This window comes from Peromyscus eremicus, unplaced genomic scaffold (assembly GCF_949786415.1).
Source record: "Peromyscus eremicus unplaced genomic scaffold, PerEre_H2_v1 PerEre#2#chr22_unloc_1, whole genome shotgun sequence".
NCBI lineage: Eukaryota > Metazoa > Chordata > Mammalia > Rodentia > Cricetidae > Peromyscus > Peromyscus eremicus.
Window position 1 is genome coordinate 4805266 of NW_026734286.1, and position 72089 is coordinate 4877354.

At 40.8% G+C, this 72089-nt stretch overlaps 2 protein-coding genes and 1 long non-coding RNA gene across 3 annotated transcripts; 2 read left to right on the plus strand and 1 right to left on the minus strand.

Annotated features, from left to right (window-relative positions):
- Nucleotides 1-11598: 11598 nt before the first annotated feature.
- Nucleotides 11599-13541, plus strand: LOC131900753 (zinc finger protein 501-like). Its single transcript, XM_059252070.1, has one exon. It carries the CDS (start codon nucleotides 11690-11692, stop codon nucleotides 13004-13006), a length of 1317 nt encoding a protein of 438 aa, XP_059108053.1. The 5' UTR covers nucleotides 11599-11689; the 3' UTR covers nucleotides 13007-13541.
- A 7295-nt stretch (nucleotides 13542-20836) lies between these two features.
- On the minus strand, nucleotides 20837-24448 carry LOC131900671 (zinc finger protein 501-like). The gene is made up of 2 exons (XM_059251982.1): nucleotides 24084-24448; nucleotides 20837-22705 (listed from the first exon to the last, which is right to left on the minus strand). The coding sequence occupies exons 1-2, from the start codon at nucleotides 24229-24231 to the stop codon at nucleotides 21264-21266; spliced, it is 1590 nt and encodes a 529-aa protein (XP_059107965.1). The 5' UTR covers nucleotides 24232-24448; the 3' UTR covers nucleotides 20837-21263.
- A 7432-nt stretch (nucleotides 24449-31880) lies between these two features.
- Nucleotides 31881-54463, plus strand: LOC131900580 (uncharacterized). The gene is made up of 3 exons (XR_009376251.1): nucleotides 31881-32214; nucleotides 36091-36275; nucleotides 51992-54463. It is a non-coding gene; the product is annotated as an uncharacterized LOC131900580 (long non-coding RNA).
- The last annotated feature ends 17626 nt before the right edge of the window (nucleotides 54464-72089 follow it).

Genomic DNA, 72089 nt, shown 5'->3' on the forward strand with positions numbered 1-72089 from the left:
GAGATGTGCAGGTAAAATAAAACGTTTGTTTAATCAGAGAGACTCTGAAGGCACATGGCTTCTGTCAGGGTTAAAAGAGGAAAAAAAAAAAAAAGGCAGTAAAATGACAAGGGGCGGTAACAGGGAGAACAGACATAGAAAAAAAGGAAAGAGAGGGAACCTCATCAGATCACAAGATACACCAGTCAGGCCTGCCACCTCCACCTCATCCTTGTGACAGACAGGTCTCTTGCAGCCTAGGAGCCTCTTGTGCTTGACTTAAGAGGGAGCAGTCAGAGCTGTCAGTGAGAGCTTGTGTCTCCTTGCTATTCTGACTAATCCCAAGTCCACCCACAGAGGCTTCCTCCTACCTGGGGCCTGGACATCTCTGGGCAGCACTGACCAGAAGGAAGGAGTTGGCTAGAGGAGCAAACCTGCTCATGACCCCAGCTTATCCCTGTCATGGAAGAAAATGAGACGGAATTGAGCAGGACACAGGCAAGCAGTACAGTCCTTCTGTCCCCATCACACAACGGCCCTTATACAAAGGAGAATATGACTCTCAGAGCCAGGCCCAGAAACAGAAAGAAGGTCATGATGAACTCCATTGCCTCCATTGCAGAGACCACTAAATTTAGTAGTTAGAATCGATCCTTACAAGAATGAAAGGAACCAGGTTGGTCCTCATGATCTAATCAGGGCCCCTAGGATTAAGCCTGTAGGCCTGGTTATTTGGGGGAGTGCTAAATGGCAGGTGTATAGTGGTGGTGCCTATGGAATACTGAATTTTTATTCTTTCCCTTTTTGAGAAAATTCTCATGTCTCCCAGGCCACCCTCAAACTCACTATGTAACCCAAAATAACCTAGAACTCCTGATCCTCCTGTTTCTATCTGTCAGGTGCTGAGATTTCAGGTTGTACCACCACACCTGACTTCTAAGATGACCTGGATAAAACTCAGGGCTTCATGAAGTATGCTAGGCAGGGAGTCTTAACAACTTAACCACGTTCCTAGTCCCAAATACTGGAATGCATCTTTAGATCTGGGTATACATGTGTGCATGTATAGTCTTGCACACCTCTGCCTAGTGGCACACCTAAGAACTCTACACTTGGGCTGAAGGGCTCAGTGGTCTAGAGTGAGTCCTGCCCTTGCAGAACAGCCAGGTTCAGTTCCCAACCCCCACACCAATCAGCTCACAACCACCTGTAACTCCAGGTACAATTCCATGGTATCTGATGCCCTCTTTTGACATCTGTGGGCAGCTGCACTCACATACACACACCCTCCACAAACATATATACATAATTAAAAATATCTTTAAAATCTTAACTGGATGTAGGAGCACATGCATGTGAGAGCAGAGGCAGTTGGATGTCTGTGAGTTCAAGTCAAGCCTGGTCTACACAGCAAGTTCCAGGACAGCCAGAGCTACATAGTGAGACCTGACTCAAATGAACAGAAAGAAAACCATAATAACTTTAAAATGTAAAAAATATTAAAAATAGTTAGACGTAAGTTACATCTAGATTTGATGCAAGCATTGCTGTTTGGGTTTTTTGTTTGTTTGTTTGTTTGTTTGTTTGTTTGCTTTCTCCCCCCCCACACACACACATACTTCTTGCAGTGCTACAGATAGAACACGGGGTCACACTTGCTAGGCAAGCTCTACCTCAGAGCTCCACTCCCAGCCCCACCTTTATACTTTCTTGGGGTCCTTCTTGATCTCAGTTAGACTCTTTGATCCCACATGTCCTAAAGGTCCCCCTGTACTTAACGTGCGTGAATATAGCTGGGAGGCCCCAGCCTAACCAGTCAAACACATTGAAATGCAGGAAACAAGACACAGGAACGAAGTGGCTTCCTGGAGGAGAGAACAGAGACTCAGACTTGGCACCTGTCTCTGGGGCACAGCCTCCTCACTGTAAAGTAGAAGAGAGGTTTCCAGCCAAGGGCAGGGCGATCAGGCCCATGGAGAGCCAGCTGGCAGAATCCTCTCCGGTTGCATGCATTCCACCCTTGCTCCTGCTCTAGACTTTGTCTGAATCCACCCCAGGGATCCACAACAGCCTTTCTCCAGGTACACTGGTGCCCGAGATGCTGGATTTGACCTTAGCAGTCACAGCAGGGAACAAGGCAATAAATACTGTGAAGTTGAAGCAGAGTTTGAGAGCCAGGACCGAGATCTGGAGAGTGAGGGAACAGATTCATTCATTTCCCTGTTGTTCATGGTTGCTGTGTACAGAGTCCAGAGAACACACACACACACACACACACACACACACACACACACACACACACACACATTGTTGTTAGGGGTTTCGACTCTTTTGGGGGGTTCCACCACCTAGTTCCCAAATAAATCACACACGGAGGCTTCTTATTAATTACGGAGGCTTCTTATTAATTACGAATGCCCAGCCTTAGCTTTGCTTAGTTTCTAGCCAGCTCTCTTTAACTTATCCTGTCTTCTTTTTGCTTCTGGGCTTTTCCCGTTCTCTAACTTCTTAAATCTTACTCTTACTCTGTGGGTTTCTGTGTAAGTGGTTGGCTGTCTCCCGGATTCCTCCTCCTTCTCTGGCTTCTAGATCTTAGCTCTCCAATCCCACTTCCCTGATTTCTCCTTCTATGTATGCTCCCTGCCTGCCATCCCGACCTATCCTTTCTCCTGCCTTGCTGTTGGCCAGTTCTTTATTAAACCATCAGGTGTTTTACACAGGCACAGTAACACAGCTTCACAGAGTTAAACAGATACAACATGAACAAAAGTAGCATACCATAAAATAATATTCTACTACACACACACACACACACACACACACACACACACACACACACACACCACACTGGGGAAAGACGCCAGGAAAAGGCCCAATCTCAGGTCAGGAAGGGAGGTGGTGTGAGGGTAGATACAGCAAAAGCAGGTGAGGAAGGGAGGTCAGGAAACCCCAGCCCCACATACACTCTTAAGTAAGGCTTTGATAGAGTGGTTTTGCATGTTTGTATCCTTATTGTGACATGTGTAGTCTATTTTGTATCATGGATATTTGTTGGAGTGTCTTTTGTCTCACCTGGAATGAGAACCATTTAAATCATGGACCCATTGAGCTGCAAGCATTGGAATAACTCAGCTATAAGTACTCCACCCACTGAGCTAAAAGCCCTGTAATAACTCAGCTAAGAACATTCTCCTCGCCGGTCTTCAAGCACTCTACACACGGAATGACAGGACCCACTGAGTCAAAAGCTCTCTACACACTGAGCTACAAGCAGCATAATAACTCAGCTACAAGCACTCTACCCACTGTGCTACAAGCACCTTGCCATGTAGGGCACAAACACCAACACCTCTCCCCTTCTCTTCCCTCTGTAGCTCCCTTTGTATCTGGAAACCAGTTTAGAGCAGAGAAATCCACCCAGTGTAGCTTTGTCCCATTCCATTCTTTATGTCCCCCCAACACTTTGGGTGTCTCTGTGCAGCCTTAGGTCTTGTTAGTTCTGTCCCAGTATAAAAAGGGAACTTCAGGTCAGCTGATGGTTAGAGTCTCATGGACACAGTACTTGTGCTTGATCCTCACACTTACGAATCCTGAACTTGGAAAAGCACACTTTACCTCAGTGCGCAATGTAAGTTGTTCTGATGTGTTGATATTTGCCAGAATGACTGAGCCTCTGCGTGATGTGTCTGTTCTCCAAGACAGCATGGCACACATGAAAAATGTATGTCCTTCTATCTCCAAGACAGCATGACACACGTAGTCAATACATGTCCTTCTGTTCTCCAAGACAGCATGACACACGTGGTCAATGTATGCCCTTCTGTTCTCCAAGACAGCATGACACATGTGGTCACACATGGTCAGTACATGTCCTTCTGTTCTCCAAGATAGCATGACACACATGGTCACACTTGGTCAATACATGTCCTTCTGTTCTCCAAGACAGCATGACACACGTGGTCAATGTATGTCCTTCTGTTCTCCAAGACAGCATGACACACGTGGTCAATACATGTCCTTTATGTGCCAGTGAGAATGAAATGAAATTCGGTCATAGAATCAGATATTATATTATAGTTAATTTCCACCAGCTAGAAAAGCTGGCAGCAGCGTTCAGTGCTGAAAACACATGAGTTTCCCTGGCAGGACATTAGGAGCTGTGAGTGCAACCTTCATAGGGAAGCAGCCCTTATCCTGGTCTGTGAGTTTGATTAACTGTCATTAAACTCTGCAGTCTTGCCTTACAGAGGCCCTATGAGGAACACAATGACCGTCTCCTGCTTCAAGGCCGCAGCATGCTTTCCATGCCCTCCATCCTATAAACCATGCTCCTGAAGGGCTCCTGTGTCACCTGCCTTTCATGAAGCAACCACAGCCAGTCAGTCCTCCCATATCCATTATTTTCTTTATTCCTAATTCCATTCAGACCTCTTGTTCTTTCTTATCTCATGTTCCTCTGTGTAGAGCCGTCAACTTTTTACCACATGCACACTGACAAAAATGAACTATGGAATCAGTTCATATAAGAAAACATGGTATATTTTTCTTTCCCATTAGGCATTCATTCAATATCATTTTTACTACTACTGATTTTAATATTAGGTTCATAATAGTCTTTTATGTGTGGCAAATATAATTCCACAGCAATGCACTCCACTTTCTTGTGTATCTGTTAATAGGCATTTTGGCCAGTTCTGCTCCCTGACTCTTATGAACAGTGCAGTAGTAACCCTGTGCGTGCAAATCCATCTGTGGGAGGACTTTAGGAGTTGTGAGAGAGAACTAAGTTTAACGGTGGTGGGTAATGGTGTGTTTGAAATCTCCCAAATTAATTTACTCTTTAGCATAAGTTGACATTCCACCAGCAGTGAATAAGGATCTCACGTTTCCATCACCCCATGGGCATATATTGTCATTCATTTTTGTTTCCATTGATTTTTTGAGGCAGGACCTTACTGTGTAGATCTAGCTGGCCTGCAACTGACTAGGTAGACCAAGCTGGCATGGAATCAAAGAGATCAACTGCTTCCTGTTGAGTGTTGATATAAAAGGCATTCCCACATTGCTTGGCTACATCATGGCTTTTCTAATAATTAGCCATTCTTATCAGTGTGAGAAGCACTAAAAGTTGGTTTTAACTTTGTAATTTTATGGCTAAGGATGAAGAGAACTATAAGACATATAATTCCGGGTGTTTGTAGAGATGGCTCAGCCATTAAGAACACTTGTTCTTGCAAAAGATGTGGATTCCTTCACAGCTATGATGTGATGGTTCAGTTTTCTGTAACTCTTTGTCCAGGGGATTAGATTCTCTCTCTTCTGTCCTCTGTGGATTCCAGATACTCATGGGGTGCACATTCATATGTGCAGGACAAACATGCATACACATCAGATAAAAAGTACTTCTTTTAAACATTAAAAAATCTTTATACATAGACATGCTTGTGCTTATATGTGCTTGTTTTTGTGAATCCTGTGTCTAATTTTTGTGCATGCCATTTTATATCAAATAGTTTAGATCTGATGTGTTTATATTGAGCTATACTTTGCTTTGTCTATGTATGAACCCATAGTGTGAAGAAAAGCTCCTGCTACTTATTTTACTCTCTTAGCTACCATTCATTCTTCTTATACTTCTCTGACCTTCACAGCTTTTGACTCCGTGGAATCCCTTTGTCAGTTGTGCTGGATATTTACTGTGCTCCTGGAATCTCTTTCAGACAGTATTTACTTATTTTTGAATCATTAAGAATTAAATCAGGTACATTCAGTAGACGCAGGCCCATGCTCTTCCCCATGCCTCAAAGCTCTACAAAATGACCTAAAAAAAAAAAAGAATTTAACCAGGTTTTTCCTTTAGGATTTTCATCATATCCAGTTTTCCAGGCATGTCTTTGATTCAGTTTGAATTGATTTCTGTGTAGAAAAAAAAAATGCCTCTGAATTCATTCGTCTACACATGGACAATCATTTTGCCAGCACAGAATGTTCAATGGGCTCTGTCTTTTCCTGGGTTTGTCTTGACACGTTTGTCCTAAATGAGATTCTTTCAGTTTGCATTTATTTCTTGGCTGTGTTCCATCCCCCTTTCTACATTTTTCTTCATGCATAGGACCATGATATCTGTGTCCCTGGGGCTCTGTGATATGATTTTAAGTCAGGTCCTGTGATACTCCCAGGAATACAATTTCTTAGGGTTAATTTTGGTATTTGTAGTTTTTATGTTTCCATATGCTTCTGTGAAGAATGTCAGTTTTGGATATTGGGTATTCCATCAATTCTGTCTTCTGCTATTAGTAATACAACCTTTAACTATTTGGTTTTCTGTCACAGGGTGTTATAATTGCATATCCCCCCCCCGTGCCATAAATATTTCCTCATAGAAGTCATTTACCTCATTACGCAGGCTTATTTGTAGATCTTGTTGAAGCAAACCAAACGGGTAAATTTTCTAATAAATTTCTAATATTGTTGTTATTGATAACTTTGTGTGTTAGTTTTTTTATTTTTCAATAATACTCAAAGCACTTATCAATTCTGTGAGTTTCCCATAGTGTCTGTGGGAAGTTCTGTGTGTGATCACATCATCATTAAAAAGGAATTCAGTGTCTCCCTTTCCTGTATCTCCTTTTTAGTTTTTGTCTTATTCAAAATTCTCTAGGACACTCATGCAGTGGTTCTCAACCTGTAGGTTACAACCTCTTTACTGGGCAAATGGTCCTTTCATGGGGGTTGCCTAAAACCATCTGTCTTAGTTAGTTAGGGTTTCTGTTTCTGTGAAGAGACACCATGACCATGGCAAGTCTTATAAAGGAAAACTGTAGCCTGCTTACAATTCAGAAGTTCAGTCCATTATCATCATGGTGGGACATGGTGGCGTGCAGGCAGACATGGTGCTGGAGAAGTAGATGAGAGTCATACATCTTGCAGGCAACAGAAAGTTGTCTGTAACACTGGTCAGTCTCTTAAGCATGTATGAGACCTCAAAGCCTGCCTTCACATTGACACATTTACTCCAATAAAACCACACCTACTCCAACAAGGCCACACCTCTTAATAGTACCACTCCCTTTGGGGGTCATTTTCTCTCAAACCACCACACCTACAGAAAACACAGATATTTACATTACAATTCATAACAATAGCAAAAGTGAAGTTATGAAATAGCAAGGAAAACAATTTTTTCACAGTGGGGGTCACCACAACATAAGTAAATAGAGTCAAGGGTCATAACATTAGGAAGGTTGAGAACCACTGCTCTTATGGCTCTGGATTAAATAAGAACTGAGAGGTCATGCACCTCCCTTCCCTCACTGTGTTCCTGCTAATGCTGTTCATTTTTATCTCCTTCCTGTAATATTGGCCTAGATGTGAAACGTGCATTTTACTCTATGGCTATGTTCCATTTCTTCCTAGTTCCTTTAGGAGTTTATCACAAAATCTTGGTTTTCATTACAGCTGGACTGTATTTGCTACATGTATTTTTGTTTGTGTGTTTTATTTTTTGAAAATGTATTTTGTTTTTGCAAAATTACTGGCCGCATTTTTCCCCTCTACTTGGAAATACAGTGGTTTTTTGGTTTTTGTTTGAAATGTAGTCAATTACTCCCAAGCTTCCTCTATTCTATTCTTTGTGTTAAATTTCTTATGTCCTAGGTTCTCATGAATAATTTCTCTGTGATTTTTCTATGCATAGTTTGCCTCTAATAAGACATACAGTTCTACCTGAGTGAGTGATCTGTGTTATGTCATTTATTTCTTCAAGTGTACTTCCTTCTCGATGAACTGTAGGAGCCAATGTTTCTGTGTGCAGTGATATCGTTATTTTCTTTCAGCATTCTAAGTATATCCTCCCATGCTCACCTCTTTGTAGGAATGTTGACAGGACCTTTGGTATTATTATAGTTTTGGGGCCTTTTATCTGGTTCAGTATTGTCCATACAGTTATATTAACTTTAAGTTTGTGTTTTTCACACCTTGATTTAGAATGTCAACAAGAGTTTTGGCTTTTGCTTATGAACAGAAATTCAGAGTAAAGCCACAAAGGGAATGGCTGCATCACCAGTAAATGCTCACCAGGTCAGTTTTGTGTGCGTATTATTTGAAATAAATTTGAATCCATGCAATCCTTTATTCTTTGTCTCTGATAAACTTATCTAAAATGCTTATTACCTATGATTGTTTTTCTTTTTCAGTTCTTTAAAGATTACATCTTTAAATCTTGACAACCACATAGCATAGATGTGTCTCATTGTATCCTCCCTTGTCCATTACTGTGAGGACATGAATTTACATGGCCTTAAGTCTGTGGTTGTGATGTCATTGTTTTAACAGCTGAGTAAGGAAACTGGGGGCAGGGTCAGGAGAACCCACAGAAAGCACTAGTCTGGCTCATAGGAAGTCACAGAGTCTGAACCATCAACCAAGGAGCCTGTATGGGACCAACCTAGACCCTATTCATTTATGTGACAGCAGTGTGGCTTGGTCTGTATGTGGGACTCCAGTAAATAGGAGGAGGGGCTGTCCCTGGTGCTTTGAGAACCTGGCTCTTGAGAACCTGTTCCTCATGCTAAATTGCCCATCCTGAATACAGTGGGTCGTGCTTGGTCTTATGGCAGCTTGATATGCCATGCTTTGCTGAAGTCCATAGGAGGCCTGCCCTTTCTGAGTGATTACAGAGGAGGGGTGGATTGAGTAGAGGATGGAAGACAGGAGGGAGGAGGGACTGGAAGAAGAGGAAAGGGAAGGGAGGCTGTAGTTGAGGTGTAAAATAAATAAATACCTTTAAAAATAGGGCAGTTCTGAAAGAGATTCCACTGTAAATGATCATCAAAGAAATATATTGATGCCTAGTTCCTACACAGGATAGACTTGTGTTCCTTATACATTAGTGAGGAAGGAAAGTCTTAGGTGTAGCTGGAGAGCTTTTCTCTCCATGTACCACCAAGTCCTGCCAGTCCTGGAGCCCACTTATAAAATAAACACACAGACACTTACATTATTTAAACTGCTTGGCCATTAGCTCAGGCCTATCATTGTCTAGCTCTTACTCTTATATTTAGCCCATTTCTATTAACCTATACTTTGCCACGTGGCTCATGGCTTACCAGTACTTTACATCTTCCTTGTCTTGGCAGCTGCTCTAGGCAGTCTCTTCCTCTCTCTCCTTTTACTTCCCAGAATTCTCTTCTCTGTTTGTCCCACCTATACTTTCTGCCTGGCTACTGGCCAATCAGTGTTTTATTTATGTAGAGCAGCTGTGGGACTGGCAGGTGACAGAGATTTGTCCTGACTGTGGGCCAGGCAGGAAAACTTTAACTACACTTAGGTGCCATGCAGGTTGCATTTTAGGGAGGGCCAGGTTCCCAGAACCAGGCTTATCAACATGGAACCTTTTACTGGTATCACCAAACAATCTATGGAGAAGTAGACAGAAGAGACTCACTCTATTGAATCTTAATACTAAATAGTTCAGTACCATAGAGAGCATAGATGATGGAAGGAATAAGTAACTTGCTCTGTCTTAGAAAACGATGTTTCTGTGAAAAGATGCAGATTGCAGTATACTGTTTCTCTCTTTGCTACCACAAGGTGGTGATGTGCCTGTGGGGTTTTTGACACTTGAAATGTATTTGACTCAGGGAAGCTGCTGCTCATATCATTCTCTGGATTCCAATGATCAGTGTTAATATCTCAATAGACAGAACAGTATTTTCTCTTTTTATTTTGTTTTATGTTTCAGACAGAGTACCATTGTGTAAGCAATGCCAAGTATATTGCAGTATGTGGAATATATCTTCATTGCATCACGTGAGATATATCTATAAGAGTTTTCTAGAAATTGTTGACTTGGAGCTCTTCATAAACCACCAATTTTCAGATATAAATGAATGCCCTTAATGATGCTGCTGAAGGCTCTCCCACCTTATGTTTAGAATAGAGTCACAGAGGCCCAGCTGCAGCTGGTATTAATCCAGTTTCCATATTTGAGAAGGTTAACAGCTGTAGCATTTGCAAGTACAGTTTGCACACTGTAATGTTTCCAACTGAGATGAGACACCCTTTTCCTGTTTCATAGCCACATACCCTTCATAAAGGTACATCCCTGCATCTAGACCTCAAATAGTTAATGTTTACTAGAGTTTATAAGTCATCCTGTTTTTATGAGATAGGAAACACAATATAGAGTGTGAGATTCTAGAAAGTATCATTTTTAATTAACTTTCTTTTTATGTTTGGGGTATATTTCCCTCAATGTATATATGAGTGCTATGTGTGACTCCTGTGTGTTGAGTTCGGAAGAAAGCATTGTATCCCATGGAACTTGAGTCAGAATCAGTTGTGTGATAAAATGTGGATTCTGAGTCTGGAACATGTGTCCTCTAGAACAGCAGCCAGTGCTCTTAACTGCTGAACTATCTCGGCAGAACATACAAAAGTTTTGTCTTTAAATAATTGTCATGCCTCATCTAAATCACAAAACTGTCTTTTCTTGGGTGTCTTTTACCTAGGAAAGCATTTTGTCCAGAAAAACATGGGAAATGGATAATTTTCCATTACAGGGTCTATTGACATTCAGGGATGTGGTTGTAGACTTTACTCAAGAGGAATGGGAATGTCTGAAGTCTTCTTGGAGGGCTTTATACATCGATGTGATGCTGGAGAATTACAACAATCTAGCCTTTGTAGGTAAGAATGCTTTTCTTGTTGAATTCCTTATGTATCCTTTGTAATTACCTACTTTGTACATATGTAAACTTTCTAAACTGTAATAAGGGAAATTATAGTAATAAACATAACTTTTCCATGGGCTATCATTTTCCTATGTTAACTGCAAGAGTAACCAATGTGCTAGACTGCATGGTCTCTCCAGCTCTCTTTTCTAGTTTTTCATGACAACTTGAAAGTTTAAAGGAAATTGAATATTCAGAGCAAGGAAAGGCATTGGAGTATATTTAGTAATTAGAATATTTTGATTTCACAATTGAATTGAACTATTCACTTAATTCTGATGTTTACAAAAATGAAAATGTTTTAAAATAGTGAAAGAGATGTTTGTGGTGAGCATATTGTTGTTTTAGTTTATTTTATTTATATAATTTGAGATATGGCTTCTAATATTTAGTCCTGACACATATGATTTTAATCTAATGCTAGGGAGGCTGAAGCAAGAGTATCAGATGAGTTCCAGGTCAGATGGAGTTACATAGTAAGTTCATTTCTGACAGAGGCTACACAGTGTGTCAAAAACATAAACAACCAAAAGACAGAGGAACAGTCCGAATAGGATCCTTCATGGATCTCCGCTCTCTAAGTAGACAATTGCCTAATCATCTATTTGTCTCACCTTCTGCAAGGTATGCAGTTTGGATAGAGAGAAGAAAACTATCAACTGTCCTTGTGGGTGATTGGAGATTGCAGTGGTTCTTCAGAGCATTCATTTAATGATAGTGTACCACAGAAGACCTGTGCTGAATTCACTATTTTTGAGACTTGCTAGTTTACCTGTTTTAGAAAACTTAGGGAGAAATCAGTTATTGAATCTCTTACTCAGGCATCAATACCTATCAGCCCTATTTGTGCTCTTTTTCCAGAGAAACATCGTATATGTAGAAAAAATGAAAAGTTCTTAGATCAAGACTCAAAGCACATTGGCTATCAGTCTGTGAATATCCAAAAGAAGCCTAATAAATGTAATAAACTTGGCAAAATGGTTCATGAATCATCCCAATGTACACTTTATAACACAAATGATACTACAGAAAACTGCAACGAATATGATTGTGGCTACCACAAGGATGCTTCTGTTGAATCATCAAACCATAAAAGTGTGAACAGTGGGAAAGAACCTTGTAAATATAAAGACTGTGAGAAATGTACCATCACTAGTCAAAATCACAGAAAGCACACTGGAAAGAAAGAACACAAAAATACAGAGAATGATGTAACATTTGACTGTACACATAAACTCACATTGAAACAATTCCATAGTAGAGAGGAACAACACCAATGTAGGACATGTGGACAGTGCTTCCTGACCCCGTCGAGCCTCAGTAGACAACAGAGAAATCATTTTGGATCAAAATCCTACAATTGTGAACAATGTGGCAATTGCTTTTCTCAGTTGTATCAGGTTAAAAAACATTTCAAAACCCATACTGGAGAGAAACCTTACAAATATAGTGATTGTGAAAATTCCTTCACCAGTGTCTCATGTCTTAGAAATCATCAAAGAATTCACACAGGAGAAAAACTTTACAAATGCAGAGAATGTGAGAAATCCTTTACATGTAGCTCACATTTTAGAAGACATCAGAGACTTCATACAGGAGAAAAACCTTACAAATGCAGAGAATGTGGAAAATCCTTTACTTGTGGCTCAAGTCTTAGAGAACATCAGAGAATCCATACAGGAGAGAAACCTTACAAATGTATTGAGTGTGAGAAATCATTTAAACATGGTTCAAGTCTTAGAACACATCAAAGAATTCACACAGGAGACAAACCTTACAAATGTAGTGAATGTGAGCAATCTTTTACATGTGGTTCAACATTCAGAAACCATCAGAGACTTCATACAGGAGAAATTCCTTATAAATGTAGTGAATGTCAGAAATCTTTTACATGTGTCTCAACGCTTAGAAATCATCAGAGATTTCATAGAGAAGAAAACCCTTACAAATGTAGTGAATGTGAGAAATCCTTTATATCTGTCTCAAATCTTAGAAGACATTACAGGATTCATACAGGACAAAAGCCTTATAAATGTAATGAATGTTTGAAATCATTTCCATTTGTCTCCACTCTTAAAAAACATCAAAACACTCATACAGGAGAGAAACCTTATAAATGTAAAGAATGTGAGAAATCCTTTACATATAGTTCACATCTTAGAAGACACCAGAGAATTCATACAGGAGAAAAACCTTACAAATGTAGTGAATGTGGCAAAGTCTTTACTCGTCTCTCAGGTCTAAGAGAACATAAGAAAATTCACACAAGAGAGAAAATTTTCAACAGTAAGTAATATAGCATACCTTTTATTCAAAGCTCTGTTCTAGAGACCACTGCAGGCTTCATTGTAGATAATAATTATGAACATGAGAAACCATGAAAGTCTTAGATAATATCAAAAAGTTTATATTGAGTAATATTCTGAACATTGGACAATGTAGGAATATTTTCATTAAAACATCTTACTATTTTAGCCTTAAATATTACACAATGAATAGAAAATGTAGAAGTATAAATAATGGCCTCTTTTTGCAGCAATTTCCTGGAGACTGAAACATTTCAAATGGAGAAGAACCTGAGTAAATGGGTAAAAATAAATAGCTTTAGGAAGTATTAAAAAGTGAAAGAACTCTCTCTGCTTAACTCACATGAAGAAACTTCAACAAGTCATGCTGCTTAGATGAGGCTCTGACAAACTGGCCACCAAGAAAGGATGGTCTTCAAACTGTAGATATGCCTGCAAGTGTGCAGTGTGCTATGGCTGTCCAGTTTTCCTAAGCTGTATCCCATGAAGCTTTGGAGTTACCTTATGGAAACTCTGTGAGTCCCTTTTTTCCACATATTCCTGTAACTAACCTGAATAAAGCTCATTGATTCAACAAGATGGACTTCAGTGGTGTTGATACTTGGTTCTGGGTGAGTAGATGTGTATTGTGTTGCACCTCCATAGGAAGTCTATCATACAACATGTGCTGAACCTATTAATTCTTCCTCCAAACCTGTTTTACACTAGAAAATTGATGTTAGAGAGAAGGGACTTAAATATCTAATGTTACATTCGATTCAGAAAAGCTACCTTTCCCAGAATGCATTTCTCTTATATCAGCCCGCTGTGATGAGCTACCTTTCCGACTCCATTTCCCATAAGTCTTTTTGGGTCTGGGAGTCAACTTGCAAGTTAACTTTTACCAGACTTGCTTTTTTCTTCACTACGGGAGGCTTCTTGAGTCAAAAGATTTTTGTTCTCCCTGAGCTCACATTAATAGGTGTTTTTTTTTGTTGTTGTTGTTGTTGTTTTTTTTTCCATCTGATACTGGCCTGGGATCAGAATTACACCTGCCTTGTGAGTATGCATAGAGGCAGGCATCCCTGATACCGAAATTCCCTTAGGGGCTTGTTCATTTGCCCCTGCCAGTCAGTGAAAAGCAACAAAAGCACTTAAAGCAAAGCTTTCCTACAGCTCCTTCAGAGAGACTTTCCCTGATAGATCTTTATCTAGTCCTGCTTGTTCCCCCACACCACCCCAGATGTAGAGCTTCAGATGCCTCTGGCTGCCACTCTGTTCCTCTGCTAGCTGCTTCTGGTGGTAGGGGATTTTCTCCCTGAATCTGCCTCAGAATCTTGCAGCTCTCCCCAGGTCCTGCACCTTTCAGGGAGAAATTTGTCCCTTCTCCATTTCTGTTTTCAGGGTCTATGTGGTTTGTGTTCATACTGAAATCAAGCTTCTGCTTTTTTATCAAGGGAGGTTTTTGTTTTCCCTAAGCTCACATTAGGACAGGTGTACTTCCCTAATCAGGCCTTTCACCTGACCTAGTCCTCGAGGTGGTTGCATTTATTTGTCTTGTGGCTTGTTGCTGGAGGCACCAGCCCTTCAGGGCTTCACTCCATTTCCTCACCAGGAGTCAGTGGGTGAAACCAAAAGCACTTGAAACAAAGCTTTCCCAGAAAGGTCTTTGCCCTGATTTTAAAAAGAGAGCTTTTCTCCTGGATAGTTCTCCAGCCTGTCTTGGCTCAGATTCTGCCCCAGACAGAGTTCCTGACTGGACAGCACAGCTGCAGCCACAGTCACAGCTGGGCTTCATTGCTTTGTCTGTGCCAGGAGCTTCCTAAAACTGCCCTGCACTTCCCAAGATTCTGTGCTTAGGCTCTAGCTGCAGAAGGATTTCCACTGGCCTGAAGAAACAGAGCTTAGAAGAGAGAGTTTTGGGAACTCAAGCCCTGTCTCCCTCATTGCAGGGAGGATTTTAAAGCTTCCATTGCTTCCTTCTCACCAGCAGCCCCTCCCGTCTCTTCACCTTTCAGGGAAGCTGTCCCTGCCGCAGCTAGCTGTCTGTCTTTCCTTTTTCACTAGGCTATAAACATAGGGACCTTCTCGCTGCTGGGTTTTTTTTTTCCTACCTTAGAGAGACAGAACTTTAGCAGATAAGATTTATTGGTTTTTTTTTTTTTTCCTTAGAGCAAATCCCAGGTGAATTCCTGTGCTCTTCCAGAGGAATCTAATTTTGTCCTTACAGAAAGAAACAGAGAGAAAATGCTAAAAGTTTTTTAGTTCCTGAGAGAGAAAGATTAAGTTTTTTTCTTTTTTTAAGTTTTTTAGAGAGAGATTAAGGTTTTTTTTTTTGGTTTTTTTTTTGGGGGGGTGGGGGGTGTTAGTTTTTGAGAAAGAGAGAGACCACCAAGTTTTCCTGCATTTTGCCTCAGGGAGAGTTAGGTTCTCCTGTTGCTTGGGACCAAAAGCTTCCCACAGGGATCCTGTTTCTGCTTGTTTTTTTCTTCTCCTCTGATCTTTCCCAGCTTGTGCTCCTAGCCCCAAAGTTAGGAAATTAAAGACATAGTTCTGTGTCTAGTTGCTCATCTTTATCCAAAGTTTTTTTCTTTCTATATTCCTAACCCAATATTTCCATTTACTACATTACTCTAAATTTCTTCTGGCACTATGTATCTATTTCCTACTTTCCTTATTTTTCATAGATATAAATTAATAGAGAGACAGAGAGAAATCTTGATAGACAGGATTCTGTGCTTCAGCCTCATATTCGGACATTCTTCCAGTCCATTTTTTCTTTTTCTACTGAGGATAAAACCCCCTGTCCCATTTAACTTCTTTCATTACAAAATCAGACTGATCCAACTGCCTTTACTGGCAGAGTCCAACTCCTCCTTTCACCAAGTACTCTGCGCGTGCGTGCGTGTGTGTGCATGTGTGCATGCGTGTGTGCGTGTGTGCGTGTTCGTGTGTGTGCTTGTGTGTGTGTGTGTGCATGTGTGCATGCGTGTGTGCGTGTGAGCCTGTGTGTGTGTGCGTGTGTGCGTGTGCATGTGTGTGCGCGTGTGCGTGTGTGTGCATGTTCGTGCGTGTGCGTGTGTGTGCTTGTGTGTGTGCATGTGTGTGTGTGTGTGTGTGTGTACTTTTTTGTCTTAGTCTTTGTTCAGTAGTGCCATCTGTGAGGAGCCATCCCTCACCTCCACATTTCCCCTAGAGTACTCTTGAGTAGAAGCAGCAGGAAATATTAGTTAGAAAGATGGGAGAGGAAAAGACAGAAAATACAGGACATCCTCAAGAGGGCCTGGATCCTAATCCCATCAGGCCCCAAATTTCTGCCCTAAGGTATTTAAAGAAATGCCAAGGGGTGGAGCAAAAGACCTCCCCCTAGCACAGCCAAGTGCAGACCATCTCAGACACCTGCACTCAGGCCTGTGGTCCAATAATCCTCTTTATGAAGACCTGCTGGGTAGAGCCACTAGGAAACCTAAAAATAGGCTCCAACACCTGCCATAGTAAATGCACCATGAGTACTGAAGTATAGGCATGAGTCTTCCACAGCACATGTAACATGTGTGGTATGAAGGTTGGATTCTCCCATAGTATATAAACCATGAGTTTAGGGTTAGAGCCATGGGCCTCCTGCAGTAAATATATCATGAATGCTGGGTTATAGCCATGAGTCTCCCACAGTACATATACCATGGAGGCTGGGTTATCAGTTGAAGCCTCTCACATTTCATGAATCATGAGTGCTTGCGTATAACATGGTACATTCTTGATGATTGCTGAGTTATAGGAATGAGCTTTTGACAATACCTGAATACTGTAGAGAGCCATGCATGGCCACGCCTCAAAGATGGCGCTGGGCGTCCGGCTTCTGCCTTCCCGATGGCGGTTGTTCTCTGGGATAAACAACTCCTTATCTGGCTTGGGCGTGGAATCTGGCTTGCTTGTGTATGTCTGACCCTATTGGCATTGTCCACGTGGCACTACGGGGTTGATTGCCCAGTGGCTATAAAGGGCGTGGGCTGGCTTTCCCCAGAGTGAGAAGATGGCTTTCCCCAGGGTCAGAAGATTGTCTCAAGGTTCCTGAATAAACTGCTTGGAGAAGAGCCTGGTGTTGCGTCTTCCTTGCTGGTCGAGGCGGACGTGACAGAATACTGAGTGATGGTATACATGTGTCATCCCCAAAAAGTATATGTTCCATGAGGGTTGCATTATATCCAAGAGCAAACCACAGTGCATGCACCGTGAATTCTAGCCTATAGTCATGAGCCAATCAGAGTACCAGTACATGAATGCTGGTTTAGTGGTTTGAGTCCGACACAGTGCATTCACAATAAATTCTAGGTTACAGACATGGGGCATTTATAATACCTGTAGCATAAATTCTGTGCTATTAGGCTGAGTCTTGCACACTTTTATAATGATTAATTCCCCACAAGCCAATCTGTGAGTGACAATGTTGATTATTTATTGATGCAGAAGAGATCCTAGCCTGTATTAAAAAAACAAAGCTATCTATCTATGGGTGAGTGAACCAGTAACCAGACCTTATACATGGTTTTGCATCTAGTTTCTGCCTGAGTTACAGGTCTAACTTCCTTCAATGATGAACTGTGACCTGGATTTGTAAGCTGAAATAAAACCTTCCCTCACTAGGTTGCTTTTGAGCATTTGTCAGAGCAACAGAATGAAACTGAAACACATACATACATGTTGAATGAAACACAGATGCTGTATTCCAGAAGAGAGAAATCAGAGACATCTCAGTTAGCATGCAGAAAGCCTTGCATTTGATACCCAGTATTGTATAAGTCATGTGAGGTGGTTTATGCCTACAATATTAGCAGTTGGGAAGTGAAAGCAGGATGAAGAATTCGTGGTCAAGTTTAGTTACTTAATGAGTTCAAAGCCAGCATGGATAAATGAGACCAGGTATTCAATAAATAAATGACAGAGATCTATTAGGGTCCTAACTGAGGTACTTCCTTTTAGCATAGAAAAAGAGAAATGGCAAGAAAAACACAATGCTCTTTAAAGAACATTAATTTAAATAGCCACTGTCACCAACTGAGCAAAAAAAAAAAAAAAGATTAGAGGGACATTCCTTCATCTCAGATCTTCTCAGCAGAAGCATTTCTGCTAAAGCAGACAACACTAGTTTTCAGGACCCCAAGAAACTATGCTTAGTTCATTCTGAGCTTTCTTTGATGCCAAGCAAACACACTCCACTTAGGTTATGTAGTGTTTTGAGTACAAATAGCCCAGAGAGATTCATATGTTTGAATGCCTGGCACTATTAAATGGTGTGGCCTTGTTGGAGAAAGTGTATAACTGTGGAGGTGCACTTTGACATCTCACATACTCAAACTAGGCCTAGTACCTTCTGCTTCCTGCAGATCAAGAACTCTCAGATCCTTCTCCAGCACCATATCTTCCTGTACGCCACCAAGCTTCTATCCATGATGATAATGGACTAAATCTCTGAAACTGTAAGCCAGCCAAAATTAAATGTTTTCCTTTATAAAAGTTGCCTTGGGCATGGTGTCTCTTCACAATAATATAAACCAAAACTAAGACAGAATATGTGTGGGGAGATAAGTTAGTGTGTTTATTGAAATTTGCATGGCCATGTCCAGGATCACAAAGTCTCAGATCCATGAAAATGGCAAAGCCTTCCCCATATTCAGGCACAGGGAAATAGCAAATCCTTGGCATGGCCCATATGTTGATGTTGACTGTTTGTACAAAAACTAGTAACCACAGCTTTCTCCTCATAGATGGCTGCAATCTGACTCTGCTCCAAAAAAGACACTCTCTCAACACACAAAAAGATTAACTAACCCTACTTCCCCATTCAGCTCTATAAAATATCCCCACATCCTGAATTTCAGATGTATTAAAAAATTGCTGTTTCCTTAGTTTCCAGGCTGCTACTGGTGTGTCTTCATCAGAAGTAATGGGACAACGCAATCCCAACTTTTCTGTATGTATCTTTCATTTCTTCATTACCTACCACTCTAATTGGCAATCTGTAACCCATGTCAAGAGTACATATTCACTCAGGACTTCATCCACTCCACTCAGGTACAAGTGATGCTTAGAAACCTAGAGCTATGAACTCACAGTGCCCACATAGTGATGTCTACAGACAAAGGAAATTCCTGTGTTTTTTAAAGTGCTGGGAGCTGATGACACAGAATCAATGAAAAGGATCTTGAAGTTTCCCCAGAACACCAGTCATCCATCAGCACCAGTTATCAGGGTTGTGATTCAGAAGGCATAGGCAAAAGGGCCAAGATGGCAGCACACTCAGAAGCCAGAGCCACGCACAGGGTGGTGTAGCTTGGAGATGAGGGAGCCTGTTTGCAAGGCCATTTTTGCAGGCTCTGAAGGTCTGCCCTGAGGAAAAAGGAGATGCACATTCCTGGTGTAAGGTCACAAGCAGGATGTTTATTATGGCTAGGGAACCATCTTTGGGAGGAACATGGTGGAAGCAGGCCAGAACATATGTGGGTGAGGCCTAACAGCAGGTTAACTGGAGCTGAGATTATGTCCACATTGTCAATCAGCTGGTCAGATCATTATAACTTTCCCACAAGTGGAAGTCATGCAAAAACATCATGAACTTGGATTAGCAAGTTATCTGCAACTGAGACAAACCCTGAAAAGGATAGCAACCCTCCAAGTAGTTTGGGAAGCAGATAGTCCACCAAGGTCCATCTGGAGAATGCAGAGCAGAAACCAATCTGAGAAACAGAAAGCCAGATGGTGGCAGAATAATCAATGTTGGCACTAGACATTTGCTCTCTTGTTCAATGGAAGCCTGATATAAGCCTAGGAGGAAGAGGACCTTACCCTGTTTCTGTAAAAGAGGATCTAGTGATGCAGCATGAATGGTAATATATAATCATGTCACCTAGACAGTGGGATTCTATAATTTTAAAACTATGTTGACATGACAGCAACTCTAATACTAGCAATAAAAAGGTATTTCCAAAACAGGTTTCATAGGCATTCAAAAAGAACAATCCTCACCCTCTGACATGTGAGAGAGGATCATATACTCCTTTTGTTTCTTAATTGTATTACACTTGGTTTGTTGAATGTCTACAAATCTGTCTGTCACAGTTTCCATATGAACTGTCTACAATTATTGTGCTCCTTAGGTTAATTAATATTTCTTATAATTTGCTGAGTACTGATAAGCTCATTTCCTTCACACTCTCAGGAATTTCCTAGCTATACACAAACATTTATGTTGTGAAATCCACAGGTTATAGTTATAAAGATCTCACATTGTATCTATTGGCAGGTTTTCACTCCAGAATCAATATTTTGATGTTGGATAATATGAATCTTTATTGTAGCATTTTGGAGGTAGGTGTTTCCTTCAGGGTCAAATTTCACATGAGTCTACACTTTCAGCACTAGGCTAAGTGTTTATTAACTTCAATGTATTTATTGGGGTATTCTAGTGTGGACATTATGAGGTGCAAAGAGGCATGAATTGAATATAACATTAGATATTTAAGTCCCTTCTCTCTAACATCAATTTTCTGGTGTAAAACAGGTTTGGAGGAAGAATTAATAGGTTCAGCACATGTTGTATGATAGACTTCCTATGGAGGTGCAACACAATACACATCTACTCACCCAGAACCAAGAATCAACACCACTGAAGTCCATCTTGTTGAATCAATGAGCTTTATTCAGGTTAGTTACAGGAATATGTGGAAAAAAGGGACTCACAGAGTTTCCATAAGGTAACTCCAAAGCTTCATGGGATACAGCTTAGGAAAACTGGACAGCCATGGCACACTGCACACTTGCAGGCACATCTACAGGTTGAAGACCATCCTTTCTTGGTGGCCAGTTTGTCAGAGCCTCATCTAAGCAGCATGACTTGTTGAAGTTTCTTCATGTGAGTTAAGCAGAGAGAATTCTTTCACCTTTTAATACTTCCTAAAGCTATTTATTTTTACCCATTTACTCAGGTTCTTCTCCATTTGAAATGTTTCAGTCTCCAGGAACTGGCTGCAAAAACAGGCCATTATTTTGGATTCTATATTTTTTATTCATTATGCAGTATTTAAGGGTAAAAAAGTAAACTGTTGTAGTAAAAATTTTCCTAGATTTTCTCATTTTTAGAACTTTTTCTCAATATAAACTTTTTGATATTATCTAAGGCTTTCATGGGTTTCTCATGTTCATAATGATTTTCTACAATGGAGCCTGCAGTGGTCTCTGGGACACAGATTTGAATAAAAGGTATGCTACATTATTTACTGTTGAAAATTTTGTCCCTAGTGTGAATTTTCTCATGTTTTCTTAGACTTGAGAGGCGTGTAAAGACTTTGTCACATTCACTACATTTGTAAGGTTTCTCCCCTGTGTGAATTCTCTGATGTATTCTAAGACTTGAGTCATGTGTAAAAGATTTCTGACATTCCTTGCATTTGTAAGGTTTCTCTCCTGTATGAGTGTTCTGATGTCTTTTAAGAGTTGAGACAAATGGGAATGATTTCTCGCATTCACTGCATTTATAAGGTTTATGTCCTGTATGAATCCTGTAATGTTTTCTAAGATTTGAGCCAGATGTAAAGAATTTCTTACATTCACTACATTTGTATGGATTTTCTTCTGTATGAAATGTCTGATGGTTTCTAAGCGTTGAGACACATGTAAAAGATTTCTGACATTCACTACATTTATAAGGAATTTCTCCTGTATGAAGTCTCTGATGGTTCCTGAATGTTGAGCCATATGTAAAAGATTTCTCACATTCACTACATTTGTAAGGTTTGTCTCCTGTGTGAATTCTTTGATGTGTTCTAAGAGTTGAGCCATGTTTAAACGATTTCTCACACTCAATACATTTGTAAGGTTTCTCTCCTGTATGGATTCTCTGATGTTCTCTAAGACTTGAGCCACAAGTAAAGGATTTTCCACATTCTCTGCATTTGTAAGGTTTTTCTCCTGTATGAAGTCTCTGATGAGTTCTTAGATGTGTCAGTCGGGTAAAACATTTACCACATTCTCTGCATTTGTAAGGTTTTTCTCCTGTATAATTTATCTGATGATTCCTAAGACGAGAAACACTGGTGAAGGAATTTTCACAATCACTATATTTGTAAGGTTTCTCTCCAGTATGGGTTTTGAAATGTTTTTTAACCTGATACAACTGAGAAAAGCAATTGCCACATTGTTTACAATTGTAGGATTTTGATCCAAAATGATTTCTCTGTTGTCTACTGAGGCTCGACTGGGTCAGGAAGCACTGTCCACATGTCCCACATTGGTGTTGTTCCTCTCTACTATGGAATGGTTTCAATGTGAGTTTATGTTTAGAACCAAATGATATATCATATTCTGAATTTCTGTCTTCTTTCTTTCCAGTGTGCTTTCTGTGATTTTGACTAGTGTTGGTACATTTCACACAGTCTTTACATTTACAGGGTTCTTCTCCACTGTTCAGACTTTTATGACTATTTAGATTTGATGATTCAATAGAAGCATCCTTGTGGTAGACCCAACCATACTCATTGCAGTTTTCTGTAGTATCATTTGTGTTATAAAGTGTACATTGGGATGATTCATGAACCATTTTGCCAAGTTTATTACATTTATTAGGCTTCTTTTGGATATTCACAGACTGATAGCCAATGTGCTTTGAGTCTTGATCTAAGAACTTTTCATTTTTTCCACATATGTGATGTTTCTCTGGAAAAAGAGCACAAATAAGGTTGATAGATATTGATGCCTGAGTAAGAGATTCAATAACTGATTTCTCCCTAAGTTTTCTAAAACAGGTAAACTAGCAAGTCTCAAAAATAGTGAATTCAGCACAGGTCTTCTGTGTTACACTATCATTAAATGAATGCTCCAAAGAACCACTGCAATCTCCAGTCATCCACAAGGACAGTTGATAGTTTTCTTCTCCCTATCTAAACTGCATACCTTGCAGAAGGTGAGACAAATAGATGATTAGGCAATTTTGTACTTAGAGAATGGAGATCGGTAGATGTAACCAACTGTCTTTTTAAATAAGAAACACAGAACTGCAAAGAAGAAAGCCAAGAGGTCAGAGCTAAGAGCTAAAACCTTACCCTTCCTCCTGCAGTGGTCCTATCTCTCTGAACCAGAGCTACTTTCTGTGTTAAAGTCTTTATATAGTGTTTCTGTTCTGCCTTCTCATTGGTTGTAAACCCAACCACATGACCGCCTCATCACGGCCTGTCTGTATCGACCTCCAGGTTTTCTATGATTGGTATTGAGATTAAAGGCATGTGTATCCAATACTGGCTGTATCCCTGAACACACAGAGACTTACCTAGCTCTGCCTACCAAGTGCTGGGATTACAAGCGTACGCCACCACTGCCCTGCTTTCCTATGGCTTGCTAATAGCTCTTATCCTGGGCAACTTTATTTATTAACAAAGAAATAACATTTTAATACAAATAAAATATCACCATAGAGATCCATGAAGGATCCTATTCAGATTGTTCCCCTGTCTTCTGATTGTTTATGTTTTTTAGACAGAGTCACACTGTGTAGCCTTGGTCAGAAATGAACTCACTATGTAACTCCATCTGACCTGGAACTTATCTGATCCTCTTGCTTCAGCCTCCCCAGCATTAGGATTAAAATCATATTGTGCCAGGACTAAATATAGAAGCCATATCTCTAATTATATAGATAAAATAAACTAAAACAACAATATGCTCACCACAAACATCTCTTTCACTATTTTAAAACATTTTCATTTTTGTAAACATCAGAAATAGGTGAATAGTTCAATTCAATTGTAAAATCAAAATGTTCCAATTACTAAGTATACTTCAATGTCTTTCCTTGCTCTGAATATTCAATTTCCTTTAAACTTTCAAGTTCTCATTAAAAACTAGAAAAGAGAACTGGAGAGACCATGCAGTCTAGCACATTGGTTACTCTTGCAGTTAACATAGGAAAATGACAGCCCATGGAAAAGTTATGTTTATTACTATAATTTCCCTTATAATAGTTTAGAAAGTTTACATATGTACAAAGTAGGTAATTACAAAGGATACATAAGGAATTCAACAAGAAAAGCATTCTTACCTACAAAGACTAGATTGTTGTAATTCTCCAACATCACATCGATGTATAAAGCCCTCCAAGAAGACTCCAGACATTCCCATTCCTCTTGAGTAAAGTCTACAACCACATCCCTGAATGTCAATAGACCCTGTAATGGAAAATTATCCATTTCCCATGTTTTTCTGGACAAAATGCTTTCCTAGGTAAAAGACACCCAAGAAAAGACAGTTTTGTGATTTAGATGAGGCATGACAATTATTTAAAGACAAAACTTTTGTATGTTCTGCCGAGATAGTTCAGCAGTTAAGAGCACTGGCTGCTGTTCTAGAGGACACATGTTCCAGACTCAGAATCCACATTTTATCACACAACTGATTCTGACTCAAGTTCCATGGGATACAATGCTTTCTTCCGAACTCAACACGCAGGAGTCACACATAGCACTCATATATACATTGAGGGAAATATACCCCAAACATAAAAAGAAAGTTAATTAAAAATACTTTCTAGAATCTCACACTCTATATTGTGTTTCCTATCTCATAAAAACAGGATGACTTATAAACTCTAGTAAACATTAACTATTTGAGGTCTAGATGCAGGGATGTACCTTTATGAAGGGTATGTGGCTATGAAACAGGAAAAGGGTGTCTCATCTCAGTTGGAAACATTACAGTGTGCAAACTGTACTTGCAAATGCTACAGCTGTTAACCTTCTCAAATATGGAAACTGGATTAATACCAGCTGCAGCTGGGCCTCTGTGACTCTATTCTAAACATAAGGTGGGAGAGCCTTCAGCAGCATCATTAAGGGCATTCATTTATATCTGAAAATTGGTGGTTTATGAAGAGCTCCAAGTCAACAATTTCTAGAAAACTCTTATAGATATATCTCACGTGATGCAATGAAGATATATTCCACATACTGCAATATACTTGGCATTGCTTACACAATGGTACTCTGTCTGAAACATAAAACAAAATAAAAAGAGAAAATACTGATCTGTCTATTGAGATATTAACACTGATCATTGGAATCCAGAGAATGATATGAGCAGCAGCTTCCCTGAGTCAAATACATTTCAAGTGTCAAAAACCCCACAGGCACATCACCACCTTGTGGTAGCAAAGAGAGAAACAGTATACTGCAATCTGCATCTTTTCACAGAAACATCGTTTTCTAAGACAGAGCAAGTTACTTATTCCTTCCATCATCTATGCTCTCTATGGTGCTGAACTATTTAGTATTAAGATTGAATAGAGTGAGTCTCTTCTGTCTACTTCTCCATAGATTGCTTGGTGATACCAGTAAAAGGTTCCATGTTGATAAGCCTGGTTCTGGGAACCTGGCCCTCCCCAAAATGCAACCTGCATGGCACCTAAGACTTTCCTTCCTCACTAATGTATAAGGAACACAAGTCTATCCTCCGTAGGAACTAGGCATCAATATATTTTTTGATGATCATTTACAATGGAATCTCTTTCAGAACTGCCCTATTTTTAAAGGTATTTATTTATTTTACATCTAAACTACAGCCTCCCTTCCCTTTCCTCTTCTTCCAGTCCCTCCTCCCTCCTGTCTTCCATCCTCTACTCAATCCACCCCTCCTCTGTAATCACTCAGAAAGGGCAGGCCTCCTATGGACTTCAGCAAAGCATAGCATATCAAGCTGCCATAAGACCAAGCACCACTCCCTGTATTCAGGATGGGCAATTTAGCATGAGGAACAGGTTCTCAAGAGCCAGGTTCTCAAAGCACCAGGGACAGCCCCTCCTCCTATTTACTGGAGTCCCACATACAGACCAAGCCACACTGCTGTCACATAAATGAATAGGGTCTAGGTTGGTCCCATACAGGCTCCTTGGTTGATGGTTCAGACTCTGTGACTTCCTATGAGCCAGACTAGTGCTTTCTGTGGGTTTTCCTGATGCCGCCCCCAGTTTCCTTACTCAGCTGTTAAAACAATAACATCACAACCACAGACTCAAGGCCATGTAAATTTATGTCCTCACAGTAATGGACAAGGGAGGATACAATGAGACACGTCTATGCTATGTGGTTGTCAAGATTTAAAGATGTAATCTTTAAAGAACTGAAAAACAATCATAGGTAATAAGTATTTTAGATAAGATTATCAGACAAAGAATAAAGGATTGCATGGATTCAAATTTATTCCAAATAATACGCACACAAAACTGACCTGGTGAGCATTTACTGGTGATGTGGCCATTCTCTTTGTTGGTATTCTCTGAATTTCTGTCTCACAAGTAAAAGCCAAAACTCTTGTTGACATTCTAAATCAAGGTGTGAAAAACACAAACCTAAAGTTAATATAACTGTTATGGACAATACTGAACCAGATAAAAGGCCCCAATACTATAATGATACCAAAGGTCCTGTCAACATTCCTACAAAGAGGTGAGCATGGGAGGATATACTTAGAGTGTTGAAAGAAAATAACCATACCACTGCATGCAGAAATGTTGGCTCCTACAGTTCATCGAGAAGGAAGTACACTTGAAGAAATAAATGACATAACAGATCATTCATTCAGGTAGAACTGTAGGTCATATTAGAGGCAAACTATGCATAGAAAAATCACAGAGAAATTATCCACAAGAACCTAGTACATAAGAAATTTAACATGAAGAATAGAATAGAGGGAAGCTTGGGAGTAACTGACTACATTAAAAAAAAAAACCCGCTGTATTTCCAAGTAGAGGGGAAAAATACGGCCAGTAATTCCGCAAAAACAAAATATATTTTCAAAAATCAAAACCTACAAACAAAAATACATGTAGCAAATATAGTCCAGCTGTAATGAAAACCAAGATTTTGTGATAAATTCCTAAAGGAACTAGGAAGAAATGGAACATAGCCATAGAGTAAAATGCACATTTCACATCTAGGCCAACATTACAGGAAGGAGATAAAAATGAACAGCATTAGCAGGAACACAGTGAGGGAAGGGAGGTGCATGACCTCTCAGTTCTTATTTAATCCAGAGCCATAAGAGCAGTGGTTCTCAACCTTCCTAATGCTGTGACCCTTGACTCTATTTACTTATGTTGTGGTGACCCCCACAGTGAAAAAATTAGTTTCCTTGCTACTTCGTAACTGTAATTTTGCTACTGTTATGAATCCTAACGTACATATCTATGTTTTCTGTAGGTGTGGTGGTTTGAGAGTCGGAGTAGGTGTGGTGTGTCCATGAGACTCCAACCCTCAGCTGAAGTTCCCTCTTTAGACTGGGACAGAGTAACAAGACCTAAGACTGCACAGAGACACCCAAAGTGTTGGGGGGACATAAAGAATGGAATGGGACAAAGCTACACTGGGTGGATTTCTCTGCTCTAAACTGGTTTCCAGATACAAAGGGAGCTACAGAGGGAAGAGAAGGGGAGAGGTGTTGGTGTCTGTGCCCTACACGGCAAGGTGCTTGTAGCACAGTGGGTAGAGTGCTTGTAGCTGAGTTATTATGCTGCTGGTAGCTCAGTGTGTAGAGAGCTTTTGACTCAGTGGGTCCCATCACTCCGTGTGTAGAGTGCTTGAAGCTCAGTGAGAAGAGTGTTTTCAGCTGAGTTATTACAGGGCTTTTAGCTTAGTGGGTGGAATACTTATAGCTGAGTTATTACAATGCTTGTAGCTCATGATTTAAATTGTTCCCATTCCAGGTGAGACAAAAGACACTCCAACAAATATCCATGATACAAAATAGACTACACATGTTACAATAGGGATACAAACATGCAAAACCACTCTATCAAAGCATTACTTAAGAGAGTATGTGGGGCTGGGGTATCCTGACCTCCCTTCCTCACCTGCTTTTGCTGTATCTACCCTCACACCACCTCCCTTCCTGACCTGAGATTGGGCCTTTTCCTGGCGTCTTCCCTCTGTGACGTGTGTGTGTGTGTGTGTGTGTGTGTGTGTGTGTGTCTGTGTCTGTGTCTGTGTTTTTGGTTGTGTGTATCTGCGTCTGTGTGTATGTGTGTCTTGTGTGTAGTAGAATATTATTTTATGGTATGTTACTTTTGTTCATGTCGTATCTGTTTAACTCTGTGAAGCTGTGTTACTGTGCCTGTGTAAAACATCTGATGGTTTAATAAAGAACTGGCCAACAGCAAGGCAGGAGAAAGGATAGGTAGGGAAGACAGGCAGGGAGCATACATAGAAGGAGAAATCTGGGAAGTGGGATTGGAGAGCTAAGATCTAGAAGCCAGAGAAGGAGGAGGAATCCGGGAGACAGCCAACCACTTACACAGAAACCCACAGAGTAAGAGTAAGATTTAAGAAGTTAGAGAACGGGAAAAGCCCAGAAGCAAAAAGAAGACAGGATAAGTTAAAGAGAGCTGGCTAGAAACTAAGCAAAGCTAAGGCTGGGCATTCGTAATTAATAAGAAGCCTCCATGTGTGATTTATTTGGGAACTAGGTGGCGGAACCACCCAAAAGAGTCGAAACCCCTAAAAACAATGTGTGTGTGTGGTGTGTGTGTGTGTGTGTGTGTGTGTGTGTGTGTGTGTGTGTGTGTTCTCTGGACTCTGTACACAGCAACCATGAACAACAGGGAAATGAATGAATCTCTACCCTTGCTCTCCAGATCTCGGTCCTGGCTCTCAAACTCTGCTTCAACTTCACAGTATTTATTGCCTTGTTCCCTGCTGTGACTGTTAAGGTCAAATCCAGCATCTCAGGCACCAGTGTACCTGGAGAAAGGCTGTTGTGGATCCCTGGGATGGATTTGGACAAAGTCTAGAGCAGGACCAAGGGTGGAATGCATGCAATCTGGAGAGGATTCTGCCAGCTGGATCTCCATGGGCCTGATTGCCCTGCCCTTGGCTGGAAACATCTCTTCTACTTTACAGTGAGGAGGCTGTGCCCCAGAGAGACAGGTGCTAAGTCTGAGTCTCTGTTCTCTCTTCCAGGAAGCTACTTCGTTCCTGTGTCTTGTTTCTTGCATTTCAATGTGTTTGACTGGTTAGGCTGGAGTCTCCCAGCTATATTCACGTACGTTAAGTACAGGAGGACCTTTAAGACACAGGGGATCAAAGAGTCTAACTGAGATCAAGAAGGACCCCAAGAAAGTATAAAGGTGGGGCTGGGAGTGGAGCTCTGAGGTAGAGCTTGCCTAGTAAGTGTGACCCCGTGTTCTATCTGTAGCACTGCAAGAAGTGGGGTGGGGGGAGAAAGCAAACAAACAAACAAAAAACCCAAACAGCAGTGCTTGCATCAAATCTAGATGTAACTTACGTCTAACTATTTTTAATATTTTTTACATTTTAAAGTTATTATGGTTTTCTTTTTGTTCATTTGAGTCAGGTCTCACTATGTAGCTCTGGCTGTCCTGGAACTTGCTGTGTAGACCAGGCTTGACTTGAACTCACAGACAGCCAACTGCCTCTGCTCTCACGTGCATGTGCTCCTACATCCAGTTAAGATTTTTTTTTTTGTTGTTGTTTTTGTTTTTTCGAGACAAGGTTTCTCTGTGTAGCTTTGCGCCTTTTCCTAGAACTCACTTGGTAGCCCAGGCTGGCCTCGAACTCACAGAGATCCGCCTGGCTCTGCCTCCCGAGTGCTGGGATTAAAGGTGTGTGCCACCAACACCCGGCTCCAGTTAAGATTTTAAAGATATTTTTAAATTATGTATATATGTTTGTGGAGGGTGTGTGTATGTGAGTGCAGCTGCCCACAGATGTCAAAAGAGGGCATCAGATACCATGGAATTGTACCTGGAGTTAGAGGTGGTTGTGAGCTGATTGGTGTGGGGGTTGGGAACTGAACCTGGCTGTTCTGCAAGAGCAGGACTCACTCTAGACCACTGAGCCCTTCAACCCAAGTGTAGAGTTCTTAGGTGTGCCACTAGGAAGAGGTGTGCAAGACTATACATGCACACATATATACCCAGATCTAAAGATGCATTCCAGTATTTGGGACTAGGAATGTGGTTCAGTTGTTAAGACTGCCTGCCTAGCATACTTCATGAAGCCCTGAGTTTTATCCAGGTCATCTCAGAAGTCAGGTGTGGTGGTACAACCTGAAATCTCAGCACCTGACAGATAGAAACAGGAGGATCAGGAGTTCTAGGTTATTTTGGGTTACATAGTGAGTTTGAGGGTGGCCTGGGAGACATGAGAATTTTCTCAAAAAAAGGAAAGAATAAAAATTCAGTATTCCGTAGGCACCACCACTATACACCTGCCATTTAGCACTCCCCCAAATAACCAGGCCTAGAGGCTTAATCCTAGGGGCCCTGATTAGAGTATGCGGACCAACCTGGTTCCTTTAATTTTTTTTTTAAGATTTATTTATTTATTTTGTATACAGCATGTATGACTAGAGGTCAGAAGAGGGCACCAGATCTCATTACAGATGGTTGTGAGCCACCATGTTGTTGCTGGGAATTGAACTCAGGTCCTCTGGAAGAACAGTCGGTGTTCTTAACTCCTGAGCCATCTCTCCAGCCCTCCTTTCATTCTTGTAAGGATCGATTCTAACTACTAAATTTAGTGGTCTCTGCAATGGAGGCAATGGGGTTCATCATGACCTTCTTTCTGTTTCTGGGCCTGGCTCTGAGAGCCATATTCTCCTTTGTATAAGGGCCGTTGTGTGATGGGGACAGAAGGACTGTACTGCTTGCCTGTGTCCTGCTCAGTTCCGTCTCATTTTCTTCCATGACAGGGATAAGCTGGGGTCATGAGCAGGTTTGCTCCTCTAGCCAACTCCTTCCTTCTGGTCAGTGCTGCCCAGAGATGTCCAGGCCCCAGGTAGGAGGAAGCCTCTGTGGGTGGACTCGGGATTAGTCAGAATAGCAAGGAGACACAAGCTCTCACTGACAGCTCTGACTGCTCCCTCTTAAGTCAAGCACAAGAGGCTCCTAGGCTGCAAGAGACCTGTCTGTCACAAGGATGAGGTGGAGGTGGCAGGCCTGACTGGTGTATCTTGTGATCTGATGAGGTTCCCTCTCTTTCCTTTTTTTCTATGTCTGTTCTCCCTGTTACCGCCCCTTGTCATTTTACTGCCTTTTTTTTTTTTTTCTCTTTTAACCCTGACAGAAGCCATGTGTCTTCAGAGGTTCTCTGATTAAACAAAAGTTTTATTTTACCTGCACATCTCCCAGGGTCCTGCTAAGGCTTAATGACTCGGAAAGGATAAAAGGCTAGCAGCCTGGGTCTGGCGAGGAGCAAGATCCAAGTTTGGGCCTGGTACAAGGAAAAATGCTGGTATTGCAGCATTTCCTGCATTTCCAGCATCATGTCCTGGATCTAAGGATCCAATCAAGGGCTCTGTATATGCTGGGTAAGCACCGTGCTGAGGGACGCCCCAGCCCTGTTTCTTAATTCAAGGGACAGCAAATGTTGGCAGCTTTGGGTCTGTTCTTTACCTACATCCTGGTGCTACATCCCCTGCCCCCCACAACCGCGGTCTTCATCTCCAGGAATGAACTCTGACAGGCTGGCCAGAACAACCCCTAGCTCCTGGCCGTACTCCCGATCCCTTAGCAGGAGAAGGCTGAGGCCCGGGTTCTCCCTTACCTTGGCACCAGGCCCTGATGCGATAACTGCCAGAAGAAAACACAGCAGTGCCACAGCTGCTCCCTCAGCAGGAGCCGCCAAACATTCAATTCCAGTCCAGACCCAGGCTCCTGCTTCTCCCCGCCCCCTCCAGGGGGTGCAACCGTGACGTCAGGACGCCGAGGCGCGCGGGCAGGGCTGTTGGTGGGTGGACGCCGGTCCCTTAAGTCTGAGAGATCCAGAGCAGGAGGTCTGAGCTGAGCACCTCTGAATGAAAGGAGGTCCTGGTGCGTCTAGGAGCGCTCGCTCCAGCCACCTCCTCTAGGCTTACGTTTTGCGTGTGAGTCAGTCCGGGATCACTTCATTTTCCACTTAAGATAAGGTCTTGGCTTTTTGTCCCTTGCTGCTCCCGGTGGCTCCTTCCCAGAAGCGTTTCCAAGTTCGCATCTGTCCCAAAGGCTTCTGCCAGTGGGATGCTGTGCCCTGAGAGTTTATGACTGCTTGTAGCTGCAGGATGCTCACTCCCCCAGAGTCTCCCCTAGGCGGGTAGATCAGTAGCTCACAAGGCAGGGTACTTGGTGCTATTGGGGGCCGCCTGCCCAATTGGGGACAGCAGCAGATGGGAACCGCAGACCCCAGGTAAGCAACCATGCTTGCCCTCCCATTAAAGATATAGTTGCTGGGTCTGAAGCATCTGTTCAGTGACTGGCGGCTCTGTCCCTTAAAGATGGTCCTGCCAGCTGTCCTGGACGCATTTCCCAATGTGCTTGGTTTGGGAGAGGGGTCCATGCTTTGGCAGGAATGCTTGAACCTATTGTTCTTTCCCTTTCTAGATCTTTTCTGTGCTCTAAGTGAAGGGGGAGTAGAAATTTGGAAAGGGCAGGCACAGGAAGATTCATAGGTTCCTGTCCCACATGCTCAAATCGTTTTATAAGCTTCTGGCTTCCCACAAGTAGATGCTGGGCGATGGGAGGGTGTACTTTCCCGCTCCCTCCCCGCATTGCTCCTGCCCACTCATGTTCTGGACAGCTTGGGCCAGTGTTTTGCTTGTCTTTTGGCCTCTGCAAGTCTGCACAGCGAGCTGTCATGGTGGAGTTTTTGTCTCCTCGGCCCTTTGTCCTGATTTATTTGCCCCTTCAGCACCTCTACTACACATTGGCTTCTCTTGTCCAGCTGGATGGAAGGGAACATTTGCTGGATTGACTTATGCCCAGGAGGAGCAGCACATAGAAATGACTGCTGTTTCTTTCAAAGTTTGGTCTTAGTCCAAATGAAGAAGTTCTAGTGGAGGAATTTCCAATTTTTACATGCCCAGGAGTTGCTTGGGTTCTGAAGCTAATAACTCTCATTCTGGATTTTTTTCCAATGTGTATCACCAGGTGTTGAGATTCCCAGCCACCTATCTGAGCTCTAAGATACAATTCAGAAAGTTGGACTTTCTATTTATTTGAAACAGTCCTTTGGGTTTTTGTTGTTGTTATTTCTCTCTCTCTCTCTCTCTCTCTCTCTCTCTCTCTCTCTCTCTCTCTCTCAATTTCCTTCCTCACTGTAGATTCAAGGTCTTTTCTCATCTCTTGGAGTTTAAAGAAGTTTTAACTGTGTGTCTCAATAAGGACTTAATTGAAACAGGTCAATTCTTGGATTTTAAACTCTTCAGCCATGATGGTCTCTGGTAATACATGATGCTTTCATTCTTAGATGCCAGAGAAAGAGTTGGAAACCTTTTCTTTCAGGTAGAATTGCTCAGCTCCTTCCCCTCATCATCATTACATCCTATGCAAATAAGGACATTTTTTTGGGAGTTGATCTCTAATGTTTTAGATGTGAATATTCTGTTGTATTCTTAAAACTTTATAGAAGCGGAAGTAGTGTGACATGTAGTGTGAAGTGTAGTAGAGGTGGTTGAGAGGAATTGCTGTGGGATGGTCTGTATGTCAAGTGTGTTGCTGATTGGTCAATAAATAAATCACTGATTGGCCAGTGGCCAGGCAGGAAGTATAGGCGGGACAAGGAGGAGAATAAAGCTGGGAAGTGTAAGGCTGAGTCAGAGAGACACTGCCAGCTGCCACGATGACAAACAGCATGTGAAGATGCTGGTAAGCCACGAGCCACGTGGCAAGGTATAGATTTATGGAAATGGATTAATTTAAGCTGTAAGAACAGTTAGCAAGAAGCCTGCCACGGCCATACAGTTTGTAACCAATATAAGTCTCTGTGTTTACTTGGTTGGGTCTGAGTGGCTGTGGGACTGGCAGGTGAGAGAGATTTATCCTGACTGTGGGCCAGGCAGGAAAACTCTAGCTATAAGGAATAATCTATCAGTTGGTCCCACAATATGGCCACAAGTTTGAAAGGCAAGGGACTGTTTGGAAAATGAAACAATGTGGCTTTTTATGTGTATTTACAAGCCTTGAACAAGATGCTTTTTTTGTTTAAAGGCCTCAGAGGCCCTTAAAAGTGGGCAAATAGTAATGAGTTGAAAATTGACATTCCCAACCTCAGTAGCATTGCTGACATTCTAGACACATGCATTTGCATGACCAATGATGGCCCTGTGGAACCATCTTGTTAAACTTTGGAACCCTTGTTAAAGTCTGGCACAAAAGTGTTCATGGAGGCTATCCATTGTATGGCCTTCATCCACACCGTTCTCAATTTATTACTGCTTTTGGCTCGATAATTTTTGAAAACATGTTTGACTGGTGTATGCAATGGATCTTTAGAGTATGATGTGGAGGTCTGAGGAGAACTTTGACCACCAGGTTCTGTGGACTGAACCTTGATTGCTATACTTGATCAGCAAGTGATTTTGATTGTGCAGAACCATGTTGTTGGCTCTTTCTGAACGTTTGAAATCCCTTTTGGCAGGCTGTTGGATGCATCTCCATGATTGGACACTTTGATGATGGTTTCTATTCTGTCTATCTGGTGGCACAGAAAATGTTTGTGGTCACAAGGCACAGTGATGGTGAGCAGCATGCCTGGGAGTCTGTTACTGGTGAATCCTTCAAGTTGTGCTCACCATGTGAGTTGGCTACCTACATTGTGGGGATTGGGGGAATTGTCTGGGTTAAGTAAGTCAGAAGTCTTGAGCATTGTATTTTAAAGCAGTCTATCTTTGTTGAGTATTTTAGCTGTAGTTTTAATTCCATATCTTATTATTTTATTATAATTCATCTGTCTATAGGTGAGCCCATTGGTCAGAATACTAAAGTGAGCCTTCTCCTAAAAGAAGCCCTGAGAGAATGCAGAGAGGAGAGGAGGGTCGAGGAAGCTATGAAGAAACACTCACCTTCATTAACTTCTCCCTTCATCCTCTATGTGAGTATGGGCTTGGCAGTGTTTGAGTGGGTTGTTGTGTTGTCTCCTGGCCTCTGGCTTAGCTGGGTGTTGAGTTCTCCTCAACTCATTAAATTTGATGGTTTACTTAGAGAAGGAACAAGAGAAGGAGATCAGAGAAGATGAGGCAGAGAAAGAGAAAGATGAGGAAGCAGGAGGAAGGTAAGAATCTGGAGTACAAGCATAAGAGTAAAGATGTGGGAGCAGATGAGGATGACGACAGTGGCAATGATAAGAAAGGGAAAACCAAAGAGACTAAGAAGAAATATGTGCTTGGATCAGGAAGAGTTGACTAAGGCTGAGACCAATTGGACTGGAAAGGCTACTGACATCACAGGGGAGGAATGTGGTTAATGCTGCAACAGTCTCCCCAATGATTGGCAAATCCATGTGGCAGTCAAAGTGTGTGTTGTGTAAACTAGAAGGGGGTACAGAACGTGCTGGAGGTGGTAGAGCCCAACTTTCCCACTGTTTCACAGCTGAGAACTGAAAGGCATGGAACTGCATGATGTGATCCCCTGGGGACTACTGAGAGTGGCCTGTGCTTGGCAGTGGTTTCACCTTCCCTTCTGGTGGGAACCACCCCCCCTCACTCACTCTGGTGGTGGTCATGACAGCCAGGCTTCTGATTGGAGGGACACTTCTTGCTAAGAGCATTTAGGTTGACTTGGTATTGGGGCTGTTTTCTCTGGAGCAGCCCATAGTTTCTAGTCTGTTCCTAGGGTTTCAGGAGTATGCCATTATTCCTGTGTCAGTTGTTTGATATTGGGGACTTGAGGCAATGTTGTCCTAAATTGCATTGCTGGGTTGTCTTTCAGCACTTCTCTGTAGGAAGTCACTTGGGATTCAGGGCTTGCTCTTCATTCCTTGGCAAGCTCCCCTTCACCTTTCTAAAAACAAGAAGAAGAACATCAGACTGTGTGTCTGTCTTGTGTTCATCATGGACAGCTGTGTTAAGGTGACACTTGAGTACCTCGATATCTCCTGGGTGTAATGTAGGCATTAAAGGCAAAGACTTTGTTATCAGGCCTTCAGCATACAGCTGAGACTGTCTTTAACCCAGACAACAATAGTCCTTGGCTCTTAAGACCTTCCCTTATTGTGTATTTTAATCTGGTAACCGCAATAGGTCTGATCCCAACTTTTTCCTGCATTTTCTGCTCTGCTTCATTGTAGACTTTACCTGTAGCATGGTTGATTTCAAGGACATCTCTGGCAACTTGGGAATTGCTCCAGCAGAGCAAGATCCTGAAAATCATCACCAAAATCATTGTGAAGAAGAGCCTTGTGCTCCCTTCTGAGTTGGCAGAAGACAAAGAGAAGTAAAAGAAGTTCTACGAAGCGATCCCCAAGAATTTTAGGTAAGATGGGCCAGTGCTTTCTCACATGACCACTTCGTGTGTAGGGTGTTGTTTTCCAATCACAATTGGACTTGTTCTTTCCCTGCCCTTAACACTTGAAGTCGATAAAGATTCCCTGGGCTGCATGCGCCTGTGTTCCCTCCACCGCCTGCCCCAGCAGCGGCCAGCAGAAGTGCTGTTCTTCCTGACTCCTCTTTGCAGCCCCTCAACGCCCTTGGAGGCCCCCTAGCCACACTGTGAGGCCCGGTAGCAGGCCAGGGTCCTGTGGGGAACCCCGGAAGTGACACCTTCCCTATGTGCCAGCCTGCTATGCCACAGCCATCAGCCCTCACCATCTCAGACACAGCGATGACCATTGCCACTTAGTGGACCAAAGTTGTGAGTATCTGAGGCCCCCTAGCACCTTCTAATTAGGTTAGTTTTCTTATTATCTAATAGGGATATCTCCTTCCTTGTTTTGCTGGGTGATAGTCCCCCTAACACCTTTGAGCTTTATTTACATTCTAGGCTCTGCACAACCCGCCACATCCTCCTAGCCTACTCAGCCAAAAACGTAGAGTTCTGCTTGCCTGCTTTCTGCTCTTTTAACTCACCGGAGGGATTCCCACAATGCTCTGTCCCTTTCTTTGCCATGGCCCAGTTGCTATGACATGCATTTATCTGAAGCTTCCCTGGGACACCCAGAGATTGACCCCCACCCACTTCACTGTCCTCCTTCCTGCTCCTTTTCCCTTCTGTTCAGCATCCCCTGAAACTCACACTCATACATTTAAGTGTTTACGATTTTTCGAGCCATCTCACTCACACGGCACACTTCGGTAGAGCTCATAAGCTCTAAGCATGGGAAGCTAATGTCTTCTCATTCTTATTCTCATAGAATTGCACTGGCCCCAGGCTCTGGCTTCAGCACAGGGGCACATTTCTTGGGCTCCAGCTGTAGCGGCTGTGACTCCAGATTCCGGTTAGGAAGAGGTGGGTGTCCTCTCTTGGCATCAGCCAATACACAGCACATTTCTGGGGATTTTCAGTTCATCAAAGTGCAGATAAGAAAGGTGCTGAGAAAGAAAATGGAGAGAAACAGGGTTAGTGTCCGTTAGAGATGGCAGCAGGGACCTAGAAAAGCTGCTATGCAGCTCCTTTCTTACCAGAGCAGAAGACCAGCAGGGAACTCAGTCAGACTAACTCCCCAGATAGTGCATGTTCTGGGCATGGCAAAACTCCAAAGCTTTAGATGAACTCTGAAATAAATCATGCAGAATATCTGAGCTAGGACTGACCTATGAGGTGATCCAATCGACTGGCCTATTTGTTATTGTTGCATGTTTGGAAGGATGAGCATAAAATGTTTTGAGTATTTTGTTTGTTTGTTTGTTTGGATTTTGACACAAGGTCTCACTATGTAGCTCTTGCTGTCCCAGAGCTCACTATGTAGACCAGGCTGGCCTCAGTTTCTCAGAGATCCTCCTTGCCTTTGCTTTCTGGGTATGGGGATTAAAGGCATGTGCCACCCCACCTGACTGAATTTTTTTAATGTGTAGGAAATACGAGATTGCCTCTTAACAAAAGTCCAAAACCTGCAAGTAGCGGCTATATGTTTGTTTGCTGCAGACACTTGCTGGAGGTGAGTGCAGGCCTATGCCCAGGCACGGCTCTTTGGGTTCTCCCAGGCCTCACCATGCATTGTCTTCCACTTGGTTAGATTCACTGATTCACTCCTGTCAGCGTTGATTTGGGGTGCCTTAGGCCTGACCAGCTGAAGAAACTGGCTGAGAGGGACAAAATGTCACAGTTGGTATGAAGCAGTCCTGTTCTACCCCAGCAGCTTTTGAGGGCTGGAGGGTTGAGGTAAGATCTCATGTAGCTGAGAAGCTATCTTTGTTAGTGCCCGCCCAGGAATGCTGAGTCTAGTCAACCTTCTTTTGGAAGCATTTCCAAACAGGTGCCCTTGTATCACCCTTCAACTAAGCTTCCTGGATCTAAACGGCAACTGGTAACCTGGTGTTATCTTTTGTTCTTTGGGATAGGGCATTCAGAAATCTGGCACTAAGATCTCAAATATACAGCAAACAGGGACACACACACACACACACACACACACCCATCCTCAACAATAAAAACAAAAACTGAATAGTCTGGGAAATTTCACTTCCCAGATAGAGGGACATTGGTAGATTTTTCAGGATGCTGGCTGGGGAAGCAGGTACCTGCACAAGGGCCCTGGTGGCTTGTCCACTCCCAAAGAGAGATGATGCCTGGTCTTCTGGTCTGAACCTGGCTACAGCTTCAAAGTAGGCTGTGAGTTAAGTCAGGAATTTGGAGAAGGGACTGGCACTTTTAGGGCAGTTGCTTTGAAGGTCTATCCTCTTGGGTGATGATGGTGATAGTGAATACCCAGCCACTTGCAGCTCCTGGTGAGGCTCAGACTGAATTTAGTCACCTCTCTTTATCCTTTGAGATGCACGTGAGTTTGCGGAGGGGCTGAGGGCTCAGCATCTGTGGTCGTTTGAATAATGATGGCCCCCACTGGCTCATATATTTTAATGCTTAGCTATCATGGAGTGACACTACTTGGAAGGATTAGGAGGTGTGGCCTTGTTGCAGCAAGTATCTTCCTGGGGTGGGCTTCGAGGTTTCAGAAGCCCATGCCATCCACGCCCAATGGCTTCTTCTTCCTGCTGCCAGCTTTTGTGGCTAGGAAAATTGGTGAAGCCAGGCATGTATTAGATGTGAAGCAGCCATTGTGTGAAACTGTGATGATGAAGCTTGGATTGACTTGGAAACTCCAAGATGTTAGAGATGCCAGAGTGGTGGGATTCTTGTAGTCAGAGTTTTTCTGTGTCTGAGCAGCCACTTCCCAAATAACCAACACAGAGTTGTTTTATTTTAAATATAATTTTTTTTCATTTTATATACTAACCACATTCCCCCCTCTCTCTCCTTCTCTTATTCCCCCAACTCTCCCCCACCACTCTGCAGAGAGTGTAAAGCCTCCCATGGAGAGTCAACAAAGTCTGGCATGTTGAGTTGAGGCAGGACTGAGCCACTCCCCACTGTATCAAGGCTGAGCAAGGTTTCCCTCCATAGGGAATGAGCTCCAAAAAGCCAGTTCAGGCACTAGGGATAAATCCTAGTCTCAATGCCAGAGGCCCCACAAATTGCCCAAGCCACACAACTGTCATCCACATTCGGAGGGCCTAGTTCGGTTCCATGCAGGTTCCCCAGCTGTCAGTCCAGAGTCTGTGAGCCCCCACTACCTTAGGTCAGCTGTCTCTGTGGGTTTCCCCATCATGATCTTGACTTCCTTGCTCATATAATCCCTCCTTCTTCTTTTCTATTGGACTCCAGGGGCTTGGACAAGTGCTTGGCTGTGGATCTCTGCATCTGCTTCCATCAGTTACTGGATGAGGATTCTATGATGACAATTAAGATAGTCATCCATCTGATTACAGTGGAAGGCCAGTTCAGGCACCCTCTCCACTATTGCTTGGAGTCCTAGCTGGTGTCATCCTTGTGGATTCCTGGGAATTTCCCTAACATCAGGTTTCTCTCTAACCCCATAATGGCTCCCTCTTTCAAGATATCTCTTTCCTTGCTGTCCTACTCTGTCCCTCTCCCAACTCAACTATCCCATTCCCTCATGTTCTCATCCCCCATCCCATGCTCCCAGTTTACGGAGGAGATCTTATCTATTTCCCCTTCCTAGAGCGATCCATGAATGTCCCTCTTAGGGTCCTCCTTGTTATCTAGCTTCTCTTGGATTGTGGATTGTAGCCTGGTTATCCTTTGCCTTACTTTTAATGTCCACTTATGATTGAATACATACCGCAACACAGAATCTTAATATTAATTATAAATGCCTGGCCAATAGCTCAGGCTTGTTACTAGAGAAGTCTTACATTTAAATTATCCATATTTCCAGTGTATGTTTTGCCACTTGGCAGTACCTTCTTGCAACACAGCAGTATCCTAATCTGCTCCCTCAACATCTGGCTGGTGACCTCAGACTCCCATGACTCCTGAGACTCTGCCCTTCTTCTTCCCATAATTCTATTTGGCTCTGCTGCCTAACTTTATCCTGTTCAGCTTTTGGCCAGTCATATTCTCTATTAAACTAATCAACATTATACATATTCCCAGTGTTCAGAAGGATTATTCCACAGCAGGATACCTGCCAGGGAAAGTTGCAAACTGTATGTGGAACTAGCCCAAGAGAAAAAAGTGTGTTGATGTCAACAGACCTGAAAGTTGCTAGAATTCTGAAGAGCTGTTTGACATCAGACATGGAGATGCAGAATTTGGAGTCAGCCCAGCTGTTTTGTAGTCTTGCTTTTGTCCAGAATTTCCTCACTCTGCTGCCCCTCACTATGTTTTCTTTACTCATTTTTGGAATGAGAATGTTTATTTTGTGCCATCGCATGCTGGAAGTATGGGATCTGCTATTTGATTTTGATATTACAGGATGTTACACTGAAGAGACTGCTATGAGACTCAGAAGAGACCAGATTTTGGATGTTTGAACCAGTGTTGAGTGTGGTAGACTATAAAGACTTTTGAAGTTGGACTAAATGCATTTTTGTATTATGATCTGACTACAAGCCTATTGGGGTAGGGAGTAGAATGTGGTGGTTTGAGTAAGTACGGCTCCCATAGGCTCATATATTTGAATGCATAGTCATTAGGGAGTAACACAGCTTAGAAAGATTAGGAGGTGTGGCCTTTTGGAAGAAGCATGTCACTGGGGGTGGGCTCAAAGGTTTCAGAAGCTAAGCCAGGCCCAGTGGCTCTCTCTCTTCCTGCTTCCTAAAGATCTGAATGTAGAACTCTCAACTATATCTCCTGCACCATATCTACCCATGTTATACAGTATGAAAAGAGACTAAACCTCTGAAACTTTAAGCAAGTCCTGATTCAGTGCTTTCTTTTATAAGAGTTGCTGTGATCATAATGTCTCTTCACAGCAATAAAACACTGATTAAAACATCACCCCCATGTAGGCAGCCAGTAGTGAGCCTGGGGATTGGTTTTCTGCTTCTAGTCTTCCCAGGTCAAGGATTCATTGAGAGAGGAGGAGACATGTGTGGAGTCAGCCCATTTTCCCTTGCATCATCCTTCTCTCCTTTTCCTTGGTCTATAGAGGATGGGTCCAGGGCTGTGGGCAGCTGCTGTGTGAGGGTCCAGAGACTGGGGCCACTGTAGGCTTGGATAGGAAGCACAGGGAGAAGATTAACTCTATGCATGTGTTGCACTGGCTGTTGATTGTCTCCTTTGGCCCCTTATTGCCTCGGTCATGCCAGTGGCCCCAGCCCAGGTTTCAGGGCCCAATAGGATCATACTCTCATGTATGCCATGTGCCTTTCCAGTTTGGGGGTCTGTCTAGCAGAAGTAGCACCCCATTCTGAGTGCCCTTACTACTCAGCTGTGCTGACATGGGAAGCAGACAAGAAGCATGAGAAGTCTGAGGCACCAGGCAGGTTTGAGCAGCTGAATGGTCCCCAGTCCTGTGTTCCCACTTGTCCCACCTGGGGACCAAAGAAGTCTGGCCTGACTGCTGTCTACATAGGCTGAGAGTTGTCTTTCTTTATAACTGTTGCTGCTGTTTAAGCAATGTCTGTCCCAATCAGCAACTGCAACTCTGCTACCAAAATGGTTCACCTCAAGGGCTGCAGCCTGAGGGGATTCTGTTCCCTCAGGCACTGACTCTTTAGGGCTTTGAAAGGAACTTATCTAAATCTCTGTCCCTCTAAAGAACTCAATATTCAAAGGTGGAGGTGGAATTCTACAGATCTGAGAGACTGAATAGTAAGGAGCCCACCTCCTCTCCTTGACTGCATCTCCCAAAAAGTCAGGACTCCTTCTACCAGCCCCCACTTAAAAGCCCTTCTCCACCTGACTCTTCCCTACTGCTTCCTGTCAGCTAGTTGGTGACTCAGCCTCATGACTGCAGGCTAATTTTATTTAATCAAACTAATGGAACACATCTTTGTGTGGTTAGGCAAATGTTCCAGAGCTTAAACACAAGTAACCCACCTTAAAATAATATACTATAACAGGGAGTCTCTAGTTACAGGTCTTGACTCATTCCTACATTTACTATTGGGCGTGATCAGTCACTCAGTCTTCCCCTTCCATTTTATTTTCTTCAGTAATTTATTGCATCCATTCATCCCTTCTTTTTGTTCTGTATATTCATTCATCCAATTGTTTAAAAAGTATATTTATTGGGTTTCTGCACAAGGTGGCATAGTAATGCAGGTTATTTGGGAGATTCCTGAAGAGTGGTAAGAGGTGTCTTCAAGTGAATGCCAGATTTCTGAGACTTGTCCCTGTCTCCAGAGAAGAGGTAAAGGGCAAGCAGACAGTGGTGACTTAAGAGTTAGGTTCACCATAGTAGGGTGTAGCTAGAGAGTTTTCTCTCCAGCTTCCTCCAAGCCCCGGCAGTCTGACAGCCCACTTATAAAATAATCACTCAGATGCTTATATTGCTTATAAACTGTATGGCTGTGGCAGGCTTCTTGCTAACTGTTCGTATATCTTAAATTAACCCATTTCTACTAATCTATAAGTTGCCACTTGGCTTGTGGCTTACCGGTATCTTTACATGTTGCTTGTCATGGCAGAGGCTGGCAGTGTCTCTCTGCCTCAGCCTTCCACTTCCCAGAATTCTCTTCTCTGCTTGACTTGCCTATACTTCCTGCCTGGCTACTGGCTAAACAGTGTTTTATTTATTAACCAATCAGAGCAACACATTTGACATACAGAACATCCCACAGCACTTCCCCTTTTCTTTTTTTCAAAAAGGAAGGTTTTAACTTTCACATAGTAAAATCACAGATAACAGAACAATTATCAAGCAAAAATTACAGTTACACTGTCTAGTCTATTTATAATAACTAGTCTATTTGTACTTGGTAAAATCTAAGAAGATACCCTGTCTTATATTTGTGAGTCTAAAGTTTCATATCTAACTTATCTTTTATCATAACTAAGGAAAATTATAAGTAGTCTTCAACTACATCAAAGACCTCAGAAGGATATAATATTACCTGAGAAATGGGAAAAGGATGCAAGCAATTTTCAGGAGTCTTGCAGGGTAGACAGAGACAGCTGGCAGCCTGGGCAATCATCCAAAGTTCTCTTGTAAAGTTGGGGCATCTGTTTTCAGCCCACAGGCCTAGAGTCTCTCAATCATTTTTCTTTGTGTCCTGTAGAATGTCTGGCTGTTTCCTCTGTGAAGCAGGAACCTAAAGGACCATTTTGCCAAGCAAAGTTCAGTGGTCACCTTCCCATGGGTCCTGCATGTCCAGTTGATCAAGCAGTCCACGTAAGAACAGTTTCTTGCCCAAATGGCTATTTTTGCCAAGGTGAAGATAAACTCCATATGGAGTACCAGGAGCAGACATGTCTCACTGTCCAGAAAGTCTAAAATTTTAAAAATATTTTAAATGCCATATTCTGTAGGTCTTTAAAGTGTTTGAAGATTACCTGTCTATCTGAAATATATCTATGTATGCCTAGAAAACTTAACTAACATGCTACAAGTTTGACTATCATAGAAGACTAATTATTAATCTGTATTTCCTAATTATCCATTACAATCTAAAAGAGTTACATAAACATAATACCTCAAACAAGAATAGAAATATATATACAGTATAACAAAATTAAGTTTAAACTTGTATCAATGAACTAAAATCTATACCAATGTAAAACATTTTAAACAAGTTGTTGCTCTTTAAAAGTAGGTTCATTAATCTACCCTTTCATCTTATCATCGTTATATCCTATATATCTATATCATATCCCCTTTTCTTTAGAAAGAGATCACATTTATAATCAACCTGTTTTAAATAAAAATACTGATTTTTCTCTGTCCATACCAGAGGGCTCTTCTGATATGGGACAAAAGAATCTCTTAACCTTTTATTTTAGGAATATGCTTGGGTTTAGAGAAGGAGTGAGCCAATTCCATCTCCAAAGCCAGCTTGGTATATTTGGGAATTTGGGCGTAGCTTCTCTTACTACTTCCTGCTGGGGGGGGGGGCGCTGTATCTTATGGGGACACAAAGAAAATTTTAGGATTATGGAGTAGTTCGTGAGGGTGTATCATCTGAGCCAGTTGTCTTGAAATGGTTCTGGATGTTGGATCATCTGGGCCTTGGTGTCATCGGAGACCTTTCAGGGGGTCTTGGCTGGTCAAACCTGATGTATCTTAATCTGGAACAAATCCGTAGCCTCTGGCTTTCTGTGGAAATAAAAGCAGAGCCTCCTTTCCAAAGCAACATATCCTTAGATTCAATTTTTGAAGTCAAGGTACCTTTAAAATATACATATTTGTTTACCTCAACAGCTTTTACAATCAAATGTTTTTCTGCAGTTAAAAATCCCAAAGACAACACAATCCAGATTTTCTGTGTGATAGCCATCTTTATGTGGCTTATTTTTTATACTACCTTTACTGTCTCTTTAAAGACTTTATTATTTATTTATTTATTTATTTATTTATTTATTTTTTGGTTTTTTGAGACAGAGTTTCTCTGTGTAGCTTTGAGCCTTTCCTGGAACTCGATTTGTAGACCAGGCTGGCCTCGAACTCACAGAGATCCGCCTGGCTCTGCCTCCCGAGTGCTGGGATTAAAGGTGTGCACCACCACCGCCTGGCTAAAGACTTTATTTTTAAAACTATCTATTTCTTTATCACTTTTTTTTTTCTTTTAAGCCTACGTATATTTTACACACATTGTAAACGATTCTATCTGAATCTGTCTTATTGTGAACCTATTGCTTTAAACTGCAGCATTCTAAGACCAAAATGGCTGCTGTGGCTGCTGGCTCCACCCACCTTAGCTTCCCAACATGGCGATGGTACAGTTTACCACCAGCTCTGGGTCTGGAGCCATGTGTACCATCAACTATCAGAAGCAGTTCTATCAAAGCAGCGTGCAGCCCAGAAACCTCTTTTTTTTTTTTTTTTTTTTTTTTTTTTACTAGCAAAGACTAAATCCACCATGCAGTGTAATGTGCTGCTTGCAGATGCCTCATTCCCGCCATACTGCTGGTCAAAACTCACATGCCAGGAACCCACCATCGTAGCTCAAACCGGCAAGCAGCCGCTTACTTGAGAGAGACAATTAGGAAGCTGTTTTTAGCTCTGTTTTAGAATCTTTTCTCAGGTTTTAGGTGGAAACTCTTGCCAACCCGTTGGGCACCATTTGTAGCTTGAGAGTTTTCTCTCAAGCTCCTGCCAAGCCCCGGAAGTCCCACAGCCCACTTATAAAATAATCACTCAGATGCTTATATTACTTATAAACTGTATGGCCGTGGCAGGGTTCTTGCTAACTGTTCTTATATCTTAAATTAACCCATTTCTACTAATCTAAATTGCCACATGGCTTGTGGCTTACCGGTATCTTTACATGTTGCTTGTCATGGCAGAGGCTGGCAGTGTCTCTCTGCCTCAGCCTTTCACTTCCCAGAATTCTCTTCTCTGCTTGTCCCGCCTACGCTTCCTGCCTGGCTACTGGCTAAACAGTGTTTTATTTATTAACCAATCAGAGCAACACATTTGACATATAGAACATCCCACAGCAGTAGGGAGTGGAAGGGACATGGGCAACAGTTTAGCCCAACTCTTGACAATTCTGCAACTGGACTCCTGATTTCTTTCTAGGCTTGGGCATAGAATGTTATATGATTTCCAATGATACCTGTGAGCCACACCAAGGACCCAGTAGCAAGCTAGTGCCTGGTAAGTGTTGCTTTAGAACAGGTGTCTCAGGCATCAGTCACATGCCTCCGGCCCCAGTAGCCTAGGGCAGGCCCTGCTCCTTCCTCCTAGGAGGCCTCATCCTGGCTGGGTCTTGCTGCGAGCCTCTAGTGTCTTACTCTCTTGGTTCTAGAATCTTCTTCCTAAGTTCTAGTTCTAATTGATTTTGCTGCTGTTTTGTGCTTGAAGTTGGCCTCGTGGCATAGAGCCCTAGCCATGACCCTACCATATGTAGATTCTCCCCACATCCCTGCCTACCATAGTTACAGCTGACATAACAAGAGCCATTTGCATCCTTCTATGTTTACAGAAACACCCATAGCCTTGGTCTGATTTCTCTTAGTTTCTATTTTTGGTTTTGTCTTTTGTTTTGAGAGAGTCTCCTTTTGTATCTCTGGCCAAAATGAAGACATCTAAAGACATATACCCTGATAAACTTTTTAAGGCAAATGTGGAAAATAATTTTATCGTAAGCTCAGAGTTGACTGTTTTCATTTAATTTCCTCTTCATTGTTTTAATGTGTATAATATTTTATATATAAGTTACAAATACATGCATATATATATATATATATATATATATATATATATATATATTGATATGGAGATTAAGTCTCAGGCATTGCAGATAACAGCCAAGCACTCTATCACTAAGCTCCACACCCAAACCAATTCTTATTTTTCATTTTGAGACAGAGTCTAAGTTGTCCAGGCTGGTCTTGAACTCAGTCTGCAGCCTAGGCAGGCCTTGAACTTCTGTATTATTCTCACCAGTAGCTCAGATTACAAGGCTAATCTAACAGTCCTGGCTATAAAGATATTTTTGGCAGAAAAATATTTACTAGGCACAGCTGGGTCTGGTAGCAAAGGCCCTTAATCCTAGCTACTAGAAGGCCAAGGGACGAGGGAAACCAGAACAGGAGCCACACTGTTAGTAAGTCTTCATATTTTACAAGAATATGTTTCTGTTTCCCAAACCTATTGTACCCAGCAAAACTGCACTGCCCTTGTGACCTCATGATGTATGACCACCCTTTGCCTTGCTGAACTCATGACCCCATGATGTATGACTGCTCTTTGCCTTACAAAATGTTTTCAGTTTTGTGATCTCTACTCCTGATGATCTACCCCATAATGTGTGACTTCCACATAATGCTTTCATTCTTACTTTCATTGTATATTTTCTAATAACCAATTGTCTTGACCCTGTAAACACACTTACAACTGTTTTCCATTAACATAATCTTTCCCCATAAATGGCATCCAAAAACCAGTAATGGGCTGCTCTCTCAAATCCCAACTTAGGTTAAGACTGCTTGGGTGAGGTGGCCAGTCCCGGTGTACCTCTAAAATAAAGCTTGCTTTAATTGGACAGTCATGGATTTGATGTTTCTCCTCATATATTCAGGTTTAGCATCAGAAGGTTGAAAATTCAAGATCTGCCTGGGCAACTTAGTAAGACTCTGTCTCTCTCTCTTTTTTTTTTTTTTTCAAAATGCAACAATAAGAAGTAAGTTGCGGATATATAGAGCTTAGTGGTCAAACAGATGCATAACTTGCATGAAGCTATAGTATCAAATCCTAGTACTGGTAAATTAAGAATAAGATCACCAAACAGAGGATTTATCTAAAGAGATTCTAGTTCCATGTGTTTTCAAACATCTATTTTGAGGTCTGGGCTCTGTAGCTCAGTCGGTAGAGAATCTGCCTGGTATTCTGGAAGCCCTGGGTTTGATCCTCCATAAACTGGCATGGTGGTACACACCTGTAACCCCACACTTAGGAGTCAGAGGCAGGAGGATGAGAAGTTCAAGGTCATCCTTGGCTACATAGTGAATACAAGGCAGCCTAAGCTACATGTCTTTTTCCCATCTTTTTATATTATGTATCTTTTTACTTTTTTCTGGTTTCTAAAATTTCTTTTATCAACTATATAGTTTTCAAAACAAAGGCTTATTTATTACCCTTTGATTAAACCCATTCCCAAATATTCTATTCTAGTTGATGCCTTTGGAAATGGGATCATTTTCTTAATTTATTTTTCATAGAATCTTTCATCAGTGCTTGAGAACAAATTATGGGTGTTGCTTTCAATGTTATAACTTAACTGAAATTTATTAGTCCTGCCTGATTTTTAGTATAGATTTTACAATTTTTCTAGCTTGAAGAGCATGTTATCAGTAAAAAAACAAACAAACAAAAAACACTTATTTTCTTACATACAAGTTATTTTTTTAATTTTTTCCAGTTTCATGCATGTATACAATGTGTTGTATTCATATTCATTCACTTATCCTCTCTTAAACCCTCCCACTCCCTTCTTCACAACTAGACCCCCACTACTTGCATGTCTTTTTTAAAATGTAGGTCTTTTTTAATCTAGGTAGCCCCACAGCTGTGTTCATGATTGCAATTGCCGGGTCATATCCAGATGACAGTGCTCCACAGCTCCCCTCACTACTCACTACTCTCTAGCTCTTACAATCTTTCTGCATTATTTGGGCTTCAGAAGGGAAGATATAGATATCCTAATTAGGGCTGAAAACTCATCATTCACTTATTCTGAGCAAGTATACTGTTTATGAATCTCTCATTAACTGTTGCCCTGTGTAAAACAAAGCTTCTCTGACTCAGGATTAGGGTAACATTAGTCGTTGGGTATAAATATATATATTTAGAAGGCAGTTGGGGTGTGTGTCAATTTAATTATTTAATGAAACATCACTAGTAAATTCTTCCCTTACCTAGGATATCAGTGCCTGTGATATTCTCAGCCACAAGCTTGAGATCAGATCTCAGCACCAGGCATGTACCTGCATATAACCAGCCCCATATTGGTTACAGTCATGTCTATTTTATCAATGGGCACACCTTGACTGAGACTGCTGGAGTAGAATGCAGGGTCCACACATAGGAAAGGCATTGATAAATTTTCTCCACAGCAGTTTGTTTAGCACCTCTGGCAATACAGATACTGTCCAACAGAGATGAAGCTTTCAGCTCAATTGCAGCTTGATTTATGCCTTGTGTTCAAAGTTATTGTGTCTTCACCTTAGTGTCTAGCAGTCTCCTATTTCATTTTCTTGTCAAATTGATTTCATTAGGACTTCTAGTACTGTTATAAATTACTATGGCAGAAGTATGCATGTTTGCCTTATTCTTGGCCTCACAGGAAAAGCTTTGACGTTTTCATTATTGGGTATGAAGATAACAATAGGTTTATCACACATGATATTTATTGTCTAAATAACTTCCTTCTATAACTAAATGGTTAAGTGTTTCCATTTTGAAAGACTGATAAATTTTAGCCAAATGTGAGTAAGGATATGGCTAGTCAAAGGGTATAAAATGTAACCTACAGGGATTGTGATGGGTATGAGTGAATTCTTTAATTTGATTGTCATTACTGTACCTCCTAATTCTCTCTCTGTATGAAATCACAACATTTACCTTGTACTTACAATATTGTCAAATGTGCCAAGCCCCAACCCTGGAACCTTCATGACCTCCAGGACTGCCACCATGGGAAGAACTGCCCTCCCAGTTAGGATTTCTCCAATTCTTGGAACCACTCGTCCCCTTTGGGACTACCACCTTAGGAGGATGATGTTGGTCTATGAGTCACTATTGCTGATATTGTGAACATACAGCAAGCATCAGGGAATTCTTATTTAGAATCCCTGGTGCAATGCAATGCTTCAGATGTAGTTACAGTAACAAACACATTTCACTAACCATTCTCAGAATAATTTGCCTCTTATTATTTTTACAACAAATAGTAAGACTTGGGATTCCTGCTGCTATGGTTACCTGGCAGCTCTTCTGAAACACCATTGGATTCAGTGGCTAACCACACTTTGTTATCCCTTCCCAGCAGTATTATCAGGACGAGGGTTACTTTTAGGGATGTGAGTTAGGAATTACTTCCAAGTGAATGAATGGCTATATCACAGAAGAAAATTCACATCCATGCTCCATCTAATGATAGAACTTTGGCTTGTGTTGGCGACCTAATTTTTCCTCTAAAATACATTATGTACACAAAATGCTACTCCAATTCCATGTACTTCAGCAGGAAAACATTTCATTTGGGAAAAAAAGAATGAAAAATTATAGAATCTCAGGAGGCTTTGACACTATAGGCTTTTTGTGCTACAAATAACTATTTCATCACTTAAAATAGTTTACATTAAGGTAGGTAAATATTGTAACTGCTGTAATTTTAGGGTTCCATGATAACAAGTTTTTTCTGCTTCTTGCAGGCTCTGTTTTAGTGTGTGTGTTGACTGGAAGTGATAGGAAGCATGACCTTGATTGTTTTGCATTGGGTACACAATACCTCTGCAGGTAGCCAGTAATGGCACCACTGAAACTCAATGGTCCATCTGCCTGCCTCCAGTGTTGAGTAAACACTCAGCTTGCTCATAAATTTCATCTGATGCTTTCAGTTCACTTCTTTAGAGGTGAAGATTCCTCAATGGTTCTTCTGGATACAGAATAATTTTTCTCTTCCCACTTTTTTTTTTTTGAGATGAGGTTTCTCTGTATAGCCCTGGCTGTTGGAGAACTTATCTGTAGACCAGATTCGCCTCTGCCTCACAAGTGCTGAGATTAAAGGTGTGCACCACCACCACCACCCCAGCTGAATAAACAACCTTCTAACTTTTACCAAGTCATATTTGGCTGTGTCATTGTTTATCTTGGATATTTTATGATTTTACTTGAATGTGTCCAATGGAACCTTTTGATGTGTGAAACACTTCTTAATTTACAACCATGTATTGTTGAATGTATTGTATTGAGAAAAAACACCTTTTTTTGTAACAAAAATACTTAAAGACCTCAGAAGTACTATTTTACTTTGACATCAAAGCTCTATTCCTCTTTAGTATAAGGAGTCAGGGCCTCCCAGGTAAGTTTGAAGCTCTGGATGGCTGCAGTTTACTTTGAGGTCAGTAAAGAAATCTGCTTCTAGTATGGGACTTTCTTTGGCTTCTGCTCTGATTGAGACTCAAGAAGGAAATAAGCAATTCGATTCTGAGTCCCAGGACCAAGCCCTATTCCTGTCCTGACACTTGCTCTTATCTTCCTGCTCTTATTTGAGAATAGCCCTTGCCCCTTTTCTACCCAGTTGTGAACATAATGTTAAGCACCTCCTCAGAAAAGCCTGGAGAGAGCTCCCTTGTTCCCCATAGTCCTCTGCCAGAGCATTTCAACTAGCCCCTTACAGCAGGGAGTATCAGTTCATTCTCCAGCATGGTAAACAAAAGGTTTCTACATCCAAACAGAAACCTGTAAGTTTAACCTTCCCCTCAGGTACCTCAGCTGAGAAACCAAAACTGGGATGTCTCAGCCAGATGCTAGGTTTGTGCTCAAGTAAATCCGAAACACAGAACCCTTTCCTAGGAATGTGTTTGAATGAGAGGCCAGCAACCCAGCAAACTCTAGGAAACTGACTTCACTTAGACCCAGCCTGCCAGAGGAGGATGCAGGTTCTTGCTAATTTTTATAGACAACTTTCCTGGGTAGGTAGAAACATTCCCTACCTGGACTGTAACTGCACAAGTTAAAGCTTTAAAAACTCAGAGAACTGGTCCTCCATCCTTCTCCAGCAGTGGTTTCCAACAGTGGCCCAAGTTTCATATCCCAAATCTCTCAATTTATAGAAAAAGTTTTAAGGGATAGCTTGGGAACTTCATTGTGCATATAGACCTCAGTTCTGAGCAAGAAGCAAGAATGAAGAGGATGTTAACATAAACTAACAAAACTCGTTAGAGTCTGGCAAAGAGTGGGTTGATCTCCTTCCCTTTGCTTCACATGGGGTCCACTGCACCCCATATGGCAGGGATTTTCCCCTATGAGATTGGGTCTAGAAGATCTTCCCCACTGTTTTTCTGGCTCAGAGACCAGCAGCTTGCAGAACTCTCTAACCATTCCTTTCTCATCATTACAGGCTCTCCAGTCTTCCATACAGGTTATTCATCATACAAGAGAGTCAGCCTACCAGCAAGTCCACAGGTCCACTACCAGTTTCCTTTTGTTCAAGACTGGTGAATTATCTGGGTCAAGCAAATCTCTAAAGGGGTTCTGGAAGCAACGTGGAAAGGAAAGGACCCTACATGGTGATTCTCTCTACTCCTATGGCTGTGGTAATATCTGGCATTACACCATAGATTCACCACACACAGGTCAAGAAAGTGAAAGCCATAGATGCTGCCATCAAATGGACTGTCTCCCAGACTATGGAACCATTAAAGTTAAGTTTCATTGGCACCAAGTCCTTCCATTCCCTGTCTCTCTACTACTAATGAGTCTTATGTTTTTTTCATAGTCTAACTCCCTCTACCCTCAGGTCTGAACCAGGGAGTTGAGGAAGACAAATACAGGAAACGTATTAGCTAATGTGACTACAGACCAGGAAGTCATATTTATCTTTACCTTTTCTCACTGATGCCCACTTTAAGTGTCTGGTTGTATAAGAAAAATAGAAGCTGTGGGAGTTTATAGTTTGAAATTGAAATACAGAATTTACAATTCCATGCGTACCCTTCAACTGGTCTCTTGTTGCCAAAAACAGGGGATTTTCCATTGCCAAAAAAAAACAAAAATGGTGTGGTGAACAGGCTTCTTGAAACACACAATTAAATGTATAAATAAGGAAAGAAATGTAATCCAATGGCCATAAAATTAAAGATCTGTGAAAAGTTTTTGCACCCTGATAAGCTCTGCTGATGCAGCAATCCAAATCAGAGCAAATCAGACCAAATTAGAATAAGCCCCAGTTTAATGAGTGAAGTGTTCCCAGATGATTCTCTGGCTCCCTCAGAGAGGAGACAGGGACTGAAAAACTACATGTCTTTTTGGGGGGCAGTTTAAATACCCTGAGGGAGTGGTCTTGCACATCTTTGGGGGAGTAGCCATGTTTGATGGGACTTTCTGGGCAACAGGCTCTGGCAGAGTGGTGGAGGCCCACCAGGATATTCCAGACTCTTTGGGTATATGGATGCCAGGGTGCCAGGAGCTGAGATGGAGCTTCCACCAGGATATTCCAAACTCTTTGGGTATAGGGGCATTGGTTCAAGTCTGGCTACTTCCTGTGGGCATGAGGTGACTGGAGAAGTTGGGAGTTGGGAGTTGGTGGACTCACATCAGGAGGTGTGAGTGGAGGAGCATCTGGTTAATTGTTATCTTGGAAACCTCAGGCATCTGTTTCTTGAGGAAGCAGAGAAAGTAAGTTGCTAGGGAAAAAATAGATTATTAACATCTGTCCTATTTGCACAAGGTGTAAGAGCAGATAGGCCCTTCATTGGGACATTTTGGAAATCAGGAGGGTGGAGGGTCCCAGCTGCTGGACAGACCGTGTATCCTGAATAGGTGCCTGCTTGAACCTGGAGAGATGGCACCAGAAGAGATGTCCCAGGAGCTTGCCAGCTGAGGAGTTGGTGAGGATCACAGTATAAAGTCCTATCCATTGGGTCCAAAGAGATTTAGGAGCTAGCTGTCTGAGGAGTATTCTGTCCCCTGGGGAGAGTGGGGCAGGCTCAGGGGCAGTTGGGTGTGTTGGTGTTGCAGCAGGGAGATAGCTGTCAGCATGTGAACAGAGAAGAGACCTCAAAAGGGAGAGGTAGGGGAGGTACCTTGACAGTGGAGGAGTTTGGGCTGGAAAGTTGTGATTGAGGAGGAAGGGCCTTCTGTAAAGGAGCTCTAAAGGACTCAGGCCTGTAGGAGAGCTTGGGGTGGCCCATAGGTGGGTAAGGGCCATGTGGAGAAGGAAAGGCCAAGACAACCTGAGTTCAATGGAGAGCTTAGTGAGCTGTTGTTTTATGAGTCCATTGGCCTCTCAACCTTTCCTGAGGATTGTGTGAGGTAAGGAATATGGAGCTTCCAGGAAATGTTGAGAGCTTCTGACAGGAGCTTCATGACCCTAGAAGTGAAGGCTGGCCCGTTGTCCATTTGTATGGGGGTGGCTGGCCAAATCTAGGAATGATGTGTTCCTGTAGTACTTGGGCCACCACATCTGCTGTTTCCCTGCCAATCCTCACGCAGTTGGTGTCCTCAAAGCTAGTGCAGAAGTTGATGTATCTAGAGATCAAGGGGATACAAATTGGAAAGGAAGAAGTCAAACTTTTGCTGTTTGCAGACAATATGATAGTATACATAAGTGATCCCAAAAATTCTACCAGGGAACTCCTACAGCTGATAAACTCCTTCAGTAATGTGGCAGGATACAAGATTAACTTAAAAAAATCAGTAGCTCTCCTATATAAAAATGATAAATGGGCTGAGAAAGAAATCAGAGAAACATCACCTTTTACAATAGCCACAAATAATATAAAATATCTCGGGGGTAACTCTATGAAAGTGAAAGACCTGTATGACAAGAACTTTTTAAGTTTCTGAAGAAAGAAATTGAAGAAGATATCAGAAAATGGAAAGACCTCCCATGCTCATGGATAGGTAGAACCAACATAATAAAAATGTCAATCTTACCAAAAGCAATCTACAGATTCAATGCAATTCACATCAAAATCCCAACACAATTCTTCACTGACCTGGAAATAACAATACTCAAATTCATATAGAAAAACAAAAAAACCCAGGATAGCTAAAACTGTGGTTATATTTTATTTGTGCTGAAATGTGGAGATATTTTATTTGCATGTTAATAAATAAAGTTTGCCTGGAGATCATAGGACATAGCCAGCTATAAACAAAAGTCAGGCAGTGATAGCACATGCCCTTAATCTGATCACATGGCTAGCAGAGTCTCTGCGTGTTCAAGGACACACTAGGGAACAATCAAGAGTAGTGACACATGCCTTTAATCTCAGTACCAACCATAGAGACCTGGAGGTCTGTATAGACAGGCAGTGATAGGGCAGTGAGGTAGCTGGGCTAAGAGCCAATAAGAGGGCAGAACAGCAAGGCAATAAGAGCCTAGGTAGACAGGAAGTAGCTCTCTCTTTTGGGAAGCGATAGCAGTGTGGTGAGCTAAGGTTAGCTGGTGACTCTCACTATTTCCCTGATCTCTATGGCTTTCACCCCTATATTTGGCTCTGTGTTTCTTATTTAATAAGACTGTTTAGAAATTTGTCTACATAAAGCAATCCTGTACAATAAAGCAACTTCTGGAGACATCACCATTCCTGACTTCAAGCTCTACTATAGTGCTATAGTAATAAAAGCAGCTTGGTATTGGCATAAAAACCAACATGTGGACCAATGGAATCAAATTGAAGACCTTGACATCAATCTACACACCTATGAACACCTGATTTTTGACAAAGAAGGCAAATTGTACAATGGAAAAATAGAAAGCATTTTCAAGAAAATGGTGCTGGCCTAACTGGATGTCAACAGGTAGAATAGATCTATATCTATCACCATGCACAAAACTCAAGCCTAAGTGGATCAAAGATCTCAACATAAATCCAGTAACGTGAAGATAAAGGAGAAAGTAGGAAGTAGCCTTGAATGCATTGGCACAGGAGACCACTTTGTAAATATAACACCAGTAGCATAGACACTGAGAGCAACAATTAAGAATTGGGACTTCTCCTGAAACTGAGAAGCTTCTGTAAAACAAAGGATACAGTAAATAAGACAAAACAACAGCCTACAGAGTGGAAAACAATCTTCACCAACACCACATGTGACACAGTGCTGATCTCCAAAATATATAAGGAACTCAATAAATGAGACATCAAAATACCAAACAATCCAATTAAAAAATGGGCTACAGAACTAAACAGAATTCTCAATAGAAGACTTTCAAATGGCCAAAAGACACTTAAGGAATTGCTCAACATCCTTATTCATCAGGGAAATACAAATCAAAATGACTCTGAGATGCCATCTTACACTTTTCAGAATGGCTAAGATAAAAAAACACTGAAGACAGCTTATGTTGGAGAGGATATGGAACAAGGGGAACACTTCTCCACTGTTTGTGGGAGTGCAAACTGGTATAGCCACTGGTATAGCCACTTTGGAAATCAGTATGGTGACTATTCAGAAAATTGGGAATCAATCTACTTCAAGACCCAGTTATTTGTTGAAGATACTTTCTTTTTCCATTGTATAGTTTTGGCTTCTTTGTCAAAAATCAGGTGTTCATATGTGCATGGATTAATGCCAGGGTCTTCAATTCAATTCCATTGGTCTGTATGTCAGTTTTTATTATACTAAACTGTTTTTATTACTGTAGCTCTATAGTAGAGCTTGATGTTAGGGATGGTAATGTCTCCAGAGGTTGCTTTATTATACAGGGTTCTTTTAGCTATCCTGGGTCTTTTGTTTTTCCATATGAAGTTGAGTATTTTTCTTTCCAAGTTTGTGAAGAATTGTTGCTCAATCATACCACAAAGATACATGCTCAACTATGTTCATAGCAGTACTATTTGTAATAGCCAGAACCTGGAAACAACCTAGATGCCCGTCAACTGAAGAATGGATTAAGAAAATGTGGTACATATACACAATGGAGTACTACCCAGCAGAGAAAAACAACGACAGCATGAAATTTGCAGGCAAATGGATGGAACTAGAAAATATCATCCTGAGTGAGGTAACCCAAATCCAGAAGAACAAGCATGGTATGTACTCACTCATAAGTGGATTCTAGATATAAAACAGAGAACAATCAGACTGCAGCCCACAGAACCAGGGAGGCTATATAGCAGGGGAGACCCTAGGATGACTATGGCTTATAATAAGTTTTGGTTTTACTCAATTACTGGGCAAGCCTCAATCAAACATTTCACTATTAGGATAAGAATTTATACTGTATCAAGCTGATAATAGAAAAATAAATAAATAAAAGACCCAGCTATACCAGTCTTGGGCATATACCCAAGGAATGCTCAATCATACCATAGGGACACATGCTCAGCTATGTTCATAGCAGCATTATTCATAATAGCCAGAACCTTGAAATAACCTAGATGCCCCTCAACTGAAGAATGAATAAAGAAAACCTGGTACATATATACAATGAAGTACTACTCAGCAGTAAAAAACAATGACATCATGAAATTTGCAGGCAAATGGATAGAACTAGAGAATATCATCCTGAGTAAGGTAACTCAGACTCAGAAAGGCAAACATGGCATGTACTCACTCATAAGTAGATACTAGATGTAAAGCAAATGATAACCAGACTAAAACCCACAGCTCCAGAGAAGCTAGCTAACAAGGAGGACCCTAAGAGGAAGACATGTATCACCCTGGAAAGGGGAAATAGATGAGATCTCCTGAATAATCCTGGGGGTAAGGGAGCACAATAAAAGGCAGTGGATGGACTTCTATTCTATGAGAATAGAAGAGAATCGGATGGTCAAGCTGGAACAGGGATGGAGTGGGAGAGCTATAAAAGACATACCATAATAGAGGGAGATATCATGGAGATAGGAAGAAATCGGATGCTAGGAAAGTTCCCAGGAATCCACAAGAACGACCCAAGCTTAGACTATTATCAATAGTGGATAAGGTGTCTGAATTGGCTTACCCCAGTAATTAGATTAGAGAATACCCTAACTGTCATCATAGATTCTTCATCCAGTAGCTGATGGAAGCAGATGCAGAGATCCACAGTCAGACACCAGGCTGAGCCCTAGGAGTCCAATCCAAGAAAGAGAAGAGGGATTCTATGATCAAGGGGCATCAAGATCATGATGGGAAAACCTACAGAGAAAGCCAAACCAAATTTGTGAGAACTCATGAACTTTAGACCAACAGCTGTAGAACCTGCATGGAACTGGACTGGGCCCTCTACATAAGTGAGACAATTGTGTGGCTTGATCTTATTAAGAGGACCACTGGCAGTAGGATCAGGATCCATCCCTGGTGCATAAGCTGGCTTTTTGGAGCCCACTGCCTATGGTGGGACACCTTGCACAGCTTTGATGCAGTGGGAGGTGCTTGGACCTGCATCAACTGAGTGTACCAGGCTCTGATCACTCTCCATGGGAGGCCTTATATTTTGGAGTAGGGAATGGTGGGGTGGATTGTGTGGGGAAGGCTGAGGGATGGGAGGAGGGAAGAGAGGGGTATCTGTGGTTGGTTAGTAAAATGGATAAAAATTTCTTAATTAAAAAAAGGATAGCTACATCAGCTTGCTTCTTAAGTCCATTTGACTGGAAAGTCTCTTCCCAACCTTTCACTCTGAGGTAGTGTGTGTTGATATTTTATTTGTGCTCTAACAAATGAAGCTTGCCTGGGGATCCAAGGACAAAGACAGCCACTATATTGAACATAGAAGTCAGGCAGTGGTAGCACATGCCTTTAATCCTAGCATTCATAAGGCAGAGATTCAGCTGAATCTCTGTGAGTTCAAGGTCATATTAGGAACAGAGCCAGAAGTGGTGGCGGCACATGCCTGTAATCCCAGCAGTTAACCATAGAGGTCTGAGGTTCTGTACAAAGCTGGGTTGAAAGATGAAGTGATGTAGCTGGGCTGAGAGAGGAAGTAAGATGGCAGGGTACAGAAAGGTATATAGGTGTAAGTATATAGGAAGTAGCTCTCTTGGGCTGAAGATTTCCTAGCATTAAGAATTTATGGCTGGCTTATTCTATTCCTCTGGTCTTTCAGCTTTCACCCCAATATCTGGTTCTGTGGGGGTTTTTTATTAATAAGATCATTTAGCAATTCTTGTTATATTTGGTGACCCAACATTTGTGGCACGAATTCCCAAAAAAGCCACTTGCCTGGGGCTCAGGCCCCAGCCGCACATGGCCAGAGTATCCACCCTACATAGGCAGGAGTCTCTTTGGCTTCTTCTCTCCTGGTGAGTTGTGGGCTTTCTCTGAATTCCCATCTCAGACTGCTACCACACCAGGTGGCTGCCTTGAAACTCCTTCAGGCTTCTACTGTTCTGAGCTGTCAGCAGAGTTGGTGAGTCAATTAAGATTTCTTAAATGGAGAAATTAATTAAACAGATTTTTTTCCTACATTAAAAATTGGGAAACAATTTTACAATGGAGGGAATTTGGTCTCTGGTTGCCTAGCACATTAGGCAGTCTGAAAATGGAGCAATTAAATGAGAAGATAATTTGTGTTGATGGGATTTACATAATGTCAATTATGAATATTTTTGTTTGATCTTTTTTATCATTAAAGAGTTGGTTAATATCAGTGCCAAAATAAAAGTTTTAGAAAAACTTGTTAAGATAGACTGTAAAGATATTCAGACCCAGACAGAAGAATTTCAAGGTGAGCCTATCTCAGCATTCCATTATATGGTTACAGAGAAAGAACTTAAGGCTTTAAAACAGCCAAACTCAATCTATCCAGTAACTTTATAGGAACTGCCAAATGTTCAAGGCTGTGTAAGAACTGACTGGACTCCAGTACAAATGTTAGATTTGAGGAAATTCAAGGAAGCTATAGTCTCAAATGATATGCATTCTCTGTTTGTAAAGCAAATATTAAACTCATGGTCAACTTATAATAGAATTATCCCTCAAGACTGGAAAGATTTGATTACAGTTGTCCTAGAGGCTGTAACCAGTTACAATGGAGGACCTGGTGGGAAGAGGAGACTAAAACTGGCACAGCCATAGCTGAATGAAATGGTAGAAGTCATAAAGCCAGCACAGCTTCTTGACAAAGATCCAGCAAAGTTGAGCCACATGATGACTGCCATGCTACCTTTGGTTTTCACCTCCTCCTGTTACATATCTGGGGCACTTTTAATATTTGTACAATGTGGGGGTATTGGATTGATGGAAAATTCCTTATGAATCATTTATGCCTTCTCCCAGGAATGCTGCTTCTGAGCTTCCCCAGGAAAGTCCTGGACATACTATTCCTCCCCACCCCCACTTTGAGGGAGATATACTTATCTACTTGAAGGTCTCCCTTATGCCTTGGAGGTTGTGACATATAAAGAAACCAGAGGTCTCTTCGTGGGGAAATGAGACATACTTGAAACATCTATCCCTCTACTTACACAGGAACAAGATATTTAAAAAAATGTAAACTCAGAAAGGTCAACAAGATTAGGTGGGCTAGAGGAGTTGGCCACAGTTCAGATTACAAGACTCTTTCCACTGTACACTTAGAAAATGATGTGGCATACAAGTCTGCCCTAGAGACATATTAATGAGCAAAGTATGGAATGGAAAGATGATGAAAGTATAGGGTTGCAAGACCTCCCTCTCTTAAAAGTTAGAGCCACTATAATGTCATACTTGTTCCTTCTACAATCAAACGCCATTACCAGCAGGATGTAACCCAAAGGGTACTCAGAGGAATAAAATCTGGCAGATGGACATGTTTCACTTTGCAGAATTTGGAAAATTGAAATATGTATACCACACCATCGATACTTATTCAGGATTCCAATAGGCAACTGCTTTGAGTTCTGAAAAAGCTGATTCTGTAATCACTCATTTGCTAGAAGTTATGGCCATCATGGGTATACCTGCACAAATAAAAACTGACAATGCTCCATCATATGTCTATGTTAAAATGAAACCATTTTTTGCTTATTACAATATAAACCATGTTACAGGTATACCACATAACCCTACAGGTCAAGTAGTTATAGAAAGATCAAACAGAACTCTAAAGGATATGCTAAATAAACAGAAAGGAGTAACAAAAAAAACCCAGAAATAGACTACATAATGCTCTATTAACTTTGAATTTTTTCAGTGCCAATGAGAAAGGAACGACAGCTGCAGAGAGACATTGGATAATAGAAAAAACTACAGAATTAAATCAGCCTATATACTTTAAGGATGTGCTAACCTCAGAATGGAAACCAGAATATGTGTTACATTGGGAAAGAGGTTTTGCTTTTATTTCTACAGGAGAAGATAAGCTGTGGGTACCATCAAAATTTATAAAGGTTCAATTTGAACAAGAGAGACCTCTTAATTAGAGGAGGTGATAGTTCATCAACTAGCATGAACATCCAATTTAAACTAACTTATACCAGTAACACATGCCTTTTCATTTAATTAGATAATAACTGGCCAAAAAGGAACATCCCAAAAAAACCTTGGGGAAAGGTTTTTGTTTTGTCTTTTAGGACAATGAAGGTTAAGGAATTTGAAGAACACTGGACAAATGAGACAACTGAAGAAAAGGGACAAATCATCTATCCCAGGAAACAGAGTGAAATGGCGTATGGGTATATATTATCTAAAAAATTTTATGTCTTCCTAAATGTTTGTTTCTGCTTTTCTTTAAAGATTTAACACTATTGGTCTTCTAATAGTCCCAGTTCAATTAAAATTTAAAGCTGACTTTGGAGTTGGAGAATGACTCTCTCCTTCTTTAAACTCAAGCATGTTGTTAAAAGGAAAATGCAAACTCCTTGTATTATGCCAGAAGAAAAGAGCCATCTTCTGCTATGGGACAGGAGAAAAGCCAAATTAATTAAGGGACTATTCTATTACTAATCTCAACTCTTTGATTCTATTCTGATTCTTTAAACTTATCTTAAAGTATGAATTTTATATCAAAATTTATAAGATTAATATATATAGATATATATACATTTTAAACTTTGATAAGATATGAATGGTCATATAGAGTACTAACTAATTCTAAAATGTCTTTGTGTTGGAGTCTCTTATCAGTTTTCTGCAGGAAATCATGGCCAGGCCTAACATCAACTGAAGTTTCCAGGAAGAAGGTGGAGCCCCACAACAACAACAATTCCACGTGGACAGCAATAACATCACTAAGCTGACAAACATCATCTACAGATCAGCTTTGAACTACAAAATTCTCAGAGCAATTTTGAGAGAGCTATCTGAGATGATCCAGTCTCAAAGACTACATGAATAAGGATTTGAGATAAGCCCTGAACTTTGGCATTATACACAGACTGGATAATGAAGGATATAGTTACCTTTCCTAGAATTTGACAATTAACCTAAAATTTTTCTTTTGAGGATAAAGTTACCTTCGCCCATACCCAGCAGGAATCAATTTCAAGAATATGATGCCCACATTCCCAAAGAGGTGGTGTGGAGCAGGTGGTTTTTTAGGTCTTTTAATGGTTTTGGGGTCTGGGATAATTTTCATTGATTAGGGGGGTTGGGTATAAGTTGTTGTCAAGGGTTAGGAAAAGGGCTAAGCAAAGGAAATTAGATTTAAGGTTCTTGTTTAAAAAAAAGAAAGAAAGAAAAGAAAAGAAAAATGTAAATACTTTACATTGGATTGGATTGTTTTATATTGTATACAAATTATATATATTGAAATTGATATTGTTAGAAAATGCTATCTGTATATTTCTAATTGTACTTATACCGTTCATTTAACAATGTAATGCAATTTTCTGATCCTTGAATGTTGTTATTACCAACTATTAGGATATAAAGAAATGAAAGTTAGTAGTTAGACATTATAATAGAACTTGTACTAGTATTAGGTATGTTTTCAAGATTGAGTTAATATATTTTAGATAGACAGGTTATCTTCAAACCCTTCAGAGATCTACAGAATATGGCATTTAAAATGTTTTAATAACTTAGAAAATTTTTCTTTTTTTTTTATGACTATGAGGCATGTTGGCTCCGGGCAGTACCAATCTACTTCAGAGAAAATATGGGCATTGAAGAAACTGCAATTGGAGTTAACTTTCATTGTGGCAAAAGTTAGCCACTGGACAACAAAGTATCCTCGAATCAACTGCTGACAAACAGGACAGACAGGACACAAAACAAAGGACTACTGATTCTTGTCAAACAAGTGTGGTTATGGCTTTATCAAAAGACATCTTCTGAGGCCAGGACAATATGGCACCATCCCTGAGGTGGCCTTCGCAATCCAGAAAAGGTACAGTGCCCTTTTCTTTGAAGGCAGCTGAACAGGCAGTGGGCCGATGGCTTCTGATGTGCAATGAAACACCAGCTAAAACAGTTATTCTTGAAGAGTAATTAAGCTCACACCTCTCAATAGTAGGATGGCATTTAATAGAGGGATGTGGAGAAGAACGGAATGCTGAGATGAAGCCACATACACACATAGCCAAGAAGAATGGACAGGTGAATTCAAAAACCATCAACAATTTCCAGAATTTAAAATCCTGAATCATAACATGACACTAGTGGAATTCAGGTGTTTCTGGTATATAGACTGCTCTCACCCAATGTGAGGTTGAACTGTTGACCTTGTGTACATTCTACTTCACAAATGAGTCTGTCAGATATGCTAAGCCTATAGGCTGAAAATGATGCCCCAACACTGCGGAGAAATCTCAGATGACTGTCCAGGCATCTGGTTGTTTCTCTCAACTCACAATTTTTTGGAAGTTGCTTGCATGTACTTCCTGTTTTTATTTTTGTTAGGTAATATTATTTCCTTCTTGGGTCTCTGAGGGAGTTGAAGATTAATTAGTTATAGTTGAAAATTAATTAGGATAGAAAGTGAATTAGATACGATAGGATAGATAATGGAATTATTTTCTCTGAATTTGTCAAATACAAATGAACTAGACATTGTTTAGGTATTTATTACTTGTATATACTGTATATAGTTATTGTACTTTTGTATATAGTTTTTCTTATGTTAGTTATAAGCTTTTTCCTTTTATTAAAATAGAAAAGGGGAAATATGGTGATATTTTATTTGTATTAAAATGTTATTTGTATGTTAATAAATAAAGTTGCCCAGGGGTCAGAGCTATTAGCAAGCCATAGGAAAGCAGGGCAGTGGTGGGGTACGCTTGTAATCCCAGCACTTGGTAGGTTGTATCCCTGAACACACAGAGTTAAGTCTCTGTGTGTTCAGGGATACAGCCAGTATTGGATACACATGCCTTTAATCTCAATACCAATCTTGGAAAACCTGTAGGTCTATACAGACAGGCCGTGACAAGGCGGTCATGTGGTTGGGTTTACAACCAATGAGAAGGCAGAACAGAAATTCTATATAAGGACTTTAACACAGAAAGTAGCTCTGGTTCAGAAAGGTTTATGATTTGTTTCTGAGATTGGAGGGATATTAATCTGAGTATTCCATTGTTGTAACAAGTCTCGACCCCACAGGTTCATAGCTATGTTAGCCATATATGGTTTTAATTTTCCTTTCTGTCCTTCTGGACCTATACATTCAAGCTATCTTGCACTTTGTTTCACTCAAGATAATGTCCCAATTCCTAACAGTTGAAAATTTACATCCTGAAGAGTCTAAGTTGGATGCCAAAATTCTGGTGCAATTATGGTAATGTCTGCACCTGTGTCTACCAGACCAGACAACAAAACACCATTTATTTATTGTTAGTTTTGGTCTTTGTTCATTAATAGAAGTTTGCCAAAAATTTTTCTTTATGTTTTTTCCTGAATTTCCTATTCTCTCTTTTTCATCATCCTGACCAAAATGATTTATTCCAATAGGCATTTGGTTATTTAGTTGCTCTGAGTAGGGGTTTCCTTTACAACTGCAGGAAAGGTTTGAACTGGATTTACTGTGGGGGCCTGCCTGAGGCCCCTCTGGGAGTTTCCCGAAGCTCGAGGCAAAGGATTACCCTGTCTGTCCCTTGTTGATCTACATTCGTTGGTCCACTGTTTTCCCTTACCACACCTTCTGCATACTCCAGAAGGAAGGGGCATTCTGTTGCCAGTGTTCCTTGAAGAAACATTATTTCTAGAAATGACCTGTTTACAGTCCTTTTTCAAATGTCCTTGCTTTCCACATCCAAATCATCTAACATTTCTCAAACCTTTTGAAATTGCTTCTCCTACCCACATATCATAATGGTCATAAGCCTCAACATTAACCATGTCTCTAATCCAATCTCCCAAAGGTGCAGATCTTGCCTTTAATGGCCTGATTATTCTTTTTCATGCTGCATTTGCATTCTCAAAGGCCAAAGATTCAATTATTATCTGACTAGCCTCTGAATTTGGGACCATTCTCTGTACTGCTGAAGTCAATCTTTGTAAGAAATCTGTGAAAGATTCTTTTGGGCCCTGTATAACCTTTGTAAATGACTCAGTTTTTTCTGGTTTCTCAACTCTATCCCATGCATTCAAGGCTGCCATTCGACATAGAACTAGGGTTTGAACATCATATAAACATTGTGTTTGTACTGAAGCATATTGGCCTTCTCCAATAAGCTGATCCTGGCAGACTTGTATTCCTTTATCCCTCCATTGTTTTTCTATATTTTTAGCCTCATTATTGAACCACATTTTCCACTGGAGATTTTGTCTGGGTTCAAGAACAGCCTGTGCCAAATCCCGCCAGTCCTTTGGTAGAGTCCTATTACAAGTTGACCAGGTGTTTAACATTTGCTTTACATATGGGGAATGCATGCCATAAGATGCTATTGCCTCCTTAAATCTTCGTAAGTCTAACATTTTAATTGGAATCCAAGTACTTTCTTCATTCTCTTCACCAGGTAGCTGCTGTATGGCTACTGGATAAATTAAGGGTGATTGTGTGAAAACTGGCTTTCTTTCTGTAACCTTATGACCCAATTTTGAAACAACTTCACTGTTTATTTCTTCTGTCTGAATTTGAATTTCTCTATAATTCATTTTTACAGGTTTAACAAATTTTTCTAAGACCATTATACTGGCACTTAAATTGACTATCTTTTTAAATAGTAAAATGTGTATAAGAAAAGTAATAAACAGAACAATTCGATCAATATTAATCTTCTCATATAGTTGTTCCATTGTCAGAGTGCCTAAAATTTCAAACAAAGCCCAATTTTTTTTCCCAATGTACACATAAAGCCCATTTTTTTAATGTAGAAAAAAATTCTCTTTAAAATAGATATGTTAATTGACTTACCAAGTCTGCATAGAACAGTAGAAATCCGAGGGAATTTCAAGACAGCCACCTGGTGTTCGAGGTGTGAATCCAGAGAGAGAGAGACAGAGAGAGAGAGAGAGAGAGAGAGAGAGAGAGAGAGAGCAAGAAAGCATAGCCGCTTGAGCCGAGTCAAGCCTTGGCTTTACAGGCAGGGACCCTGTTTGGCAGGGCAGGCCTGAGTTGTTTGTAGCAGTTGCAAGTAGCTCCAGCTGCGGGTCAATGAGACCTGGACCCAAGCTAGGGAGCCGGGCCGCCCAGGCCAGAAACCAGACCTGCCGCCAAGCCAAGCCAAGTGGTTTTTAATGGATTCTCCCCAGGTTGGGTGCCAAATGTAGATGTAACCAACTGTCTTTTAAAATAAGAAACACAGAACCAATGCAAAGAAGAAAGCCAAAAGGTCAGAGCTAAGAGCTAAAACCTTACCCTTCCTCCTGCGGTGGTCCTACCTCTCCGAACCAGAGCTACTTTCTGTGTTAAAGTCCTTATATAGAATTTCTGTTCTGCCTTCTCATTGGTTGTAAACCCAACCACATGACCGCCTCGTCATGGCCTGTCTGTATAGACCTACAGGTTTTCCATGATTGGTATTGAGATTAAAGGCGTGTGTATCCAATAATGGCTGTATCTCTGTGTCATAGCACACAGAGACTTACCTAGCTCTGCCTACCAAGTGCTGGGATTACAAGCATACGCCACCACTGCCCTGCTTTCCTATGGCTTGCTAATAGCTCTGACCCCTGGGCAACTTTATTTATTAAGATACAAATAACATTTTAATACAAATAAAATATCACCATAGGTAATATAAAAAAATAAGCCATGTAAAGATATGTATTACACAAAGAATCTGGATTGTGTTGTCTTTGGGATTTTTAATTGCAGAAAGACATTTGATTGTAAAAGCTGCTTAGTTAAATCAATACGTATATTTTAAAGATATCTTGATTTCAAAATCTGTTATGATATTAATGGTCATATAGAGTACTACCTAATTCTAGAAAGAAGGCTTCATCTAGCTTCCTGTACATTACTTTGGGTTTGAGTTTCTATCATTTTTCTGCAGGGAACCATGACCACACTTAACAGCAAATTTGAAAAAGATGATAGGGCCCCACAACAATGATTGCATCAGGATGATGATACCTCTAAGCTCGTAAACACCACCCAAAGATCAGCTTTGGACTACAAACTGCTCAGGACAATTTCAAGATGGCTACCTGAGATGATCCAGCCTCACAGATTACTTGAGCAAGGACTTGAAACAAGCCCTGAATTTTCCCATATGCAGAGACTGGACAACAAGTGATGCAGTTAACTCTCCCAAAACTTGTCAATTAACTCAGAATCTTTCTTTTCAGGATCCCCTAAAGATGCCTTCACCCCTTGACAGCAGGAAGTAATTTTAAAAACAGGATGCTCACATTTCCAAGAAGTGGAGGTGGGTGGTTTTTGGTCTTCAATGGGTTATGGATAATTGTCATTGTTTAGGATGGTTGGTTACAAGTTCTTATTGTTTATGGTTAGGAAAAAGGCTAAACAAAGGAGATTAAGTTTAAGGTTCTTGTTTGAAAAAAGGAGGATGTAGATATAAGATAAAAGATAGATAACTGAATCTGCTCTGAAAAGAAAAAAAAGAGGATATAGATAAGATAAAATGTAGATTATTGACTCTACACTGAAAAAAAGAGAGGATATGATAAGATAAAAGGTATATTATTGAATCCACTGTTAGAAGGCAACTATTAGTTTTAAAATATTTTACATTGGATTAGATTTTTGTATATTGTATACAAGGTTTGTATATTGATACAAATTTGAGATTGATTTTTTTTTTTTGTTTTTTGAGACAGGGTTTCTCTGTGTAGCTTTGCGCCTCTCCTGGAACTCACTTGGTAGCCCAGGCTGGCCTCGAACTCACAGAGATCTGCCTGGCTCTGCCTCCCGAGTGCTGGGATTAAAGGCGTGCGCCACCACCGCCCGGCCTGAGATTGATTTTGTTAGAATATGTTGTACATATATTTCTAATCTTGTTCAAGGTATTGTACCTATACAATTCATTTAACAATGTAATGCAGTTTGCTAATCCTTGAAAGTTATTATTAACAACTAATTAGGATATAAAGACATGTATTAGTAGTTAGTCATTACAATCGAACTTGTAGTTATATTATATATGTTTCCAAGGTCAAGAAGAGATATATTTTAGATAGACAGGTAATCTTCAAACACTTCAGAGATCTACATTTAGCAGAGATATATTTTAAATAGACAGATCATCTTCAAACACTTCAGAGATTTACATAATATGGCATTTAAGATGTTTTAATAACATAGATTTTTTTTTCTTTTTATATGACAATGAGACATGTCTGCCCCTGGCATCACCAATGTACTTTAGAGGAAACCATGGGCATTGAAGAAACTCCACATGGAGTTTACTTTCACTGTGGCAAAAATTAGCCACTGGGTAAGAAAGTGCCCTTACATTGACTGCTGAGAGTATGCTGTCCAAAATGGACAAGCAGGACACAAAACAAAGGACTCCTAGTCCTTGCCAAGACAAGGTAGGAAGGATCTTTAGAAAATCCTGTTTCACAGAGGAGTCTGTCAGATATGATAAGCCTGTAGGCTGAAGATGATGCCCCAACATTGCAGAGTAAACTTGGGTCCAGGCAGCTAGCTGTTTTTGTCATATCTCACAGTTTTGGAAGTCACTTGTTTGCACTTCCTGTTTTTACCAGGTTGTGTTCTTTGTTCTCTCTGTTCTTTGAGGGTATTGAAGATTAGATAATTATAGTTTTCCTTATTAAGAAATTCTGAAAAGAAGCTCATTAAAGAGGTGTAAAGTCTATCAGTTTGAAAGACACCAAAGGATAGTTTTTGTAATGCAAATTAGGATAGAAGGTAAGTTAGATACAATCCTCTGGATTCACAAAAATAGGATAGACAATAGAATAATTTCTCTGAATTTGTCAAATGCAAATGGACTAGACATTGATGTATTCATTGCTTGTATATATTGTATATAGTTATTGTACTTACTATATATAGTTTTTGTATATTAGTTATATTTTTTATTTTAGACAATATAAGGGGAAATGTGGTGACATATTGTATAACCCTAAATATTGTGCAACCTAATAATGCTTATCTGAGGATCAGAGGGAAAAACCAGCCACTACATTAAACATAGAAATTAGGCAATGGTAGCACACACCTTTAATCTGAGACAGAGATCACATTCTTTGAGATTTGAAAATTTCAGGATGTGGCTGAGATTCCACATACAAGTTTCAAAAATTATATAACTATATGGTCATCTTCATTAATAGATATGTAAATATTTATTTTTAATTTTTTTTTCTGAATAGAACATTAAATTAGACCTAGTACTCTACTGTAAATATGGATTCAGATATAATCTCCCATTATGGCCCAACGTGTGTTTGCTGCATACTGATCATAAGCTTGATTTTTTGCATAACATATTGTTTATTGTACTCTTATAGTATGTATGTATGTATGTATGTATAGGTATATATAAATATGGAAAATAAAACACAACCTTTCTGATATGCTGAGTATTTGGACCCATGCTGGCAATCATGGAGTTTGAGATGCAAAAGACAAAAGGTTTAAATGAAGTTTAAATATGACTGAGCTGTGTTCTCAAAAGCATGAAGACTTGGTACTTACAGTGGGTTGTATTCAAGTCCATGGTAAAATGTTGCATATTGCCCTAATGTGGAAAGAGTGGGGTTTTTTTTGTTTTTCTTTGTTTTTTTTTTGTTTTTTTTTTTTTTTTTTTGTAGGAAGCAATGTTTAAAGTGTGTTATTTCAGTGGGAAATAAAATGAAGTGGAACCAGTGGTTTACTTACAGCTGGAAGGATGAAGATAATTTCTGCAGTTCACTCACAGATATAATCCACTTGTTTATATTCTGCAGATATAGAAAAATGGTAATGTGGGGAATGACTTTTCATAACTGACATTTACTTGTCTCATTGGAAATCTCATTCTGTGGGCAAGAAGTGCAGTCTAAGCAAGAGGCTGCCTTATACTCTTGAAGGGGTTTCCTGAATTCAGGATGACACTATCACTGCACAAAGACTGAGGAATCTGAGGAAAAATGAATGTTAGCAAGTTTTTGTGGAATATCCAATAATTAGTGTTTTTAATATGCAACCATTAATTTTTAATTTTAATTTTTATAAATGAAGGTCATTGTATTATTATTACCAAGGTACATCATACATGGGCCCACATGGTCATTGCTTGGCCCTAAAGACATAATGTTGTTGGAAAATTCTTGAAAGATTATGAGGTGAGGCAAAGAAAAATGTAGATCCTTGTTAGCATGCCCAAGAAGGGCTTTTGTGACTTCAAATCCATTCTACCTTTGCCTCCTTTCTACTAAGGTAAATAACTTATTCTTCCATGGTGATAGCTAATTTTGTCAATAAGATGGGATTTAGAATTACTGTGGAAATCAATTTTTGAGAATTAGTGTGATAGATTTTCTAGATTAAGTTACTTGAAGGTCTTCTGTAATAATCAGCTGTTCATCTTATTGGTACTGGGCCCAGGATGAATAAAAAGGAGGAACAGCTATGAATAGCAGCATTCAGAAGCCTCTGCAATATGATCAGTGGTCTCCATCTTGTAAAGGCATGGTTCCTACAGTAATGGAATATATGCTTAAACTGTGAGCCAGGAGAAATCCTACATTGCTTTGCTAATTAATTTTTTTTTTGCAGTGAAACAAATAACACATCTACCCATTCCAAACAGGTTGTTCTCCCTTGTCAGAGCCTCAAAGCAAAAGGCCAGCTGACACAGACCTGAACTTTGTAAGCTCAGAATCAATATAAAATTTCCAGGTGATTTATTTATGTATTTTTTATTTTTTTATCTTGGTGTGATCAAACACTGGATGGACTGAGAATTGAACCTAGATCCTCTGAAATATCAGTTAGTGCTCTAAACCACTGAGCCACTCTCTCGTCAGGTGATTTATAAACCACAATTGAAAGCACACTATCTTAGTTAGGGTTTCTATTGCTGTGTTAAAATACCATGACCAAAATCAACATGGAGAAGCAAAGGTTTGACTCATGTTATTGCATGTTCCATCATTCAGGGAAATGGGAGCAGGAACTCGGCTGGTAATTGTATGCAGCAACTGAATCAAAGGCCACAGAGAAGTATTTCTTACTGGCTTTCTCTTTATGGTTTGCTTATCCTGATTTTTGAAGCTCTCAAAAGTACTTGTCCAGGTGTGGCACCACCAAAATGAGCTAAGCCCTCTCATGTTCATCAGTTTTGTAAATTCACTACACTGTGGTCCACAGGTAAACCTGGTGAGGGCATTTTCTCTATTCAGTGTCCATTTTTCCAAATGACTCTGGGTTTCATAAAGTTGACATAAAACTAGCCAGAAGAGCAAACTGAAATGTGCAATTTATTTATGATATAAAATGAATTAATGGATTTAAAATAAATGAATCTAACCAGTAGACAATTCTTTAGGATACTGGACATTATGTTTATTTATATGGGCCCCAATGTGTCAATGATAGACCATGTGACATTTGAAAACATATTTTTGTTATTTATATATGGGTGAAAACATTGAGATAATTTGAAAACCAACTCTGTAAGTCCTGTAGGCCATTGTATCATGTGCTCTGATAAAGACAAGTGTCCCTGGGAATCACTTGGGAAAACTGTTCCTATTACCATGTTTAGCACTAGACCCTTTGAGAAACCTCAAACATTAAGAATACCATATTCTGTGTCTGATTTCCCATTCCAGTCAAGAACCACATGGTCTCCAGCAGGTTTGGTCAGATGGGTGCTCTTCCAAAAAGGAATAGATGCATGATCATGTGATAAATAGGCCCCATAAAGGTAAAACTGAGCCAGAATTAAGGACAATATCCTACTGATTTTAATTACAAAGTTAAAAGTGACTTTAATATGGGCATCCATGATGTTAAACAAATGAAAGCCTAGAAAAGTGGACAAAGCATTACATTCCTCAAAGACCAGTCATTTTGAAAAGAAAACTTATAGCCAAGCACTCCTAAATAATGAAAATGGACTGAGACAAATCCCAACTTTCTTGAAAAGATAACACCCAAGTAAGTTTTGAGATTATTTAGAGTTGCACTGCATAAAATGAATGATTTTTTTAATAGAATATTATGTGATCATTTGTTTAGCACAATGTTTGTAGAATATGACAGGGCAAAGTTCTTCCAGGTTGTCTCA

Coding starts and splice junctions, on each gene's coding strand:
- LOC131900753 (XM_059252070.1), top strand. CDS start 11,690: ATGGTTCATGAATCATCCCAATGTACACTTTATAACACAAATGATACT.
- LOC131900671 (XM_059251982.1), bottom strand. CDS start 24,231: ATGGATAATTTTCCATTACAGGGTCTATTGACATTCAGGGATGTGGTT. Junction 22,706..24,083: donor CAACAATCTAGTCTTTGTAG/GTAAGAATGCTT, acceptor CTCTTTTTCCAG/AGAAACATCACATATGTGGA.